The 50596-nt window shown below is 38.2% G+C and overlaps 2 protein-coding genes across 2 annotated transcripts; one reads left to right on the forward strand and one right to left on the reverse strand.

Annotated features, from left to right (window-relative positions):
• Positions 1 to 828: 828 nt before the first annotated feature.
• LOC143612217 (glyceraldehyde-3-phosphate dehydrogenase, cytosolic-like) lies at positions 829 to 3502 on the reverse strand. The gene is made up of 10 exons (XM_077086253.1): positions 3466 to 3502; positions 3282 to 3382; positions 2386 to 2501; positions 2184 to 2283; positions 1936 to 2082; positions 1785 to 1845; positions 1602 to 1699; positions 1373 to 1515; positions 1120 to 1293; positions 829 to 1027 (listed from the first exon to the last, which is right to left on the reverse strand). Exons 2-10 carry the CDS (start codon positions 3282 to 3284, stop codon positions 979 to 981), a joined length of 891 nt encoding a protein of 296 aa, XP_076942368.1. The 5' UTR covers positions 3285 to 3382; positions 3466 to 3502; the 3' UTR covers positions 829 to 978.
• A 5808-nt stretch (positions 3503 to 9310) lies between these two features.
• LOC143612214 (mitotic spindle checkpoint protein MAD2-like) lies at positions 9311 to 11429 on the forward strand. Its single transcript, XM_077086251.1, has 7 exons — positions 9311 to 9456; positions 9551 to 9566; positions 10018 to 10148; positions 10239 to 10359; positions 10442 to 10545; positions 10623 to 10744; positions 11233 to 11429. Exons 1-7 carry the CDS (start codon positions 9384 to 9386, stop codon positions 11290 to 11292), a joined length of 627 nt encoding a protein of 208 aa, XP_076942366.1. The 5' UTR covers positions 9311 to 9383; the 3' UTR covers positions 11293 to 11429.
• Positions 11430 to 50596: the final 39167 nt, after the last annotated feature.

Here is a 50596-nt window from a genome sequence, read left to right on the forward strand (position 1 = left end):
AAAGAACAATTTTAAACATATGACATTTTATTTATGCATTTCTAATGAAGGTTCACGTATTTTTTTTGTTTGATCTTTTTTCTATATTACTCTAGCTGACCCGATTCTAGTCGATCGGAGGGGCCCAACCAGACCAAAAAATTATATACCAATTATTTTACATGACCGATCAAACCGGATAAAAAAGTTATGTAGCGATAGTCATTTGAATACCGACTAAAACTTTTTCCGACCCATGTAAAAAAATTTCCTTAGAAGTTCTTGAACTTCTATTGTCATATTGAGATGCCCTTATTTTGGGTACTACCTTTTGTCCTTCACTTACCACAATTATTTCATGATATAAAAAATATTATTTAATTAAACAGAAGAGAGAAATGTAGTAATTTTTAATGTAATTATATAGATGATGATGGATGACGGGCTAAGAATAACTTATACATCCAAATTTAATATATTTACAACTTTATAATTAGATAAACAACTATCTAAAGCATACCATGTAACAAAAACAGAAAAGATAGAAAAGATGAGTTCATTTGCCTGTGGTAGTATCGTTTATATGAATTCAATGACAATGTTACAACATGGAATATCGTTTATACAAATACACACATGCAAACAAGACAACTACGCATGTCTATTGTTTGATTTAAACGAGCCAAAACACACTACTTATTCGATATCAGCTTGCCTAAAGCTTGAATATAAGTAGGGCCTATTCACACGCTTTTGACAACTGTGATATGTCCTAAATCAGATTGTTTCTTCAATCAGATGTTGGAATAATATAACAAAAAATATGCATACTCAAGTCCACATCAGATATGAAAATATCAAATGCAAAACATTTATTATTACGTCCATACACTTAAAACAAACTACTTTTTAACAACTGAATCTCTCCGGACTTCGCAATAGTCTTCTCAAAACATTAACAGATAACAAAAAAAGCAAACGAAACCAGACACGGAAGATTTACGCTTGCACCGATGCGATGTGGCAAATCAGATCAATTACACGCGAGCTGCAGCGGAAAAAAAAATTAACATACATGAGAGCATGCATTTTATAAACGCGGAAAGATAATAACAGGGACTATGTGATCATGACAAGTACCTGTATCCCCATTCGTTGTCATACCACGACACAAGCTTCACAAAGTTGTCATTCAAAGCAATTCCAGCTTTAGCATCAAAGATGCTTGACCTGCTGTCACCAATGAAGTCTGTGGAAACAAGATCATCTTCTGTGTATCCCAAAATACCCTTGAGCCTTCCCTCTGATTCCTCCCTGAAGTTACGCAGGACTCGGGTTACTTATTAGTGTTCAATATAATCAACCCCGGTAAATAAATCTTTCCAGTACTTACTTGATTGCAGCTTTGATTTGTTCATAGGTAGCCTTCTTTTCAAGCCTAACAGTTAAGTCAACAACTGAAACATCCACAGTTGGTACACGGAAGGCCATTCCGGTTAATTTGCCGTTAAGGGCTGGCAAAACTTTACCAACAGCCTACATAAAAATATACAAAAAACATTAGATCAAAGTTGATGTAAATTATGTGCCGGTAACTGCCATTTTTTCATGGTTTTATTTACCTTAGCAGCTCCAGTACTGCTGGGAATGATGTTGAACGAAGCAGCTCTTCCACCTCTCCAGTCCTTCATTGACGGACCGTCAACAGTCTTTTGAGTGGCTGAAATGTTCATTAAGATAATGTATTAGTATTCTTTAAATCAATAATCTGACTGATGTAAGTAACAAATTGAAATGCTGCATACCAGTGATGGAATGCACTGTTGTCATAAGACCCTCAACAATGCCAAACCTGTCGTTAATAACCTGAAAACGAGTCGCCATTTTCAATGTCAAGATACCAAAACATAGAACAGAAGGAGGTCAACTAATTAGTTGAAATAGAGTTCAATTAACCTTGGCCAATGGAGCAAGGCAGTTGGTTGTGCAGCTAGCGTTTGAAACAATGTCAAGGTCGGGTTTGTAATCCTTCTCGTTGACACCAACAACAAACATGGGAGCATCCTTGCTAGGAGCAGAGATGATGACTTTCTTAGCACCACCCTGATCAAACAATAGATATTCAAAATAAAACAATGATCATTAAAACAGTTATAAATAATAAAACTAGTAAAAGTATGTAAAACTCAAAGATCGGGTTAAACCTTCAAGTGGGCTGCAGCTTTGTCCTTGTCAGTGAAGACTCCGGTAGACTCAACAACAAAGTCAGCACCAGCCTCACCCCATGGGATCTCTTCTGGGTTCCTAATTAGAACAAAAAGATAAACATTAGGCCAAAAAAAGATCTTTCATACAAACAAATGAACGGTTCTCAAAAGGTAACATAGAAAGCCTTGTAGAAGTTACCTAATGCCAAAAACAGTAACTGGCTTCTCACCAAAGAGAAGGGTCTTTTCGTCTTTGACCTTAAGCTCATGGTGCTTCCACCGGCCATGAACACTGTCATACTTGAACATGTATGTCTGTATATAAAATGGCATCTAGTGAGAATTTATTTGACAATATACTATACATACATACTATACATACGGATAAGATAAATACAACGCTCAGAAAGGCAAACAAACATACATAGATGATATATAGCAAATAGACTACTACCGGATATATCATAAGGATATAAGCTTTGTTATACAAGAGTCAACAACTGCTAATACAGAAAGAAGACTGAATTCCTACACAATTCATAGCATTTGTAATATCCACAATTCATAACTATATGAAATAGGTACACAGACATAAATACAGAGATATAAAACGGAACCAAAACATTTGCATCAACTAAGGACAATCACAAATCCAAATCCATCCCTAACAGATCTACATTACATATTTGCATATAACTTAAATGATTGCATCATGTGACCAATACATCATGAAAACCAAATCGTAATCGTAATCAAACATCACAGTATCGAAAATAATATCGATTTCTAGTTGCATCTGAGCTTAAATCAGTCATAGCAAACACAATATTAACTTATAAAATATCACTTTGACTAACTTCAACCAAATACCTAAATCAGAGGAACTAGTCATGATTTAAACAACAATAAAAACATGATAATAAAAATGTGATTCAAGTAAAGATAAGATTAATTACATCAATTTCAGTTACATAATTTCATAAACAGATTGTAATTCTAAGAAACCCTAGCTTATAAACAGATCGAATCGTAAATAAAGATAATGACATTTGCAGAATAAGCAAAAAGTAAAGTAGGTGGAATGAAGTGAGTTACCATATAGTCAGTGGTGATAAAAGGATCATTAACAGCAACAAGCTCAACGTCATCTCTCTGAAGAGCAACTCTAGCAACTAGCCGTCCGATTCTTCCGAATCCTAAACCATAACAACTCATATCAAACAATTAACAAAATACACAAACCATAACAAATTGTATCAAGTTGAAGTTAAACAAGTACCGTTGATTCCGATCTTAATCTTCTTATTATTATCAGATGGTGCTGCAACACAGAAATTGAATCAACATAAACATATAATAATAATAAGATAATGTAATGCAATGGAAAATGAAGAAATTAAATTAAATTAAATTATACCCATGGCGATTGATTGAGCAGAGTGTGTAATTAGGGAGTTGGTGAATATGATGAGCGTGTGAAAGATGTACGGTTAGGACATGGTATTTATAGAGGGCCGGGTGAGTTGGCGAAAACGGTGGGTCACGTGATGGCGGTTTTTTAAAATAAAATGGTGTCTTAAAAAAAGTAAATAAGTAAAGGTTCGAGATGTAATGTAGTTTGTAGCCGCTGGTAAATACTAAGGCTGAGGGGTGTGGGGCTTCAACGGGGGCGCTAGAGCCCCTCCGCTCGCGCCCCCAGGCGCTAACACCACACCATCGGAGCGCTAACCGCGGCGCTAACGGGGCGCTAGCGCGAAAAAACATGCAGGCGTGATGGGGTTAGCTGCAGAAGAGAGAGTAAAGTGGCATAGGGGAGTGTGCAAAGAGCCGTTGGAACCTATAAAGAGCCGTTGGGCTCTTATTTAATTAAAAAAAACGTTTTTTTTCCTATATAATACCCCATTTCACCCATATCAATCACCACAACTTCAAACATTCACCCAAAATCAACTCATCTTCCGAACTTTTTTTTAAAAAAATGGCTGGAAATTGGTACCCAAACCTTGATTCAGATTATATTGACGACGATTTATGGTCGTCACCGCACCAACCGATGTTTTATTCGGAGCCGCAAGAATCATCCGGCTTTCAACCATCCAACACACAACCGTCTCCTAACTTTGTTGTTCCGGAGACACAAGAATCACACGGTGAAGCTACGGGACCAAAAAAACGCGTCCACCGGAAAAAACAACTTGCAACGGACGGGTCGGGACCGGCTTCGACTCCGAGGACGAAACGGAAAACCACTCCGTGATCATCGGATGAGAAGGAAGCCTTGTGTCGGGCTTGGATAGTCATTTCTGAAGATCGGCGTTGCGGTAATTGTTTTAACGTTTTTAAAAATGATTTTTAATAAAAAAGTTAAATAGAAATCTAATTTATTTATTCATTTTGCAGCCGACTACCAAAAGAGCAAGATATTTTGGACAAAGGTTAGGGAGACGTTCTATACGCTCGTTGGGAGTACAGAGCGGAACGCCGATATGATTTCGGGTCGGTGGTCCGAAATCAGAAAATTTGTCGGCTTGTTTACTAATCTTTTCAACAGGAACAGCGGTCGTATGAGACCAAGTGGCAGTGATAATTTGGCGGTTTACAATTTCACGGTCGAAGAGTGGAAGCAGGAGTGTTTGCGGAGGTATGGGATGGTGAAGACGTGGGACGATTTAAAGTTGTGGGAGAGGTTGAAAAGGTGTTCCAAGTGGGTTGAGCTGGTGGCGCCGGACGTTGATGCGGAAGTACGGCAGAAACGGACTAAAACTAGTTTGTCTGGAGCGTATAGCCCTTCAACCGGGTCGGATTGCCGCGTTGGATTCGACCTAAACATTGCGGAGGAGGAAACGTCTTCACCGCCGAGGAGGCGGCCATTGGGAAGGGACGCCAAGGGGAAAAAACCGGCTGAGGGGGAAGCCGTAAACATCGCCAATCTTGTTGAATCCCTCAATAAATTCAACAAAACCATGGAGGTGGTCTCTAATGACAAAAAGGAAAAAAGTCGAATGAGAGATTTGGACTTCCTCACTAGAGACTTCAGTAACATAAATCCGGTCGATCAAATGCTAATGGAAAAGCAAAAGGAACGTATCCGAAAGAGGTTGATCGAAGAAGACCAAGCCGAAGAATAAGAATAATGTTTTTTTTAGTACTTTAATTTTTATTTTATTTTTAGATATTAATGTGTTTTTTTTATTAACGTGTGTTTTTTTTAATAACTTATGAGTTTTTTTAATAATACGTTGTTTGAATATATTTATAAAAAAATAAAAAAAAAAATCGCTGGAGCCCCTGCTGGAGCCCCTCCACACCAGGGCTCCAACGGGGGCTCAAACACCCCCTTTATCCAGTTTCTCTCTCTGCCACACGTCATAATATTATTGGTTGGAGCCCCCACTAAAGTCCCCATTAGAGGCCCCCACACCCCTCAGCCTAATAAACCCGTGAGCCGCTTAATTCTAGAAGCATTAATAGTTTCTCTGCCCGCCGTCTACTTTAATTTAGGAATGTGACTATTTTGGAAAACTTCAAATGTCAAATAAAGTGGAAGGTTGGATGGTATTCTAAATTCTTGTCTAGACTTTCTAGATGGTTCGTGACTAGTTTTTTATGTATTTGAGAATAACTAAACAAAACATCTAGACCGTGTAAATTTAGCTTCACTTGGATGACTACACAATTCTAGCCGCTATTTGACTAATGAATTGTCCGGACTTATTATTTAATGAGTGTTTGGCCCGGTCTGATCCGAACATATTATTTGGGTTTAGGCGTAGCACGCTCCGCCCTAATGGGCTTAAGTGTAGCTCATACCATTTCGTGTATAAAGAAGGCTAACCCTTCCTTCAAAGGGGCCTTGGCTTTTGTTATTTCCCCCACCATACTAGGGCTGTTCACGAGTCGAGCCATGGTGGTTTCGAGCTCGGGCTAGAAATTAAACGAGGCATCTCAGCTAAGGCTCTAGCTTGATTTTGAAGCTAAACGAGATTTAAATCGAGCCAACGAGCCGAGCCATGATCGAGCCGAGCCTAGGTCGAGCCGAGCTTGATTACAAAAATGAGCCAACTTAACTCAGAATGTTTCAAATCAAGTTTTTTTAGCTAGTTTTATTCGAGCTTTTATCGAGCGAGCCACGAGCCCGAGCTTCGAGCCTCGAGCTTTTTGAACGACCCTACACCATACTCACACCCAATATATGTGCTATACCACAACTTTCTTATACTCTCTGTTTAAATATTACATACATGTTTTTGATACAATATCATATACTGTACTAATGTTCACCATCAGAGGGTGGTTCAGAGAACCCTTCTAACGGGTTTCTTTCTTATTGTAGGCTAGGTAATAACTAATGATGGCAAGACACGGCTCACATGGGACCAAAGCTCGAACTTGACAACCGTCATACCAACATTCCCAATTGTCATCATTGTTCACAGCCAATTCAACCTCAAGAATTGATTTGCATGTGACTTTAACATCTTAGACATGTTTAGGAGTTTTGAGTTTTATTGTTTGGTTTTTTCGTATATTCAGTCTCTATTTTGTCAACGTCTTAAACTTTCAAATTTTCAATCAATCTACTTAACAATAACAATGTCAACAAAGATTTAAGGGCATACATAGATCTCAATGCATTGTGTCAGGGAGTGCTTGAACTTTGATCATTACCAGCGATAAGGCCTAATAAATATAAAGAAAGATAAGAACCTATTCACCTTAAACTAGCTATGGGTAGTAAGATATCGACTACACATGAAGGAAGTGTATGGTAGTTAATTCAAGTTTATGGTAAAACATAATTAAACTTTAATATTTTGAATTTTATTTTTGAAAGTCAAATGTTTGTTTTGAGGATTTTTCTTTTTTTAAAATCTGGTTGGCCAGAAGAAAGGAAGACAATACAAAAATAAAATATTATATGTATTATCTTGAGAAATTAAAGATAAATCATTATCAAAAAGGCAAACAGAGTTTGGAGCTCCGGTGTTAAAAAGGAAAACAACAAACGTTCCTTTACTACTTGGTGTAATTTCAATTCATATGAAATAATTCATTGTATCTTTTTTTTTCACTTTTTATATGTAAACATCATCTCGAATCCAACTATATGCATGTAAGCATCAACACCTATATAATTTTTTAAAATTGCGATCACTTGCATAGTACCAAGTTAGTTAGAAAGTTAGGTTGAACAAGATTTTTACCTCACGTTGCGATGGATACGTAAACTTATGTGAGACTTACCAACGTTGACACGTTAACTCAATCCAAGTAATTTCATACTCAGCTCATTGACTCAATTCTGCAAATTACATCATGTGCAACGAATTACATATGAAAAGGTTAAAAGTAACTAAACATGAGAATGAAGAAATTGTAGCAACTATGTGGAAATGCAATTAACCGAGATTAGATGTTGGAATAAAAACTCCAAAATGCCCCTGAAATACGCATGTACGTAAATATATGTATATGAATGTTAAAGAACCACACTCAATAGTCAATGCTAACATCAAACATGGGCTTCATTTCCGGAAATGAAGACCAATAAACTAAAAGCTCACAATCTAGTTATTTAATCTACACTAACAAATCAACTAATTACAAATAAAAGAATTAAAATACCTAATTTTTCATAGAAGTTCAAAATTTGACAACAGTTAAAGAACAATGAGGCAACCAAATGCTACTCTGGTACAACGGTATTCGACAAAGATTATCATACAGACTTAGAATCACCATCATCGGAGACGGGCAACAGTGAAAAGCCTTTGCCAGCGGATCACTCTCGTACACATCTTCAAACGCATTATCCGCCATATCAACTCTACTTTTGGGAATCGTAGGGCTATTTTTGGAATCTTTGAAAAATGATGGTCAGATTGAGTTTCTCTCTTTAGAAATAGGCTATTTTGGGAATTTTCTGTCTGAGGAATTATGGGGACAAATACACCAAGCCCAACCCAAACTCTGAAGTTAGCGTGAGCTAGGGGTGTGTTTTTTAACCGTACCCGAATAACGAACCCGAATCGAAGTGAGCCGAGACCCGAACCGATTAAACTTCTAACCCGAACCCGAGATAAAATATTCAGGTCGGTATTTGGGTTGAAATACCCAAATTCGGGTTGACCCGAATAACCCGAAGTATAATACATCAATGCATGTATCCCTAATTATTATAATGTAGTTTAGCGGTGAAGTAACAAAGGACCTTACGTATTCTTGTTTGGCTATTCTCAAGACTCAAAATAATATTGGATTAATCATATTGGATCCTAATGTTAATTACCATAAAACATGTTGAGAATGTATGCTCAATTCAAAAACTTCAATATTACAGTATTTAAACCAATATGTATTGAGCATATTTCTTCAATCTACACAAGTATCGATCCACAAGCTACAACACTACAACTTGTTTCGTGTGCTTGTATGATAAAATTCATGTTTTGCTAAATAATATATGTTATTGTTGAATATGACTGTATATTATGGTTTTATAACGGCTTGGAATATGTTTTTTTTTAATTTATGATATTGTTAAAGGTGGATAAATTTTTTTAAATTTGTTAAACCTGACCCCAATTTCCCTGACCCGTTTAACCTAAAACCCTAACAAACCGAACTTATATGCGTCGGGTCTTGAGTCAATTTGTTTTGAGGTCAAAACCGAACAACCCGAAACCCGAATAAATAACCCAAAGAACACCTATAGCGTGAGCTTAGTTTATACAACATACTGACATGTATGATCAGAGTAAGACAACAAGAGTCTTAAAATTAGGGAGTGTGGTGACAATGGCCTAAGCACAAAAATAAAAGAAAGACGGACGATTATTTAAACTGACACCAAAATAATTATATTTATATATCTACTTTTAATAAGAATACATACAAGACAAAGAAAATGAAGAGATGGGATTTGATCAATAACTTTGGTCTTTGAATCTCAATGGGTAGGGCCCACTTATTAAACCGTTAAGTCCGCACCAACTCTTTTTATTATTTTCTGATAATTTCTTATTGGAGCCAAATGCGAAAAGTAGCCGTTACTCTCCTTTTTTATTTATCCATCAAAACCCTACCCTTATTTCTATTTCTACTTAACTGATTGATTGATTGATAGTGCACAAAACCTGTTCGACCAAATTCCACACAGAAACAGAAAGTAACAACCTCTCGGTTTGTACTGCAGAAATGGCTTCAAAAACTGCCACCAAAGACATCATCACTCTCCGTGGATCCACCGCCATCGTCAGCGAGTTTTTCGGTAACTTACTCTTTCTCTCTGTTTGTTAGTCAAATCGTTGATTGTTTGAATACTTTGATGCTAACGGTTTTTGATTTATGCAATCCTATTTCAGGTTACGCAGCGAACAGGTAAGAACTCTAGCGGTTTTCGTTTTATGATTCAATGTTTTAGGTAGGGGTGTGCACGGTTCTGTTTCAGTTTTTTCGGTTCTGACATTTTTAGCTCGAAAATTTTGGGCCGAATTTGTTTTTTTTTTGCTCAAAATAATGAATTTAGGTCTAAATCATTTTGTTAATTTATAATTAACTGATTATTATACGTTTGGTATAAGTTATATGAGTTACATATTTGTTGAATTCATACGTATTACTTTAAATAAAAATTGAAAATCTATTCGGTTTGGTGCGATTTATTTTTTATTACATGCAAACATAAAACCAAACCATCGGTTTTTGTTTCGGCTCGGTATTTTTAGGCCTTTATGGAGGATCGGTTTTTTGGTTTCATGCACACCCCTAGTTATCAGGTTTGACTGGAAACGTTAATATTAATTGGGGGAAATTTGATGATGTAATGTAGTATTCTGTATAATCGTGGCGTTTATCCTGCCGAAAGCTTTGGAAGAGTGAAAAAATATGGGCTGCCATTGTTGCTTTCGGAAGATGAGGGTGTTAAGACCTTCATTGCAAATTTGAACACTCAGCTGTCTGGTAAACTTTCAACATTGCTGATAAATTGTTATTGGAATTTAGGTAATAAATTGTTGTATTTTGGTTATGTGATTGGCTTATTATGTAAAGAATGGCTGGAAGCTGGGAAGTTACAAAGGATTGTGCTTGTGATAATGAGCAAGGCCACCGATGAAGTACTTGAAAGGTGGAATTTTAGTATAGAGACTGATAAAGAAGTAGTTGAAACAGGGTAAGATATTGTTAAGAACCTTTTTAATATCACAAGATCTATTGTTATTATATGTATTGATTTGTTGTTTGTTGATTTATAGAGTTTTAAGAGAGAAGACTGATAAGGAAATCATGAGGGAGATTCAAGCTATCATGAGACAGATTGCATCCAGCATCACATACCTGCCATGCCTTGATGAACCCTGTAAGGATTAATTATCAGTCTTTTTGCTGTTGATCTTGTTGTATTGAGCTTTTTTGTTAATTTTGGACCATTTGCAGGTATATTTGATGTGTTGGCATATACTGATATGGATGTTGCAGTGCCTTTCACTTGGACAGAGAGTGATCCAAAACTGATAGCAAATCCCCAAATGGTGAAATTGCATTCTTTCGATACTAAGGTAACATCGATATTCCATTCGGTTATCTTATTTTCTATGGCTTCACATAGGTGCTTATTGTAACTATTTGATTTGGTTAAAGTATCAAAAAGCTAATTTTGTGAGGGGGTTTGTGAGAAATGAGTTGTTATTTAATAGAACAATTTGAAGTTGTTAATCTGATTATAGTATCAAAAGGCTATTTTGTGAGGGGTGTTTGGGATTGTTTATGCAAACTGCTTATGTAATTGCATGTGAGAAATAAGTTGTTTTAAATAAAACGATTTGAAGTAATCATTCTAAGGTGCATATAAGAAGTTTTAATCACGTCATCCTGGAACATAATTGCATGTAATGGTACTTCATTATCAGAAAAGAAAAGGTGTTAAAAAAACTTTATATATACTGCATTATATATAATCAGCTTGAATTTTGGAAGTTTTCAGTTATTAATACTGGTTATGTATGCACTGCAAATGTAACAAGACATTGTTGTTATCATGATGCAGATACACAAGGTTGACACTTTGGTGTCTTACAAGAATGATGATGAATGGGATGAGAAGTAGTAAAATACGAGTTTACCTCCTAAACCTTTGTTACTGTTGGTCCTCAAAAACTCACAAATGTGAATCATTTTGATTCACTTTTTCTGTAAGCTGGCTTAAGAGGAGTGAAATATGAATCTGAAAATTTGTGTTCTCTTTCCTTTCATGAAAATCATTACTTCTCCTTGGGTTGGGTTGGGTTACAATTAAGTGATTTAAGGGCAGCTTCTGCAATGAAAAGCAATAAATGGGATATAAAAAGTGCCATCAAATTATTTATTATTCAATAAATTCATAATAACTTGCATGCAACATATCTACAATGTCTCTAAAAACATATTCACATCATTGTTTCGGTAGCTATTAAATTCTCTCATGCAAATTCATCCTCTGTGTGACAAAAAGTCACGAAAATAATCTTTTGTGTAGAATATCTTGTCTTATGGACCGGCACATTTATCCACTTCCTCAAACAAGCAAACTTTGATCCCTGAAAGTTGAAAATCAACAACACCGTTACAACAAATCCACCCACAAATGATTTTGTTACCTTCATCAACATGAAGAGTATAGTTTCCTAGAGGCAATTCATCAACATGAAAATCAACAACACCGTTACAACAAATCCACCCATAATTGTTATTCTGATCACCTGCGACATCAAAGAATATTGAGAAAATTTGTAAGGAAAAACAAATAATTATATTTGAGAAAATTTATAAAGATAATTACCATTTTCTATTCTTTTCTTTTTGGGTTAAAACCGAAATGGACAAGTAGAAACACAGACTTGACTATTGAGCATCCAAACTAGAGGCCACAAAAATGAATAATAGTTTAAGGCGGCTTCAATCTATTGGTCGGCTTGGCCAAAATTTTAACAACTAGCGTGTAAAATATGACTACGTTAATAGTGATAACAATATAACTTTATGAGTAAATAATTTAAGATGTTCGTGCACAAAAGTTGCACTTTGAGTTACTTTTGACTCATGTAATCTGCTTTATTTTTTGCTAACTTATTTAACTTGACATGTTTGACCCATTACATATCAAACATAGCCCATATCGACCACCTCTAATCCAAACGGATTCAACCACAAGAAAATGAGATAATACAAAATGCAGCAAATGATAATTAGTTCTAACTAGCATCAAACTTTAAGGAGAATGCATTAGGTGCTAGAAAAATTAATTACCGCTCAATGCAAATATGCAATGTTGGTAGTGTGATTTAGAGTTTTCTTTTCATTTTTTTTCCAAAATTTTGATTGTTATGAATTGAATGTCAACTATATAGTAGTTACAAGACGAGCTTTAGGTGTTAAGTGGTTTAAAGAATATGAGTTAAATGCATAGGAGTGTTTATGGTGCAAATTTGACCGGCTTTGATAAAAATTATGGTTGATTTGTTAACGACACTTAAAAAAAAAAAAAAACCAAACCAACTAAATTGGTTGGTTAATTGATAGGACATCCCAAACATGCTCTAAAAGTTTGATTTTAAATTCCAAATTGAAATCAAACCATGTGTGTGTTAAACCGGTTACACTATATGAGTAATCACTCAACTGTTTTCATTAATCACACACGATGTACGTTTTGTTTTGTGTTTGGGCCTATGATTGAGTATTTTCCATTGCAATATGCTTATGTTAATCCACTTCCAGTTAGCCGCCTAATTAACATGATATATATAATTTTTTCTAAACATTTTGAGAAATAATCTAGTGAAAGCACTCACATTCCACGCTCGTATTACCTTTTAGCTTTAAAATATGATGAAAAATAGTTTTTCACTTATATAGAGTATTAGGAACTCTTTATATAGAGAGAGGTAGACTATTTATCATTTTTCATATAATTAATTATAGAAAAAATTATATTTTTTGTCCTTTTGAATTTGCTAAATTATGAAATGGGTCCTTTTTGAAAATGAGTTTCATTATTTATCCTTTATTTGTATGTTTGGCTCGGTATTAGTCCTTTACACTAACAGAAGTTAAGTTTTTCAGTTAAATAATCACATATGCAATTCACACGAGGGCATTTTAGTTTTTTCACCCCATTAAAGGACTATTTCTGTAATTGTCACAACCTTTATCAATATATTCGTGTTCAGTTTTATAACACAATTTTTGTCAATCAAAGACCCTCTTTCCCAAATATTTTAGGGTTACCTCCTCACCACCAAAGCCACTTCCAGCACCGCCACAACTCTACCACCACCCCACACCATCTTACAATCACATCACCATCATATATTAAAAAAGGACTAGAAATCGGACGATGTTTGGTGGTTGTGTCTCATCGCCGGAAAACACAAAACGACAATCACCCCTCCTTCTAATTGTTCAGATCTGTGATTCGACTATGCCGGCCAACCTTCCACGTGGAAACCTCAATCCAATTCGACCTCTCCGATCTCTCTATCGGCGAGGATCTGGGGTGAATAGTGATGTCGACTGGGGTTTTTTGGTGTGTGGATGACAATGAAGATTTGGGGGTGCTTCGCCACTGGCGATGATGGAACTTTGTTGATGCTCGGCTACAGTGGGCGAAGGGGGTTGGGGTTGGAATCGGTGGTGTTAAGTGTAAACGATGGGGGAACGGCTGGATTTGCAAGTGTGAGCTGTCAGAGTAGGGTTGTTGATGGCGGAATTGGGTTGCTGGTGGCTAGGGGTGGTGATGGTGACAGTTGGTGGATGAATAAAAAGACAATATAATTAAGAAATTCTAACTTGATAAAAATTGTGTTAATTACACAAATAGCCCTTCAAGGTTGTGTTAATTACACATGGTGTGACTTAACTAAAAAACTTAAACTCTGTTAGTGTAAAGGACTAATACCGAGCCAAACATGCAAATAAAGGATAAATAATGAAATTCATTTTTGAAAAGGACCTATTCCATAATTTAGCAAATTCAAAAGGACAAAATTTGTAATTTTCTCTTAGTTATATGAGTATGTAAATAATAGAATAAAATAAGTGTTTATAAATTATAAGTAAAATATTTAGATACTAGCTTTTGGCCCGCGTGTTGTGGCATTCGTGACAAAACGAGGTATACCTTATTCACTACGTAGCGAGTAAACTATAAATCGGTTAATTCGTAACGATTAAACGAGTAACCGACTGATACTGATTTTGACCCGTATATATATATATTATAGTGGCTAACATGTTAATATTAGGACCCCAGTACGTGTAAAACCATTTAAACGAAAAAAGTTTCGTTTAACAAAACGCTATGAGTTTAAACGCAATCGTTAACATCAAAACGAGCATTGTAGCATCCATCGAACCGAAAAAGACTTACGGAACACTTATATGACATGTTTTAAGTAATTCATGAAAATATTTTGGATTTTTACAACGAGTCAGTACGTTTTTCTTATTTTACAAATTAGGCTGAATAACACTCGTTTTTGCGCTGTTTTTCGCACCCAAACTAGTTTTTCTTGCGAAAAACTGAACCCGAACTATAACTTGGACCGAGATTTAAACACGACACGCAAAACGGGGCACTAATGGGCCAAGGAGAGGCCCAATGCCCCCCTAATTCCGGCCGCCAAAAGGGACCACCCCCTTTTTAGATATTTATCAAATTCTTGATTGTTCCAAGGTATTTTCACACTACAAACACATAGTTAGACCTGTACCCTTTTCTGTTCTTCAGTTTTCTCAGCCAAACCCTAAGGTGAGATCCATTTTTATGAAGATTTAACCATGTTTTAATCATGTAATTAACATATAAACATGTATTGATTAGTATTAAGCATGTTTAACCATCCAAAAACCCTAAAAATCACCTAAAATAATGTTTTAATTTTTAACTTGTTTACAAATCAGAGCTATATAGATTTTTGACCAAAAACACGGATTAGAACCTTGATATAACGTTTTCACGGTTTAAAAGTTCGGTTTGAAACCCTAACCGAAACCCTAATTAACAAGGCTGGAATATGGATGACTTATGCTTGGTTTTGTATTATATAATATGTAGATACACTGAATTTGTGACCCAAGACCCGGAGAGTCGATAAAACCACCAAAAACTATCGAAAACCGACAAGGTAATTACTGTATTACTCGTTTAGGGGCTGTTTAGTATTAGGTTATGACGTGCTTGTTTTTAGATTGTGAAACTTTACAGTGACATTAGAGATCATATAAGTGAATCCCTGTTCAAATTTGGTAATGTTTTGATAAACGGAGAATATTTGGCGAATATATTACCGTTTATTAGCGTATAATTATGAAAAAAAGTTAAAACTTCTTGAAAAATCATGATATTTGGTTTTAGGGATGGCAAAAAAAACCAAACCCGATGGGGAAAACCGAAACCCCGCCCCCAACGGGGCGGGTTCGGGGACACTTAATCGGGGACGGGTCCGGGTTCGGGGTTTCCCCGTTTAAGTTAATCGGGTTCGGGGCGGGTATGGTATAGCCTGTACCCGCCCCGTATACCCGCCCCGTATACCCGTTTAAAACCCGTTTAATTAAATATAATTTTTATATTTATATATAATATATTATTTATTATTTGTTTTCCCAATAAGGCTGCCTAACCCATTTTCCCGTATACCCGTTTAAAACCAGTTTCCTACTTCACGGGATGATGGTGTGAGATCAAGTCAAAACAATGCGGGGGGTGGAAGATTTTTCAACGAATACTTCACATTCGTTGAAGAGGATAATCATTCGGGTATGACTTATTATTTACATTAATTTAACTTTATTCATTAATTGTATTAACTTTATTTATATATTAGGTGTCACAACGGAGCTTGATTTGTATCTACAAGAGAAAGTTTGGATAAAAGAAACTGAGATTGACCTTTTAGCTTGGTGGAAAACAAATGGTGTCAAGTACCCAAGGTTGCAAAAGATTGCTCGAGATATATTGGCGATTCCAATATCTACCGTTGCTTCCGAGTCCGCTTTTAGTACAAGTGGTAGATTGGTAAGTCCACATCGTAGCCGTCTTCATCCAAAAACATTGGAAGCGTTAATGTGCGCCCAAAGTTGGTTGTTGAATGAAATCAAAGGTAAACAAACATTTTATTTTTTATTTTTAACTTAGCTACTATATAAACTTTTGACTTTTGTGATATGAATATAGCAACTTGTTCAGAAGAATCCGAGGCATATTGCCAAACTATTGAATATGATTGTGACGATGGTATTGAGGTAATACATATATATATGGTTTATCGTTTACATTTTAATATGGTTTAACATTGATTCTTATATAGTTTCCAATTAATTTGTTAATGTTTGATTATCATAGCAATCCGGCGTGACAAGTGTTTGAATGGTTGAATGGGTGCGGTATGGACGTGTAAGAAGGATCAATCATGAAGTTAATTTCCGTTGTGATGGGAGAAATAAACATTTTTATGTATTAATAATGTCTTTTGTATGTGTAATGTGTTTGGATATTGAACTTTTTGTGTATTAATATTGTATTGTAATTTTGTATCATTTTCTTACAATCGGGTTTTAAACGGTGAACCCGACGGTTAAATGGGGATCCCCACGGGGAATTTAGCCCGTTTAAAAACCATTTATGCTAGACGGGTTCCCCGAATACCCGCGGTTTTCCCCGAATCCCCGATGGGGATTCCCCGTTTAGTCCCCGAGGGTTTTTAGACGGTTTTGGTAATGGGTTTTATAAACCGGGGCGGGTATGGGATTGGCATTCCCCGCCCCGAAACCGCCCCGTTGCCATCCCTATTTGGTTTGGAACTTCAAAATGTTATGTTAATATCACTGGTAAAATTGGGGATCATTTTGACATTCCTAAGTACAGTTTGTGCAGTCGCCTTTTACTCGGGTTTCAACAGCCAAAAAATGCACAAAAGGGTATTTTGGCCAACGAATTAGGTTCTGGGAATTTTACAGGGATTATGTTATGGTATTGTGACCACTTATAAAAATTATCGAATTTTTTGGGAATCGCTTGGTATAAACGGGTTATTTATCGGTTAATTATAACACATAAAATGATTTTTTTTAAAATAAATAGTTAAGTATGAAAATTCTGAAAATATTTTTATAAAATTCTAAAAATTTTAATTTATTTTTACAAAAATTCTCATAATTTTTATATAATTACATAAATAGTTATGATTAATTGTAGATTTAAATTATATATGTTTTAACAAAACTGGCAGTTTGCTGTTTAACGAACTGACTGGTATGTCAAAACGTCAAAAGTGGTCAAATATCATAGTTTTGGATGAATTTATAAAAAAACGAACTTTTTACGAGATTTCCGGACAATTCGGATGGATTGTACGCATTTTGTATAATCGAACACGTATGAAAACGGAAACGAACCCAACAATCAATCTAGACACCGAAACATTAAACTTCTTTTATAAATCAAATCATTTTATCAAACAATATGCTTACTTAAGTTTTTGTGATTTTACCTATTTCGAAACGCGTAAACGATTAACTTGGCCAGGCACGGAAAATGGTGGAACTGAGCCAAATCTAGTTTTAAACATTTCATAACATACAACGTCACAATCTAAGAATACTGACATGTTATGGGCGTGACAGCTATACCCAGGCTAGTTAAATATCCTGATTTAGTTTAAAGACTATACTAGCGTTAACTGTACTATACCGATTATAGGATACGAGCTATAGTCGAGGCATTATACATAGTACACGTGTAACCGATTAATACTACGCTAAGGTGAGTTTCATGACCCCATTTTCTAAACTGTTTTACGAACTTTTGGGGGTGGAAATCATGTTTACATATACTCATATACTCGAAAACTTGTGATGATGTGAATTATCTAAGTACTAACACTTGAAAGTTCCCACAAACACAAGTGATTAACTTCGTGCCGGTGGCGTGTGGATAGTACTGTCAATTTGACAAACCCAAATGACAGGGCCGGAGGGGTATGCCGGAACATGTTAACCCAGTTGCACATTGTCATTTAAACTTATTACATTCTGTTATGTGGTGTTAGACATAGACATACTTGGGGCAAAGTGGCTCTTACATGCCAACAGGAGTGTATGGGCAGGGGTGGCCATGTGTTTTAGCTCATTTCTGTTTCATTTGTGGCTTAATATAAAACATCATACATATATACATACATACGCACATACGTACATACGTATATACATACATACATACATACATACATACTGTGAACTTTACGAACTCGTATATTGATATTTGTTCGTACTCGTGAAACTTGAAACTCACCAACTAGACGCAGTTGACCAATTTTAACATGCTTTTCAGGTGAGCCAAAGTTGAAATATTGCTTACGTGCTCGGTGTTAAAAAGTGAAGTTGAATCGCTGTAAATAGATGCAAGTACATAGTAATGAATAAGAAGCCCAAGAACTGGTTATGTGTTTTTTACCTAGTTTGTAAACTTTGTACCAACCAATGTAATATGATGTAAATTAGTTGTAATTTTAATTAATAACAATGTGGTTGATACCAGAGGTGTCTGTTACATTCCCGTATTACGCTTCCGCAATTTCCTAGTCGGGGTGTGACAGAAGATACCCTAATATAACCGTAGGCTCGATTAGCTCTGGGAATAAAATAATATATACTAATGATTCCCGGAATGAATTCGAATGGGCAAGTGGGTTATTATGGTCCGGAACGTAATAACGGACTTGCTTGTACGTGGGAATTTGAGAAAGAGTCGTTGAACAATCTAATAGGTAAAATCAACAACATATGTGTATAAAATATAATATTAAAAAAATATAAATGTATATAAAAAATTATCTTTGCTAATGTGTATGAATATCTGTATATATTTTATTATGATTAATATTATTGAAAAATATTATTCTTATTACTAACCCTTTTGCAAAGACATGTCGAGAGCTACTGATCGTCTGTCTGACAAAGTACCAGTACTGTATGAAGATGAAGAGGATCTAGAAGAGTAACCTGAAGAGGAGTCGAAGGAGGAAGAAATAGGTGAGAGTTTGGGGGACACTGTAGTACCACGCGAGGTGCCGACCGACCAGCCTGATTTATCGGGCTACCGATACGATAGTTACCCTCCTAGGGAACCACCTAGGCTAGAGGCTGGAACTACTAGTGCTTATCATTCACCGATTAGAGTACCCAGATCCCCTACTCCATCTGTGCATCATACACCAGTACCCCCACCTACCATTAGGAACCGTCAGACTGCCCGCATGAGCGTACGCCCACCTGAGCACACCTCCCCCCACCACAGTCTACATACCATTGAGGAGAAAAATCATGTGTCTAGGTCACTGACATACCTGTTCCCACCTGGGGTCTACCCACACCGATACCGGAGTCACCTCTTCCATCCAATTCAGCATGGTTGGGTATAGTGACTGATCAGATATTAGAACAATCACACTCGATAGAAAACCTTAACCATCACAGACACGACATGCGAGATTACATGTGGTACATGCAGCGAGAAGTGAGGGACGTACATAGGTCAAATGCTCACAACCGTTGGCGTCAGGATCGGGAGATGACACTGTTGGGAGTTTGTATGGTGGTCATTACAGCCCTGATGGCTGCTGTTGTGTGGTTGTTATACCATGAACTCATGAATGGGTAAAACACTAGTAGTATTGTTGGTTGTATATAGTCTTTTGACATCCCATGCAGCATTTTGTAGCAGCATGTTAGGCTGAATTGGGAACTGTTTACGGTTTAGTATTATTACAAGCACTGGCCCTTATTGGGTTAAGTCTATATGTCACTTAGTGACAAATTTTGATACGCATATACAAGCGCTGTCCTATACCAGGTTAAGCCTATGCGCTAAATTTGGAGATGCATATTGATGTACATAAAATTATACATCTTTTTAACATCAAATAATCTCTAAAAGCTGCAACTTCTATCAAATAATATAGCTCAGGAGGCTACTTATCATATTAAAATGCAATTTTAGGTAAAACCAAGCCTCAAACGAAGAAACAAGTGAAAAGATGAAGAAAAACAACAGAAAACTCAAGAAAACCCTTAACCACGGGGCCGTGCCATGCTTCTGAACTCAAGAAAAGACAAAAATCTACAAGAAAAGACAAACACTGGACACAGAAGCACGGGGCCGTGCTTTAGCCACCATGGGGTCGTGGTCACCTTCCAGATAAGAAAAAAAGAATTAGCACATGTCATTAAAAGGCACGGGGCCGTGCCTCAGGAAGCACGCCCCCATGGTGAGTCATCATGTACGATATGAAAGAATTTAATGCAACTGGACACATGGTCGTTCCTCTAAGGACACGGGGCCATAATTACCTCCTCAGACTGCCTATAAATAGAGGAGAATGTTGCATTGATCAAGTGTGCTTGAAGAAAATCTCTATACGGGTTTCTCTTTTAAAAACACTCACATTACACTCATATTGAAGATCTTGTGAAGAATTTGAAGGCTTGGAGGTTACCATCATCATCCATCATCATCAACATCATCATAATCCATCATCATCATTAAGAAGGGAGATTCATCCACATTTGGTTAGATTGTTCTAGTTTAATCATGTGTTTGTTATCATCTTCTCTTTTAATGTTCACAACAATGCTCATTATGAGCTAAACTCCATTTACCATCTAAAATCTATGGAGAAGCTTTGTTTTACTTGATGATTATATTAAATATGTGATTTAGTTTAGTAAAGTACATGGTTATTTTGCAATTATCTTTTGATGAGAAATGTTTCACTATCTTAATTCAACAATTCAAAGTTGGTGATTAACAATCATTCATGATCGATTCATGTTCTTGAAAGAAAGAAATACTTTGATAATTTATCGAAACATGGATCCTTATATTGTATTTAGAAATGATGAGATATAAGTTATGATCTATTTCTCTAGTTTTGATAATTCTGAAATAACATCGTTGACACGATTGCTTAGGTTGTCATGCTAGTTAAAGAAATCATATGTTAATGGAATGTGTAATTATAACGTTAACTTAAATCAACCAAGGGGAGGTTGTGTGACTAAACTATAACCATCCAAAGTTGTTAGAATTGGTATTTGAGAAATCGAAGTCAATCCTAATCTTTCTACTTTACTAAACTACTTGCCAACTCAAATTGACATTCTCGTGGTAGTATGACATTAGGAACGGGTTGACTTTAAAATGCGCATGCTACTTTCTTTTATGTCATAGGATATGCTCACTTAGAAATGAGGGGGCTATTCTATCATATATTATTACAAAAAGTTTATCACATGTTTACTTTATAATCATCAAGGATAAATGAAGTGGATTCTTGATCTTAGATGGTAACCTTCATATAATTGAACTACTCGTTTAGAACTTCTATTCTTGTCACACACACACACACACACACACACACATATATATATATATATATATATATTATATATAAGTATTTATATTTTATAAAAAGTTTGAAAATCAACCCCAAAATGATTAAAACTTTCCGATTGAACTAAAACAAAGATTCAATATTAGAAACATTTGTGTCCACGGATCGATACTTGGTTCTTACCAATACTATTCTACATATACGATAGGTACACTTGCCTATTTTATGTGTGTTTAGTTTTATTAGAAATCACTTTTATAAATTTAAAACACGATCTTGTGCAAAGTTAAATATCCAACTCATTAACATTTTAACGCACCGCACGCAAACATCACATATGTACAGCAATGATTATGGGTAATACAAACATGTTCTTTGGCATAGTTGTATGTCTGTGATTTGTAATATCGTGATATTGTGCTTATTATAAGGGGGACAATATTAATTATTATATATTTGGTTATTGTTGTAGAATGGCCCTGAAGAAAGCTAACTCTTTATCCGAGGCGGAAGTGGCCGCAATGATTGCTCGCCAATTACAAGCAGTGATGCCAACAATTGTAGCACAAGTCACTGCATGTATACGTGCCAACAATATTGTTAATCAACCCTTGAGCACCACTACGACCACTGATAATATACCTCCGCCGGATACTAATGTAGCCCCGGGCGCTACTACCCCGCTGACTACTGAAAATTTTGTTAACAGTAATAATACTCTCCAGACTGTTAATGTTGTTGGGAACCATGAACCCGTTTTGAACACTGGTAATGTCACTGATCCAACTCCCGTCCTAACTACCAACACAACTACAAACGTTAATGCTCAACCAAATACCAGTAACAATCGTAATATCTAAGAACCCCCACGTCAAGAATATTCGTATAAGCAATTTACCTCCTGTAAACCGACTAAATTCAAAGGTACTGAAGGACCTAGCGGATTGGTGAAATGGATTGAAAAGACCGATGTAATTAACATTGGTGAATGTCCACCAGACCGTATAGTTAAATTTGCTACCAATATGTTTCTGGATCATGCTTTGATGTGGTGGAACACAGTGGTTCAACTAAGGGGACAAGATGCTATAAACCGTATGTCATTGGCCGAACTCAAAACCCTTTTACTAGAACATTTTTGCCCAAAGAGTGAAATTCAAAGGTTAGGACATGAGCTGTGGAACTTGGAAATGAAGGGTGCAGACCACGTAGGATATACTAACCATTATAACGAACTTTCTCGCTTAGTACCGTGGTTAGTTACTCCAGAAGCTAAACGTGTCGAACGCATTTGAGGATTAACCCTTGCTATAAGGAGTATAGTTAACTTAGTAGCTCACTTAACATTGGAAAGTGCTGTATCTCAGGCTGGTGTAGTTACTTTTGACCTTATGAGAAGTGGAGTGATAAGAATTCCAAGAGAAACATCGAGTTTAAAATGACCTTATTATGGGACTAGGACGCAAGGGAACGAGCCAGTCCGATTGCCCGAAACTATGCCATGACCAGTTCAAATGTGAAACAAGAAACATTTAAAGTGACATTACCGAAATGTGGGAAATGTAATCTTCATCATGTGGGTTATTCCAAACCGGTAATATGTCACAAGTGTGGAAGGACTGGAAATTATGCCCCCAACTGTAGAACCACCACTAATAATGTAAACCGACCACAACAGCCAACCCAACCAGCTCGACGTCAGCCAACCTGACCACAACTCAATCAACAAACCCACCCACCATTAACCTTTTTACCTGCTACGAATGTGGTTGTACGGAACACTATCGGAGATACTGCCCCAAGCTGAATTAGGGTGCGGTGAGAAGACAGAACCAAGCACAAGCATCATATTCCAACGCACCTAGGGGACACGCTTTTGTAATAGGATCGGGTGAAGCGCGTCATGATCCGAACGTGGTAATAGGTACATTCTTAGTTTCCGGTCAATATGCTTCAGTTTTGTTTGATACGGGCGCCGATAGAAGTTTCATATTTGTTAATTTTTACCCTTAGAAAATATGCTGGTTAGTGAGGTAACAAAACCATACACTACAGAACTGACTAACGGTAAGTCTATACTTGTTAACCGAATAGTCCAAAACTGTTCCCTTATCCTAAACGACCACCCGTTTCTTATTGATTATTACCAGTGGAATTAGGAAGTTTTGATGTTATAGTCGGTATGGACTGGCTGTCTAAGTATAAAGCTGAAATTATTTGTAAAGATAAGACTAGGATACCTCTTACGAATGATGAGGCAATGATCGTTCAAGGTGAGAAATCTGGTAATATATTGCCTCTCGTATCCCAACTTAAGGCACTAAAGTATTTGCGCCAAGGTTGTACATTATACTTGGCAAGTGTAACAGTTAAGGACCCCGATGAAAAACGAATAGAAGATATCCCAGTGGTACATGAATATTCAGATTTATTTCCCGATGAGTTGCCTGGTTTACCACAGACAAGTTGAATTCCGTATTTACTTAATACCAGGAGCAGCTCCCATTGCTAAAACACCTTACCTACTTGCATCTTCTGAGATGCAAGAACTGTCCAATCAATTGCAAACGTCACTAGATAGGGGCTTTATACGACCTAGTTATTCACCATGGGGAGCACCGGTGTTATTTGTGAAAAAGAATGACGAAAGTTTTCGGATGTGTATTGATAACCGGGAGTTAAATAAAGTGTCTATCAAGAACAGATACCCATTAACTCAAATCGATGACTTGTTTGAACAACTTCATGGATCAAAGTATTTTTTGAAAATCGATCTCAGATCTGGTTATCATCAAGTAAGAATTCAAGAGGAAGATATCCCAAAAACAGCCTTCCGAACTCGGTACGGTAACAATGAATTCTTGGTTATGGCGTTTGGATTGACCAATGCGCCTGCAGTATTTATGGATCTCATGAACCAAGTTTTCAAACCCTACCTTGACGAATTCGTGATAGTGTTTATCAATGACATCTTAATATATTCGAAAAGTAAGGAGAAACACCAACCTAGTCTTCGTTAATCGGTAAATGCCCGGAAGAACTTAATTTAAGTGTGGTCCAACCACTAAGGCAAAGATGTATAGTTGTATACACTCCTCAATATCATTCCCCTCATTTGTCACGTCAGTTTTCTTCTAATCATTCAACATCACCTTTCAGCACCTTTTAACCAAGGAAATACATCATTCTCCACCATTCTTTATTTTTTGTTTTTTTATTTAATAAAACATATATAATATTCAAACATTAATAATTAAATTTAAACTTAAATCGTTAGAAATAACATTATAAAATAAAATAAAACTAAAACTAAAAAAAATATCTACTCTTCATTGTCGGGAAGAGCCGGAATAGACCATATATGCTCGACCAAGTTCGAACGCAACGCGTCATGTGTCTTGATTTTCCAAAGTCAATCGATTATATTCTCTTTGTGTTTCGTCAACCGGTTGATATCGGACATTGTATTCATTCCCATTGTCCTCGCAAATCGCATGTCCCTCGTCTTCAATAATCAAGTTATGCAAAATACATATTGCATACATCACCCGTCTAATTTTTTTGGCGTCCATGCTCGTGTCGGGTTGGCCACTACGTGTCACTTTCTTTTTATGATACTAAAACATCTTTCAATATCTTTTCTTGCCGTCTCTTGTGTCACACCCCGACTTAGGGCCTAGGCGTGTGACGACAAGTTGATACCTGTCTTGTAAATTTATCAGAGTTATGGGTTAATTTTAGCGGAAGACATTAGGTTTGAATATAATATTAATTTATATTGAAAATTTACTTGGGAATTAAATACCCAAGTATTTAGTTTACAAAATATATGTTTCATATTACAAGGATTTTAATTATAAAAAATAGAGCCATCTTGTACGCGCTTCTATCTTCATTAAGACTCCAATCCTTGCTAATGTTACTCATGCTTAATTATCTGCAATGGGTGGGAAAAAAACACGTCAGCTATATGCTGGTGAACACGTATGATTCTATAAAACATTTGAATGTCATTACAATACAAATATTGTTTTCTCTACAAGCTCAGCGGAAGAATTTCTACTTCCGGTCTATGTACCACTGCCCTACATACATAATTATTCCCGAGCCACGTAGCCCTTAATGGGAAACTAGTTATAACCATTAGCCCGCGGCCACGTAGCCTTTGAATGATTAGGCTGAACGGTTATGTTTGGATCCAGACACATGTGTATTCGGTTTGAGTTGATTTTATTCTCTACTTTGTATTATAACGTTTTAGAGATCACATAATCTCATGTAAACATTGACACACTCATTAAGACAAACACCCGTTCATCTTATAGAGTATAAATATGTTTTGAATGATTGAAAAGGTTAACGTATTCACCTGTATCGTCGGTGTTGGAAAACCTTGACTGTGATTGATTGAGAATGATATTTAACCTATACATAAATAGGTTTGTATAAATACCTGAATGATGTTTTGATTAAGCTATGATTGCTAAGCTTAAGCTTGAAATCGTTTATCTTTGATTGTGAATGAAAACTCTTAGTTTTTATGTGACGTTTGATGTAGCATGCTTTGGCTTAATAGGTTATAACACGTTGGTAAGTTTCTCCAGGTAAGTAAACGGGTCCCTCGGTTGATTGGGATTTATACGTATTACTTTTCCTTTGGTAAGAAACTTGCTACTAGTGATATCACCCTTACAGTTACTACATGCCCGTCAAAATATATCTTTGGTTAACATTACTTTGCTATGAAGTAACGTTTATGAAAACTTGTTTATGAATGTGAATGTTTGTAAAACACGATCAAGGTTAAAGGCCATAGCCTCGATTGATTGTCTAAGCTATAATTCAAATAACTTAAACATAACTCCTACCTTATGTCGGATACTTAGAATGATATTAAGAAAATGGCAGGATCTTGATCTATTCGATTGTATGATTGCTAGCTTGATTATAACTTCGTTCCTTGCACGAACTACAAGAAAATGGCACGTCGGCTTGGTACGGCAATAGGGCACGCTTCCCTTGGCTATGTGTGTGAAAATGAAGGTGAATTTGGGATGAATGGAGTCCAAATCCGTAACCTTCTATTTATAGGCAAAGTCCGTACCCTGTCGCGATACGCGATGGGTTCCTATTACCCCGTCACGTATCGCGACGTCGCAATTTGACGCCGCCTTATCTGGTGGTGACACGTGGCCTGTCATATCGTGCCACGTGTTGACACGTGGTTGGACACGTGTCCAATGACTCAACATGGTCATTGCAATACACGATGACGGTTATGTTTTGGGCCGTAGCGTATCGCTATGCCGCCCATTTCTGGGTCAACGTGCAAGTCCATCTCGCTACGCGATGGGCTTATGTTTGCCTCGTCGCGTATTGCGATGGGTGAAGTTTTCAGAATTTTCATTTTTGGTCCTTATACTTATTAAGTTAGTATATTAGGCTTAAATTTTATAGGGTAAAAGACGCGATGTTACATCCTCCCCACCTTTTAAATAATCTCGTCCCCGAGATTCATTGGAATAGATTGGGATACTTTTTTTTCATTTATGAATCGAGCTCCCACGTATACTCGGGTCCTCGTCTTGAATCTCATTTGACTTTTACGAGCTTGAGACGCTTATGCTTGAGAAACTTGATCATGCTATCTTCTATTTGAATTGGTTGTTCCACAAACTTAAGCTTCTCGTTGATCTTAACATCTTTTAATGGCATGGCAAGAGTTTCGTCAGCTAAACACTTGCGTAGATTGGATACGTGAAACACGTCATGAATGCCTTTCATTTCATCGGGTAACTCTAATCGGTAAGCAACTGGTCCGATTTTATCAAGTGTTTTAAATGGTCCTACAAAGCATGGACTCAAACTCCCTTTTTTTCCTGAATCGTACTACACCTTTCCAAGGTGATACTTTCAATAATACACTATCACCTGTTTCAGACCAACATACAGGTGTTCTACACTTACGCCCATACAATGCTTCAATGGTGCCATTTGGATACTCATATGATAACTGTTGTTGTACGAGAATTCCATCAGAGCAAGATGGGTATCCCAACTTCCTCCTAAATCGATAACACAGGCGCGAAGCATATCTTCTAAGGTTTGAATCGTACGTTCACTTTGGCCATCAGTTTGGGGATGGTATGCGGTACTTAAATTTAATCGAGTCCTCGTTTCCTTTTGAAATCTTGACCAAATATTTGAAGTGAAACGACTATCTCTATCAGAAATGATGGATAGCGGCACACCATGTAAAGATACTATGTTTTCGACATATAAGTGTGCTAATTTATCCATACTAAACGTTTCTTGTATCGGAATAAAATGGGCAGACTTAGTAAGTCTATCTACAATAACCCAGATCGCATCATTTTGGCGAGAAGTTTTAGGTAACTTCATGATGAAATCAATAGTTATCATATCTCGTTTCCATATCAGGATTTCCGGTTGTTGTAGTAATTCTAACGGCTTTTGATGTTCCGCTTTCACTTTAGAACACGTCAGGCATTTAGCTACATACACGTCAGGCTTTTAGATTGTGATACATCTTGTCACTTCCCGGATGCATCATATACTTCGACTTGTGTGCCCTTGTTTTACACCCCCTTGTCCACCGGATCAGAGACCGCTGTAAGCTTCTTTTTCACACCTGGTACCTGGATGATGGGACCCTTATTGGAGATGCTACTCAGGTTTCCAAGGCGTTAGACATCATTAGAATGGAGGGCCCCTCTTTGGGTCTCCTTCTCAACATCAAAAAAACTGAAGTTTTTTAGCCTACATGTGACGGGGTGAAGACTCAAGAGGGTTTATTTCCATGGGAGATTGGTAGGCCGGTGCATGGTGTGAAACATTTGGGTGGTGCTGTCAGTAGAAACGGGGAGTTTATTAGTGGTTTGGCCCTCGAAAGAGCAAAACGTGCAGTTGAGCTGATGGAATGCTTCAAAGGCCTTCGTGACCCTCAAAGTGAACTCCTCCTGCTTCTTTCGTGCATGGGGGTCGCTAAACTACTGTTTGGGCGTAGGACGTGTCAGCCTTCCTATGTCGGAGGAGCCGTCTCTGTTTTTGACACGTGTCTTCGGAAACGATCGAGGACATTGTTGTTTGTGGGGGTGCCTTTTTTGGGGACCTCTAATGGAGGCTAGCTTCCCTCCCAACCCATTTTGGGGGTCTTGGGATTGGCTCGGCTGAGGATGCCTCTTCCTACGCTTTTGTGGCTTCAAGGGCCCAATCTTGGGTTATTCAAGACCAAATCCTTCGGGAGTGTGGGGGTGGGTTGTTTGACTCTGATTATAGGGGTGCATTGGATACCTTGTATAGTTCTCTTCCTGATTTTGATCTTGTTGGTTTCTACATTAAAGACACCGCCCCTCCTAAAGCCCAGAAAATTTTGGGGAATACCTTATATGGTGAAATCGTCAAGACAGTTGAAGAGAAGTTCGCTTTGTCCCCGTGGCAGCGAGCTGTGTTTGAGTGTTTACGTGCCCCTCATGCTCAGGATTTCCTATCAGTTGTTTTCATTGAAGGTTTAGGGCAACGTATGTCGGCAGTGGAATATCGAGCTATCCTCAAATACCGGCTGATGGTACCCCTTTTCCCGGTTGATGACCCGTGTCCCGTATGTTGGAAGGCTTGTTTGGATTCTTTTGGAGAGCATGCAGGCCATTGCAAAAAATTACCGGGCTTTAAATATCGACATGATCTAGTTCGAGATGTGCTTTACAACGTCCTTAAGTGGACCGGATCTCGGCAAAAAAGGAAGCCCCGGTGAACTTCTTGACAGGCCCTTTAGATGGGAGATCAACCCTACGACCCGCTTACATTCTTGTTTTTGGATGGGAAGGAGGTAAGCACGCGTGCGTTGATTTGACAGGTGTGTCCCCCCTCGTTGGGCTACGGGACCACTGGTTTGTGGCTGGTCATGCGATAAACAAGGCTGAGGCCGGTAAAGTAGCTAAGCACGAGAAAGCTTGCCTTGAGAATCAGCACGTGTTCGTACCATTTGCTTTTGACACTTTTGGCGTACTCGGCCCTGACGCAATTCAGTTCCTTAAGCGGGTTCAGCAGGTGGTCAGCAGTAACTCCGCTCATGCTAAAGGGAATGTTGTGTTTAGTAGGGTAGGGTTTTCTATTCAGAAGGGGGTAGCGGCGCAGCTTGTTGCCCGTCTATCTGCCGTTAGTCTGTAATTGTCTATGTAATAGTCTCACTTATTTATGAAATTAAATTTACATGATTCAAAAAAAAACTTGTGTGCTTCTTCTAAAATCTTACCTCTTAAACTCCCGACCATCGGTACCCAAATTCTTGTACCAAGTCTTAATATATCGTCACTACCTTTGACTAATTGATCGATTGTACCGTTCTCTTTTTCGGCTTTAATGTTTCCTTTATCCAGTGCCAATTTATGAGATTCTTTGATCTGACTAGCTAAATCAAATTTGAGTTCCAACCTAAGAGCTCGAACTCTCTTTGGTTTTTCATGTTCTTTTCTACTTAAGGCGTCAGCCACAATGTTGGCTTTCCCTTCATGATATACGATTTCACAGTCGTAGTCATTAAGCGTTTCCATCCAACGCCTTTGCCTCATATTCAATTCCTTTTGATCGAATATATGCTTCAAACTTTTGTGATCAGTGTATACAATGAACTTAACACCATACAAGTAATTTCGCCATAATATCAATGCAAAAATTATAGCACCTAATTCAAGGTCGTGTGTGGTGTAATTCTTTTCATGAACTTTTAACTGTCACGAAGCATAAGCGGTTACTTTCTTTCCTTGCATCAAAACACACCCCATTCCCGTGTGCAAAGCATCACAGTAATTGGTAAAATTCTCTAGTCCTTCTGGCAAAGCCAGGATAGGTGCATTGGTTAACTTTTGTTTGAGTGTTTCTAATGCTTCTTCTTGCTTCGGTTCCCATTCAAACTTAATTGTCTTTCTTGTGAGTGAAGTTAATGGAACGGCTATTCGGGAGAAGTTTTGAATAAATCTTCTGTAATATCTGGCTAAGCCTATGAAACTTCTGACTTGAGTCGGTGTCTTAGGTTTCTCCCACTTGGTAATGGCTTCTATCTTAGCTGGATCTACTTGAATACCCTTCTCATTTATAACATGACCAAGAAATTGAACTTCAGATAACAAGAATTCACATTTGGAGAATTTGGAGTACAATTTCTCATTTCTTAAGGTTTCAAGTATGATTTTGAGATGAACTTGATAATCGTCTTTGGATTTAGAGTAAAGGAGAATGTCATCAATGAAGACGATAACAAACTTGTCTAAGTACGGTTTGCAAATTCGATTCATCATGTCCATGAAAGCTGCCGGAGGATTAGTGAGTCCGAAAGGCATCACAGTGAACTCATAATGTCCGTATCGGGTTCTGAAGGCTGTTTTCGGTATATCTTCTTCTGGTACTTTCAACTGATGGTAACCCGATCTAAGTTCAATCTTTGAAAAACAACTTGCTCCTTGAAGCTGATGGAACAAATCGTCGATTCTTGGAAGTGGATACTTGTTCTTGATTGTGACCTTATTTAGTTCTCTATAATCTATGCACATTCTCATCGATCCGTCCTTCTTCTTTACGAACAGAATTGGAGCTCCCCATGGTGATGAACTTGGTCGTATAAACCTTTTTTCCAAAAGCTCATCCAACTGCTTCTTTAATTCTTTAATTTCCGTGGGTGCTAATCTATAAGGAGACTTAGCTATTGGTGAAGTTCCCGGTATGAGGTCGATTCTAAACTCTACCTCTCTATCTGGCGGGGCTCTTGGTAACTTGTTAGGAAATACATCTTGAAATTCGGACATGGTTGGCACCTCTTCCATTTTCTTTGGTTTGGGTTCTTTAGTTACGTAGGCCATGAATGCAAGGCATCCCTTACCTAAGCAACTAGTTGCTTTTATCTTAGAAATGATTCCTACCCTTCCTGCTTCTTTGTCTCCGGTGATACGAATGGTTTTATTGTTAGATGTTCGAATGTCAATTGCCTTATCATTACACAAGATACATGCTTGATTAGATGATAACCAGTCCATACCTAACACTACATCAAAACCTGCAAATGTCATGTGTAACAATTGTACATGCATGACATGTTCGGCTAATGAAATTGTCGCACTATTTAACACCTCGGGTATTTGACTTACACTTCCATCAGCAGTTTCAACCTCATAATGTTTATTTAGTTTAACTAAGGGCTCATTAAATAGACTACATAGATTATAATCTATAAAACTTTGGTTCACACCTGAGTCAAATAAAACCCTAGAATAAACATTGTTAATAGGAAATGTATCGGTGATCACGTCTGGTATATCAGCTGCTTTCTGGAGTGTCTAGCATAAAGACACGAGCGTTTCCTTTCTTGGCATCGGTCTTGGCATCGCTGCCACTTGCACCAGCCATCATAGTCGTTGGATTCCTTTTTGGACATTCATTGCTAAAGTGTCCTCTTTCCTTACAATCAAAACGTACCACTGTTTTCCTCGTGCAGTCTGCTTCCACATGACCCTGTTTCTTGCAAAAATTATATGTAACCGTGTTGTTTGGTCGAAGACATCTTCCAAAGTGTCTCCTACCACATGACTTACAAATAGGGCGATTATACACAAACGCCACTTCCTTTTCTTCTCATTCTTCCTAACTTTTCCTCCAACTGGCGTCTTGCCATCATCCTTCTTCTTCTCATCCTGATTCCTTATAATTCCATCCTTCAAATACCCGTCCAACTTCATAGCAGATTCCATCGAAAACGGCATATGTGAACGGACGAAGTCACGGATTTCTATTGGTAACCCGTAGATATAGCGCGTCACTTTGTTGATTCCAGGATTGACCAAGTGAGGGACAATTCTATAGTACTCAAGAAATTTGGTGTTATATTCCTTGAGGTTGGTTCCCACAACCTTATGGTTCCACAACTTGGTTTGTATTTGATATATTTCGTTAATCGGGCAAAACTTCTTTAGTATCATGGCTTTAAACGTTGCCCAGTCTAGATTGTACAAACTTTCTCTACCCTTAACTCCGATTAGGGTATTCCACCATTCTAATGCCTCTCCCTTGAACATCTGAGAGGTATATTGTACTTTCTCACTTTCCTTACACTTGCTTATTAGTACAATTGATTCCATTTCCTCCAACCATCGGAGGGTAACTATTGCTCCTTTATCCCCGTGAAATTCTTTGGGATTATAAACCTTGAATACTTTGAAATCACAACCCTCGTGTATCTTTAACTTCTTGGTTTTATCACCGAGGTCGTTTTCAGCAGTCGAACTCTCATCACTTGCTTCTTTCTTTTTCTCACTTTCTTTCTTCTTACTTTCTTTCTTTTCAGTTTCTCTTTTTGATTATCTTTTAGAGTTAGCAGTTTCACTCTTACTTCGACTCGCCCTTTTATTATAATGAGAGGTGGTTCGACTTGGATAATTTTTCATTAATTCATAGAGTGGTGTTACAACTTCTTTTATCAAATTGCAAATACCGAGTACATAGTCTTTTGGTATCGCTTGAATGTTTTCTGCTATTGTCTTTTCTTTATCGTTGTTTATGTTTTCTGCAACGGTCTTTTCTTTATTATTTATTTGCATTTCTTGATTACTGTTGGCTTTAGACATGCTGTTACATGAATAAAACAAAATTTAGAGAAAAGACAGACTTTCTTTATAATACATTATTTATCTTTCAAAGAAAACATAATAGTTAACAGTAGTACGTAACAACGATTCCTAATCCTTAATCCACTTTTTTACAAGATTCTTCATCTTTTCACATTTCTTAACTATTTTCTATCCTATTCTCTTTTTGTCAACTTTCACATTCCTTAACTCATCCATCACTGAATTTGGTAGGTTCGGATATCCCATTGGTGCGGATGCAGCTGGTAAGAGATAAGTGTTCTCTTGTGGATAGAGGTTTGGATTTGCAACGTATATATTTTTTCCTCATTGGGGATATTAGTTGTATAAAATTCCTCGATCAGGTTTGCCTCTTCACGGATCTATTTAGCTTGTTGTGATATGGAAGGTCTTGGTCCAACATACGGAGGAAAATAAGGATTTTTGTTCTCCTCATTTTCTTCCTCGGAATCCTCCACTTCCTCGGATTCTTCACCCGATTCATAAGGATTGTTGATTGGTGATTGAACTAATCTCTTTTTGTATGGCAGGATGACTCTCATCCTTGGTTTACGGCTTGGTTCTACTGTGGTCGGTGGGATTTGGTATTGATAGCTCGATGGTGGTGATCCGAATTACCATCTTCTTTGATCAGAGTGACAATTCATCTAGCTAGATGATTCTGATTCAGTCTCCTGTTTGATCTTACTCTGCACTTCCTGCTCCTCGGAAGGATGGTAAGTGGGAATTTCAGATGGGTGGTACTGAGGAACGTTGTCAGCAGTGTTGTCGGAATTTTTGATTGGGAATTGTTGAATTCCTGGGAGATACACGGGTTGGCTCCCATATGGTAACATTGGAATGATCGGTTGATTGTGATTGAGAGCTTGTATAATAACTATTGCTACTCTCCATGTCGGATGGTTCGTAGTTGAATGTCAGTTTTGATCGGATTGCCACTCGGTGTCTATGACCAAGGTAATTAATGTAAACATCTGCACTTTAGTTGAATTTAGGGATAGGAAGTTTACCAATCCTATCTATCCATACGAATAATAATAATAATAACAACTTTATGGTTAAAGCTTAGGTACTAATGTTTAAATACCTAATTCGCTGAAACCAATGGCTCTGATACCAACCTGTCACACCCCGACTTAGGGCCTAGGCGTGTGACCACAAGTTGGTACATGTTTTATAAATATATAAGAGTTATGTGTTAATTTTAGCGGAAGACTTTAGGTTTGAATATAATATCAACTTATATTGAAAATTTACTTGGGAATTAAATACGCAAGTATTTAGTTTACAAAATATATGTTTCATATTACAAGGATCTTAGTTATAAAAAACGGAGCCATCTTGTACGCGCTTCTATCTTCATTAAGACTCCAATCCTTGCTAATGTTACTCATGCTTAATTATCTGCAATGGGTGGGAAAAAATACGTCAGCTATATGCTGGTGAACACGTATGATTCTATAAAACATTTGAATGCCATTACAATACAAATATAGTTTTCTCTACAAGCTCAGCGGAAGCATTTCTACTTCCGGTCTATGTACCACTGCCCTACACATATAATTATTCCCGAGCCACGTAGCCCTTAATGGGAAACTAGTTATGACCATTAGCCCGCAGCCACATAGCCTTTGAATGATTAGGCTAAACGGCAATGTTTGGATCCAGACATATGTGTATTCGATCTGAGTTGATTTTATTCTCTACTTTGTATTATAACGTTTTAGAGATCACATAATCTCATGTAAACATTGACTGACTCGTTAACACAAACACCCGTTCATCTTATACAGTATAAATATGTTTTGACTGATTGAAAAGGTTAACGTATTCACCTGTACCGTCGGTGTTGGAAAACCTTGACTGTGATTGATTGAGAATGATATTTAACCTATACATAAATAGGTTTGTATAAATACCTGAATGATGTTTTGATTAAGCTATGATTGCTAAGCTTAACCTTGAAATCGTTTATCTTTGATTGTGAATAAAAACTCTTAGTTGAGTTCAGAAAAGACAAAAAGAATTAGCACATGTCAATAAAAAGCACGGGGCCGTGCCTCTCAACCACGGGGCCGTGGTCACCTTTCAGAAAAGACAAAAAGAATTAGCACATGTCCTAAAAAGACATGGGGCCGTGCCTCAGAAAGCACGGGGTCTTGGTGAGTCATCATGTACAATCTGACAACATGCAACTGGGACAGGTACACACGAGGTCGTGCTTAATAAAGCACGGGGCCGTGATTTTCTCTCCAGATAACCTATAAATAGTGGCTCTTGTGCCATTTGAAGAGTGTTTCTTGAAAAGAATTCTATCCGGTTCCCTCTTATAAAAACACACACTAACACTCACATAGAAAATTTAGTGAAGGGTTTGAAGGCTTGGAGGTTATCACCGTCAACCATCATCATCATCATCCATCATCACCATCATTAAGAAGGAAGATTCATTTACATTTGGTTAGATCATTCCAAGTTTAATCATGTATTTGTTATCATCATTCATCTCAATGTTTATCATCATGCTCATTATGACCTAAACTCCTTTTACCATCTAAAATCTATGAAGAAGCTTTGTTTACTTGATAATTATATAAAACATGTGGTGTAGTCTAGTAAAGTACATGGTTATATTACAATTAATTTTTTATGAGAAATGTTTCACCATCTTAAATCACTAATTCAAAGTTGGTGGTTGTCAATTCTATTGGCAATCGTTCATGATCGATTCATGTTCCTGAAAGATAGAAATACTTTGATACATTATCGAAACATGGATCCTTACATTGTACTTAGAAATGATGAGATATAAGTTATGATGTATTTCTCTAAGTCTTGGTAATCTGAAAATGGCTTTGCCTAGGATATCATGATAGTTAAAGAAATCATATGTTAATGGAATGTGTAATTATAACCTACATAAATCAACCAAGGGGAGGTTGTGTGACTAAACTACAACCACCCGAAGTTGTTAGAATTGGTATTTGAGAAATCGAAGTAATCCTAATCTTTCTACTTTACGAAACTACTTGCCAACTTAAATTGACATCATTGAGATGGCATGACATTAGGAAAGGGTGGACTTTAAAACGCGCCTGTTATCTCCTTAGTGCCAAAGATTCTCACTTAATTTTTAAGGAGCTATCTATCATATATTGCTATGGCAAGTTTATCACATGTTTAAATATCAATTATCAATGCTAAAATGGAGTGGATTCTTGATCTTAGATGGTAACCTTCACATAATTGAACAACTCGTTTAGAATCTCTCGTCTTGGTCACTTATATATTATATATACGTATTTATATTTATAAAAAGTTCGAAAATTAACCTCAAAATGATTAAAACCTCCGATTAAAGTAAAACAACGATTTATTACTAGAAAGATTTGTATCCACGGATTGATACTTGGTTCTTACCAATATTATTCTACATATACGATAGGTACACTTGTCTATTTTTTGTGTGTTTAGTCTTTGTAGAAATCACTTTTATAAATTTAAAACACGATCTTGTGCAAAAGCAAATAATCCATCTCTTTCATATTTAACCATACGCACGCACCAGCACACATCAAGTTTTTGGCGCCGTTGCCGGGGACACGGTACGTTTCTAAGAACAATCCAAGTTTTAATTTAATCATTGTCTATAATTGTATAAATTTTTCTTATCTTTTATTTTAATTAATTTTTTTATTAACTATTAAACTATATAATTTTACGGTTAGCCTAATTTTTACATTTATTTACCTAACCTTTACTTTAGCTTAATTAATTTAGACCGTAGTTTAGTTTAAAATAGTTTAGCCTAGCTCGTAGTTTAACTTAGACTAACGTTTAGTACTAACTTTAACTTTCACTTTAGTGTTTAATTTTGATTTAGTCCCATGTATGTCCTCTACTTTTGAGCCTGAGCTTGTTTCTCCAATTTCTGAACCGGAACGACTCTTTCGTCGACGAACACGTAAACGGACTACAGAAACCGCCGAAGCAATCAAAGATGAATCAGTAGACGCCACCACATCAGGAGAAAATCAAACCGAAGAAATGATGGTGGCCCAGAACAATGAGTCGAACATGAGCCAGTATGCCAAGCCAACTCTCGAAGGCTATGGAAATGGAGTGGCTCCACCCGAAATCACCAAAAATATCGAAATCAAATCAAGCACCGTTCATATGGTGGAAAATTCAGTTCAATTTCATGGTCTCCTCGACGAAGACCCTCTTTCTCAAATATCTAGATTCCTACGAATCTGCGGAACCTTTAAAATTCAAAACTGTTCAGACGATCAAATCAAGCTTAGACTATTTCCTTTCTCTCTTAGGGTTCAAGCCCTCGAATGGATAGAATCTATTTCCTCTGGTTCCATCACCACTTGGGACCAGATGGTTGAACAGTTTCTCCTCAAATATTTTTCGCCTGACAAAACTGCCAAATACCAAGCCAGCACTACCGGGTTCCTGACCGATGATGATGAATCGTTACATGCAGCATGGGAGAGATACAAAAGTCTTCTGAGAAGATGCCCACACCATGGACTGAGCGTATGGTTACAAGTACAAACTTTCTTTGACGCACAATCCAGTCAAAACAAATAGGCCATCGACCAACTCGCTGGTGGAGACCTAGGATCCAAATCACCTAACGAAGCATTTGAAGTCCTGGAGAAAGCCGCAAAGAAGAGTTTCACTTATAACCCACCAAGATCTACACCTACCCATTGTAACATCGTGAAAATTTCGAGTTCAAAATGTAAACTTTATAAAAGTTAAGGGACTAAATATGCCAAATTCCAAACCTTAGGGTTTAAAGTGAAAATTCTGCTTTCTTGTCCTATCGCGATACGCGACGGGATAAAAGACGAACCCGTTGTGTACCGCGACGGGTTTGGTCAAATAGGTTCTGGAAGAGTCAACAGCGATACGCGATCACTGTTGAGCCTACGTCATCGCGTACCGCGATGACTTGGCCTGACACCTCTGGCACAAGCCTGCCACGTGTCCTGACACGTGGCCACACGTGGCACGACGTCCGCCACGTGTTAACACGTGGCACACCTTCTGCCATGTGGCAGACCTATGTTGTGACTAGGTAAGGCTACGCCGCGCTACGCGACGGGTGCCCAGGACGCCGTCGCGTACCGCGACAGGATCCAAATTTTGGCTATAAATAGAAGGCCACGGGATTTATTCCAACTCACACCAAAACCTGATATCTCTCATCTCTCTACTCTCTCTCTAAACTCTGAAATTCCGACCCTCGATCCATCTCAAAAAAACGTGCCATAATACCTCGATTTCCGTGTCCCGATCCTCGTTTTCCGTGTCAAAGTTACCTCGAAGTTTGTGCCACCCTCCACCCACACACGACCAAGGAAGGTGTTTGCTCTCGAAAGGCGTGTCATCAATTTTCGAAGATTGGTGTTATCTTTGATGTGCCAAAGCTGATCGAGAAAGTGAAGCGGCGTTGGAGTGCTGCTCAAGTTCCTAGAGTTTCTAAACGCCAAAAAGGTTAGGCGTAACGACAAATGAATATAATATAATATTATATTAAAGGCTTAAGCCTTAAGTCGAGATTATACTCGATGCCTCGATAAAAGAGAAATAAACGTAACAAAGAAAAGAAAATAAGATTGAATTGTAATTATGTATATATGAGTGTAAGTATATATGTATATTCTTTGTTATGAAATTATTATTTAAGCAATAATAAGTATTCTTAAATAATAAAAAAGAAAAGAATACGTTTCTTTGAAAAGAAGAAACGTCGGGTTTTTATAAATAAAGAATAATTTCATAACAAAGAATATACATATATACGTTTCTTTGAGAAGAAAAGAATAAACTAAAGGTTTCTTTGAGAAGAAGAAACGTCAGGTTTTTATAAATAAACTAAAGGTTTATAATTACTTTTAAACTAAAGGTTTTCAAGTAAAAGAGATTTATGAACTAAAGGTTCATCGAGGTAGAGTTATAAAATAAGACTAAAGGTCTTAAGCCGGATTGTATATCCGATTAACAAATGTTTATACTCGTACTATAGGTGCGAGATAAAAATGGAAAGACCCTCGGACGGTGAGTGAAGCCGATCCCAAAGCGAAAAGGTGAATACGCCCCCAAACTTTTAAACTTGTTTTCAAATGAGTCAAACATGTTATATGAAAATGTTTACAAGGGACTACGTGTCCCTAAAACCATTATAAAATGAAAGTATAAACCTAGCCCTCAGGTTGTGGTATACGTGTGTATGGATCCTTACATATGTGGTAGTACGCGATGGGCAAATCGCACCACCCTGATCGTAGGACGTATATATATCTTTGTGTTGTGCAATAAAATATATATCAATTGTGATATATATTGTTATGAATAAAATGTTGTATTAAGAAAATTTTTTTTGTTGAATTTCATATATAAATCGAAAAGAAAAACGATAAAAATGTCTGAACAAAGTAATAACAACGAGAATGTACGAAAAGAGCAAGAAATAAGAAAAGAAAAGGGGAAAGACCCCGTGGGTAATCAAGAAGAAGAAATCCACGAAAAATATAAAAATTTAATACAAAAGATGGTAAAAGAAGCTGTTAGGGAAGAATCTGTAGCTAGATCCCAATCTAGGCAATCCAAACATTCCCGATCCGTTAACCCGTCACAGAAATCTATTAATCCTTCCCGAAAATCCGTGAAATCCCGTCCGAAAGAGACTCATGACGAAGAAAGTGTTCATGAATCGAATGTTGATGAAAGTGTTAGGCAAGAGTTTAAGAAGCTCAAGATTGGGGGATGTTCGTTTAAAGATTTCAAATACTATGGACCGAAGGAATTCCATGGTGATAAAGGAGCCATCACAACCGTGAGATGGCTTGAGGAGATGGAGACAATTGTTATAACAAGCAAGTCTTCTGATGAGGAGAAGATCCAATATTCCGCACTTATGTTTAAGGGAGAGGCGCTCGAGTGGTGGAATACTATGCTTATGAGTAAAGGGAGAGAGGTTATGTATAAATTAAGTTGGGATGAGTTCAAGGCTATGTTGATGGGAATGTTTTGTCCCATGCATGAAACCGACCAAATCCAAACTAGATTTCTCAATCATAAGGTCGTGGGGACGAACCTTCGTGAATACAACACCAAGTTTCACGAATATTGTCGTCTGGTTCCCTAGCTGGTGAATCCGGAATCCAGCAAGGTTACCCGATACATTTGGGTACTGCCGTGGGAAATCCGCGATATGGTGAGGTCTCACTTACCTCAAACTGCTGACTCCGCGATGGAGTTAGCTGGTTACTTGATGGGCGGTATGATCCGCAATAAGGAAGAAGATAAGAAGGTTACAATAACAACAACCCAAGGGAGATCTGGAGGAAGTGCCAACTTCAAAGGCAAAGGCGTAAACCAACACCAAAGTCGATTCAATCCCAACGCCACGCCATGCAAGACATGCAGGAGGTATCACAAAGGTCGATGCAACTTCACTCCACCTCCTAAGGTTTGTGAATCATGCAATCGTACAGGTCATGCTGCAGCAGACTGTTGGAAGAAAAAGATGACATACTACAATTGCAAGGAGATGGGTCATCTTAGTTTCGAATGCCCAAAGAACAAACCCGCGACTGGTGGTGCGGGTGGAAGTGGCAAAGACAAGAAGGGAAACGCGCGAGTCTTTGTACTCGACACAAAAAAAGCCGCTGACATGCCGGAAACCATCACCGGTACGTTCCTAGTCAACGACACCTATGCTAGAGTTTTATTTGATTCGGGTGCCAATTTATGTTTCATAGATTATAGTTTTTGTAGTCTATTAAACGAACCTTTAACAAAGTTAGATAAAACTCTAAGCGTCGAGACTGCTAGTGGCGAAATCGTTAAGATCTCCGAAGCCCTTGAAAACGGAAAAATTCATTTAGCCAGTTATATCTTACCTATCCAGCTCTTACCTATGGCACTTGCTCGTTTTGATATTGTTCTTGGTATGGATTGGTTATCCAATAACCATGCTCATATCATCTGCAATAGCAAAACCGTTGAACTTCAAGCCCCCGATAAACGAACGATTCTAATTGAAGGGGACAAAGACGCGGGCCAAGTTAGCATCATTTCCATGATTAGGGCTAACAAATGTTTAAATCAAGGATGCTTAGCATTCATGGCCTACGTCACGAAAGAATCGAAGCCAAAGGAGATAAAGGACGTACCTATAGTCTCCAACTTTTTTGATGTCTTTCCTGATGAACTTCCCGGAATCCCTCCTGACCACGAAGTAGAGTTTAGGATTGATCTTATTCTAGGCACTGCTCCAATCGCCAAAGCTCCGTATCGCTTGGCGCCGCCTGAAATGAAGGAGTTGAAGAAACAAATCGATGAACTGCTTGAGAAAGGTTTCATTCGACCGAGTTCGTCACCATGGGGAGCGCCAATCCTATTTATCAAAAAGAAGGATGGATCCATGCGAATGTGTATCGATTATCGTGCGTTGAACAAAGTCACAATCAAAAACCGATATCCACTCCCTCGAATCGATTATCTTTTCGACCAACTTCAAGGTGCAAGCTTCTTTTCCAAAATCGATCTTCGTTCCTGCTATCACCAACTCAAAGTCCAATCCGAGGATATTCCTAAACCGCCTTTCGAACAAGGTATGGCCATTATGAGTTCACCGTTATCCCATTCGGACTCACTAATGCGCCAGCCGCGTTCATAGACATGATGAACCGAATTTGTAAGCTTTACTTAGATAAATTTGTTATCGTATTCATCGATGATGTACTTATTTATTCTAAGTCTAAGGCTGATCATGAAGTCCATCTCCGAACTCTGCTCGAAATTCTTAGAACTGAGAAGTTGTATGCTAAATTTTCAAAATGTGAATTCTGGTTACAAGAAGTACAATTTCTAGGTCACATCATCAACGTCAACGGTATTTAAGTCGATCCCACTAAGATTGAAGCTATCTCTAAGTGGGAGATCCCAAAATCGCCAACCGAAGTCAGAAGTTTCTTAGGTTTGGTCGGCTATTACCGTAGGTTTATTGAAAACTTTTCCTGAATCACTGCTCCTCAAACCTCCATAACTCACAAGAATATCAAATATGAATGGGGAACAAAGCAACAAGAGGCGTTCGATATACTCAAAAAGAAACTCACCCAAGCACCTATCTTGGCCTTGCCAGAAGGTACTGAGGATTTTGTGGTATTTAGTGACGCGTCTCATTCCGGCTTGGGATGCGTACTAATGCAACGTAAGAAAGTAATCGCTTACGCCTCTCGTCAACTTAAGGTACACGAGAAGAATTACACGACTCACGATCTAGAGTTAGGTGCCATAATCTTTGCACTTAAGATATGGAGGCACTATCTCTATGGAGTAAGATTTACCGTGTACACTGATCACAAAAGTCTAAAGAACATCTTCGATCAAAAGGAGCTTAACATGCGCCAACGGCGATGGATAGAAACACTCAATGACTATGATTGTGAGATTGTTTACCATGAAGGCAAAGACAACGTCGTGGCTGACACCTTAAGTTGTAAGGAACATGAAAAGCCAAAGAGAGTCCGAGCCTTGAGGCTAGAACTCCAAGTTTATCTCCTCGAACAAATCAAAACTGCCCAAACTCAAGAGATCAATGAAAACCAAATCTCTGACGAAAAGCGTAGCGGCACCATTGACTCGCTAGTCAAGGGTGATGATGGTATCCTTAGACTCGGCAATAGAATTTGGGTACCAATCGTTGGGGACTTGCGTGAGAAAATTCTGAATGAGGCTCACAAATCAAAGTATATGATGCATCCCGGGAGTGACAAAATGTACCATAACCTCAAATCAAACTATTTGTGGAATGGGATGAAAAGGGATGTCGCTTCGCATGTGGCGAAATGTTTAACATGTTTGAAATTCAAGGCTGAACACCAAAAGCCTTCAAAATTGCTTCAGCAACCCGAACTTCCCGTATGGAAGTGGGAGCTAATAACCATGGATTTTATTACCAAACTCCCTAAAACGACTCGTCAACATAATTCTATTTGGGTAATTATGGACCGCCTAACAAAGTCCGCGCATTTTATACCCATCAATGAATCATACCCTATGGATAGATTAGCGCGTATCTATGTAAACACCATTGATGCTATGCATGGAGTGCCGCTATCTATAATCTCTAATCGAGACAGTCGTTTTACGTCTCATTTCTGGAAAAGCTTCCAACAAGCACTCGGTACAAAGCTTAACCTTAGCACCGCCTATCATCCGCAAACCGATGGGCAAAGCGAAAAGACGATTCAAACGTTGGAAGACATGCTTCGAGCTTGTGTGATTGATTTAGTGGAAGTTGGGATGACCACTTACCCCTAATGGAATTCTCGTATAATAATAGCTATCACACAAGTATTCAAGCCGCACCATTCGAGGCGTTGTATGGTAGAAAGTGTAGAACGCCTGTGTGTTGGTCTAAAACCAGAGAAAATCAATTATCTGGACCCGAAATAGTCCAAGAAACCACCGACAAAATCCTTCAAATCCGAGAACGACTTAAGACTGCACGTGATCGCCAAAAGAGTTACGTCGATGTCCGTCTTAAGCCGTTGGAGTTCAATGTTGGTGACAAAGTATTATTGAAAGTTTCGCCTCGAAAAGGCGTCGTGAGCTTCGAAAAGAAAGGAAAACTAAGTCCTCGATTCGTTGGACCCTTTGAGGTACTTGAACAAATGGACACTGTTTCATTTCATTTGCAACTGCCCGAGGAAATGCAAGGGATACATGATGTGTTCCATGTTTTGAATCTGCGTAAATGTTTGACCGACGAATCATTTGCCATGCCATTAAATGTTGTTGAAACAAATGAAAAATAAAAATTCGCAGAACGTCCAATTCAAATTGAAGATTCGAAAAAAAAGAAATTAAAAAGAAGGACGTTGAAAATTGTGAAAGTCAAATGGGACTCGCGTAGAGGGCCCGAATATACATGGGAACTCGAATCGGAAATGAGAAAGAAATAACCCCACTTGTTCTTGTAAAGCAATCTCGAGGACGAGATTTATTTCAAGATGGGGAGGATGTAACATCGTGAAAATTTCGAGTTCAAAATGTAAACATTCTAAAAGTTAAGGGAATAAATATGCCAAATTTCAAACCTTAGGGTTTAAAGTGAAAATTCTGCTTTCTTGTATTATCGCTATATGCGACGGGACAAAAGACGAGCCCATCGCGTACCGCGACGGGTTTGGTCAAAAAGGTTCTAGAAGAGTCAACAGCGATCGCTGTTGAGCCTACGTCATCGCGTATCCTGACACCTCTGGCACAAGCCTGCCACGTGTCCACACGTGGCACACCTCTCGCCACGTGTCCCGACACATGGCACAACGTCCGCCACGTTTTAACAGGTAGCTCACCGTCTGCCATGTGACGACACATGGCAGACCTATGTTGTAACTGCACAAGGCTACATCTCGCTATGCGACGGGTGCCCAGGACGCCGTCACGTACCGTGACAGGATCTAAATTTTTGCTATAAATAGAAGGCCACGGGATTCATTCCAACTCACACCAAAACCTTATATCTCTCATCTCTCTACTCTCTCTCAAAACTCCGAAATTCCGACCCTCGATCCATCTCGAAAAACGTGCCATTATGGCCATGGAAGAAGTCAATTTCATCGCTCGACAGAACAACGCTTTCAGCAACAACTACAATCCAGGATGGAGAAACCACCCGAATTTCAGCTGGAAAGACGGAGGAAACACTCAACCCTTACCCAGATTCGAGAAAAGACTGATGAATCAACCCTTCCATCCTAAACCTCAATTTCAAGATCAAAGTTCTAGTAGCCATCAAAACCCAATCTACTCAAAGATCGAAGAAATGTTAATCCAACTCATGACCAAAACAAACGAAGCAGAGAAGAAGGCCGACTCAAGAGCTGTTGATATCAGTGGAGTGTTGTTAAAACATGAAGCCGATCTCAAAAGCCAACAAGCATCACTCCAGAATCTAGAAACTCAAATCGGACAAATTGCCCGACAATTATCCGAAAGACCACCTGCGCTCTTCCAAGCAACACAACCATCAACCCGAATGCAACAGCTAACACTGTTACACTCAGAAACGGTACAACTACTGTTACCTCACCCACTTCAGGACCAGTTACGGAAAAGGAGTCTCATGATGAAACGCAGGACAAACTGACCCCGACAGGCACCGTACAACCCATTGAGCCAGTCCGAACTTATGTTCCACCTATTCCATACCCTGGAAGGCTGAAGCAGGAACGATTGGAAGCTCAGTAGGGGATGTTTTTAGAACTCTTCAAACAACTCCATATCAATATCCCTTTCGTCGAAGCCATCGCTCAAATGCCAAAATATGCCAAGTTTCTCAAAGAAGCGCTGACAAACAAAAGGAAGCTGGAGGAACTCTCACATGTCAACCTAAGTGAAGAATGTTCAGCAGTCCTCCAAAGAAAGCTGCCAACAAAAATGATCGATCTAGGGAGCTTTACTATCCCTTGTCTTATAGGAAATTTGTCTGTTAGCAATGCCCTGGCTGACCTAGGAGCTAGTATTAATTTAATGCCTTATGCGGTGTTTGCAAAACTAGGGATAGGAGAACCAAAACTCACCCGCATGAGCATTCAATTAGCTGACCGATCTGTTAAATATCCTTGGGGAATTGTTGAAAACATGCTTGTCAAAATTGACAAATTTGTTTTCCCGGTAGATTTTGTAATTCTAGACATGGATAAGACAAAAGTGTACCGCTGATTTTAGGTTAACCACCGCAAATTCTATTATTGATGTTTGCACTGGCAAGCTCACTCTCAGGGTCAATGACGAGGCAATCACTTTTGACATAGGAAAATCTATGCAATATTCGCAACAACACGATGACACACTATACTGTGTTGACATCATAGATTCCATCGTGAGTTGCTATATGCGAGATTCCTCCATCAATACACCACTAGATACACAAGCCTTAGACAAAACACTCAACAAACCCATTTTAGAAAACGAAAATATCAAAAATGATTATCAGGAAACATCAGAAGAAATATATGACATTACTGAATGCAATGAAAAATCAAAACCATAAATCGAAGAACCACCAGCCTTAGAATTAAAAGAACTACCAAATCATCTCGAATACGCCTTTTTAGAAAAAGATTCTCAACTCCCAGTAATTATTTCATCTCACCTTTTCAAAGAAGAGAAAGACGAGCTTCTTAAGGTTCTTAAGATCCATAAGAAGGCTATCGCATGGAAGATCATGGATATCAAGGGCATCAGTCCCTCCTTTTGTACTCACAAAATTCTCATGGAGGAGGAATACAAACCCGTGGTCCAATATCAAAGACGTCTCAATCCCAAAATGCAAGATGTGGTGAAGAAGGAAGTAATCAAACTAATGGATGTCGGATTAATCTACCCAATCTCATATTCACCTTGGGTTAGTCCCCTTCAAGTAGTACCCAAGAAGGGAGGAATGACGGTCGTAATGAACGAGAAGGACGAGCTGATACCAATGAGGACCATCACAGGATAGAGAGTTTGCATTGATTACCGGAAGCTTAATGACGCCACAAGAAAAGATCATTTTCCACTTCCCTTTATCAATCGAATGCTTGAGAGATTATCTGGGAAAATGTTCTAATGTTTTCTTGACGGATTCTCCAGATATTTTCAAATTCTCATCGCTCCTAAAGATCAGGAGAAAACCACTTTCACATGTTCATACGGAACCTTCGCTTACCGAAGAATGCCATTTGGATTATGTAATGCTCCAGCCACCGTGCTTCTAAAAGCACGCCAAGTTAGCATCATTTCCATGATTAGGGCTAACAAATGTTTAAATCAAGGATGCTTAGCATTCATGGCCTACGTCACTGAAGAGTCGAAGCCAAAGGAGATAAAGGACGTACCTATAGTCTCCAACTTTTCTGATGTCTTTCCAGATGAACTTCCCGGAATCCCTCCTGACCACGAAGTAGAGTTTAGGATTGATCTTATTCCCGGTACTGCTCCAATCGCCAAAGCTCCGTATCGCTTGGCGCCGCCTGAAATGAAGGAGTTAAAGAAACAACTCGATGAACTGCTTGAGAAAGGTTTCATTCGACCGAGTTCGTCACCATGGGGAGCGCCAATCCTATTTATCAAAAGAAGGATGGATCCATGCGAATGTGTATCGATTATCGTGCGTTGAACAGTCACAATCAAAAACCGATATCCACTCCCTCGAATCGATTATCTTTTCGACCAACTTCAAGGTGCAAGCTTCTTTTCCAAAATCGATCTTCGTTCCTGCTATCACCAACTCAAAGTCCAATCCTAGGATACTCCTAAGCTGCCTTTTGAACAAGGTTTGGCCATTATGAGTTCACCGTTATGCCATTCAGACTCACTAATGCGCCAGCCGCGTTCATAGACATGATGAACCGAATTTGTAAGCTTTACTTAGATAAATTTGTTATCGTATTCGTCGACGATATACTTATTTATTCTAAGTCTAAGGCTGATCATGAAGTCCATCTCCGAACTCTGCTCGAAATTCTTAGAACCGAGAAGTTGTATGCTAAATTTTCAAAATGCGAATTCTGGTTACAAGAAGTACAATTTCTAGGTCACATCATCAGCGTCAACGGTATTTAAGTCGATCCCACTAAGATTGAAGCTATCTCTAAGTGGGAGATCCCAAAATCGCCAACCGAAGTCAGAAGTTTCTTAGGTATAGTCGGCTATTACCGTAGGTTTATTGAAAAATTTTCCCGAATCGCTGCTCCTCAAACCTCCTTAACTCGCAAGAATATCAAATATGAATGGGGAACAAAGCAACAAGAGGCGTTCGATATACTCAATAAGAAACGCACCCAAGCACCTATCTTTGCCTTGCCAGAAGGTACTGAGGATTTTGTGGTATTTAGTGACGCGTCTCATTCCGGCTTGGGATGCGTACTAATGCAACGCAAGAAAGTAATCGCTTACGCCTCTCGTCAACTTAAGGTACACGAGAAGAATTACACGACTCACGATCTAGAGTTAGGTGCCATAATCTTTGCACTTAAGATATGGAGGCACTATCTCTATGGAGTAAGATTTACCGTGTACACTGATCACAAAAGTCTAAAGAACATCTTCGATCAAAAGGAGCTAAACATGCGCCAACGGCGATGGATGGAAACACTCAATGACTATGATTGTGAGATTGTTTACCATGAAGGCAAAGACAACGTCGTGGCTGACGCCTTAAGTCGTAAGAAACATGAAAAGCCAAAGAGAGTCCGAGCCTTGGACCCTTTGAGGTACTTGAACGAATCGGCACTGTTGCATATCGTTTGCGACTGCCCGAGGAAATGCAAGGGATACATGATGTGTTCCATGTTTCGAATCTGCGTAAATGTTTGACCGACGAATCATTAGCCATGCCATTAAAATATGTTGAAATAAATTTAAAATAAAAATTCGTAGAACGTCCAATTCAAATTGAATATTCGAACAAAAAGAAATTAAAAAGAAGGACGTTGAAAATTGTGAAAGTCAAATGGGACTCGCGTAGAGGGCCCGAATATACATGGGAACTCGAATCGGAAATGAGAAAGAAATAACCCCACTTGTTCTTGTAAAGAAATCTTGAGGACGAGATTATTTCAAGGTGGGGAGGATGTAACATCGTGAAAATTTCAAGTTCAAAATGTAAACTTTCTAAAAGTTAAGGGACTAAATATGCTGAATTCCAAACCTTAGGGTTTAAAGTGAAAATTCTGCTTTCTTGTCCTATCGCGATAAGCGACGGGAAAAAAGACGAGCCCATCGCGTACCGCGACGGGTTTAGTCAAAATGGTTCTAGAAGAGTCAACAGCGATCGCTGTTGAGCCTACGTCATCGCGTACCGCGATGACGTGTCCTGACACCTTTGGCACAAGCCTGCCACGTGTCCACCCGTGGCACACCTCTCGCCACGTGTCCCGATACGTGGCACGACTTCCGCCACGTGTTAACACGTGGCACACCGTCTGCCACGTGGTGGCATGTGGCAGACCTATGTTGTGACTACGCAAGGCTACGTTGCGCTACGCGACGGGTGCCCAGGACGTCGTCGCGTACCGCGACAGGATCCAAATTTTGGCTGTAAATAGAAGGCACGGGATTCATTCCAACTCACACCAAAACCTGATATCTCTCATCTCTCTACTCTCTCTCTAAACTCCGGAATTCCGACCCGATCCATCTCAAAAAACGTGCCATAATACCTCGATTTCATTGTTCCGATCCCCGTTTTCAATGTCAACGTTACCTGGAAGTTTGTGCCACCCGCCACCCATACACGACCAAGGAAGGTGTTTGCTCTCAAAAGGCATGTCATCAATTTTCGAAGATTGGTGTTATCTTTGATGTGCCAAAGCTGATCGAGAAAGTGAAGCGGCGTTGGAGTGCTGCTCAAGTTCCTAGAGTTTCTAAACGCCAAAAAGGTTAGGCGTAACGACAAATGAATATAATATAATATTATATTAAAGGCTTAGGCCTTAAGTCGAGATTATACTCGATGCCTCGATAAAAGAGAAATAAACGTAACAAAGAAAAGAAAATAAGATTGAATTGTAAATATGTATATATGAGTGCAAGTATATATGTATATTCTTTGTTATGAAATTATTATTTAAGCAATAATGAGTATTCTTAAATAATAAAAATAAAATAATACGTTTCTTTGAAAAGAGATTTATGAATTTTATAAATAAACTAAAGGTTTATAATTACTTTTAAACTAAAGGTTTTCAAGTAAAAGAGATTTATGAACTAAAGGTTCATCGAGGTAGAGTTATAAAAAAAGACGAAAGGTCTGAAGCCGGATTGTATATCCGACTAACAAATGTTTATACTCGTACTATAGGTGCGAGATAAAAAGAAAAAGACCCTCGGAAGGTGAGTGAAGCCGATCAGAAAGAGAAAAGGTGAATACGCCCCCAAACTTTAAAACTTGTTTTCAAATGAGTCAAACATGTTATATGAAAATGTTTACAAGGGACTATATGTCCCCAAAACCATTATAAATGAAAGTATAAACCTAGCCCTCAGGCTGTGGTATACGTGTGTATGGATCCTTACATATGTGGTAGTACGCGATGGGCACATCGCACCACCCTGATCGTAGGACGCTTTCCGCGGGAAGTACAATCATTGTGTATACTTACGTATACTTAACTAAGTCGAACGCTGCGGTGTTTGCTGAGGTGACATAGAGTAGAGACTTGAATTTACAAATGTGATTTGACATTGTTATTCCTAAGCCACGATGGGCCGAGGCAGGCGTAGTTTCGAGGGGTAATAAAGTAAAAGAAAA

This window comes from Bidens hawaiensis, unplaced genomic scaffold (assembly GCF_021521415.1).
Source record: "Bidens hawaiensis isolate Kalapana, Puna unplaced genomic scaffold, B.hawaiensis_p1.1 tig00033911_1, whole genome shotgun sequence".
Classification (NCBI taxonomy): domain Eukaryota; kingdom Viridiplantae; phylum Streptophyta; class Magnoliopsida; order Asterales; family Asteraceae; genus Bidens; species Bidens hawaiensis.

Bases quoted from the DNA above. Each gene is read 5' to 3' on its own strand.
- LOC143612217 (XM_077086253.1), bottom strand. The intron at 1,700-1,784 runs GTATGCAGCATT...TGAACATTTCAG, and splicing joins AACAGTGCATTCCATCACTG to CCACTCAAAAGACTGTTGAC. The intron at 1,516-1,601 runs GTAAATAAAACC...ATTTTTATGTAG, and splicing joins GCAGTACTGGAGCTGCTAAG to GCTGTTGGTAAAGTTTTGCC.
- LOC143612214 (XM_077086251.1), top strand. From the start codon at position 9,384: ATGGCTTCAAAAACTGCCACCAAAGACATCATCACTCTCCGTGGATCC. The intron at 10,149-10,238 runs GTAAACTTTCAA...TATTATGTAAAG, and splicing joins TTTGAACACTCAGCTGTCTG to AATGGCTGGAAGCTGGGAAG. The intron at 10,745-11,232 runs GTAACATCGATA...ATCATGATGCAG, and splicing joins TGCATTCTTTCGATACTAAG to ATACACAAGGTTGACACTTT.